The sequence below is a fragment of the Meles meles genome, chromosome 7 (assembly GCF_922984935.1).
Source record: "Meles meles chromosome 7, mMelMel3.1 paternal haplotype, whole genome shotgun sequence".
NCBI lineage: Eukaryota > Metazoa > Chordata > Mammalia > Carnivora > Mustelidae > Meles > Meles meles.
This window is the reverse complement of record NC_060072.1, coordinates 54,682,966-54,739,751: the sequence shown is the minus strand read 5'-3', so window position 1 is coordinate 54,739,751 and position 56,786 is coordinate 54,682,966. Positions and strand designations below refer to the sequence as shown.

At 38.9% G+C, this 56,786-nt stretch overlaps 1 pseudogene; it reads left to right on the top strand.

Moving 5' to 3' along the window:
* The first annotated feature begins 30,592 nt into the window (after positions 1-30,592).
* LOC123946345 lies at positions 30,593-56,340 on the top strand (annotated as a pseudogene).
* Positions 56,341-56,786: the final 446 nt, after the last annotated feature.

Below are 56,786 nucleotides of genomic sequence, written 5' to 3'. Positions count from 1 at the left end.
TTTAGGACACTGGAAGACCTTTTTGAGAAATAAAGTTAATTCCCGAGATGGCTAAAAATGATATTACGAGATGGTAAAACTCTCTGGGTTTTTGAAACATTTTTACCCCCAATTTTCATTTTTTTTTTCTAGGTAAAATCTATTTTATTTCAGATTATTCTAATCCAAAATAGTACACAAATTTCAAACTAAGAAACCATAATTTTTAAGATTTATTGAGATCTGTATTAATTTTTATGGGGATTATTTTATTTTTTTTAGCTACTGTAGTAAATACTGGAGCAGAATAATTCCTCCTTGGTAACAAAGAGCCATAAAGGTATATAATGATTTTCAAAGTTCTAATATTAATACAGTTTATATTTTATATTTATATTATTTATATATTAAATATATATTAATATATTTATATTTATATATTATATTTGTACCTCTTTTAGACTAGGCTAAATGATAGATTTTTTTGAGGAAACATAAATTATAAAATTAGGCAATGAATGTTCATAGATAGTGATTACAGAAAATAATTCCCTCTTATGCAACAATACAAGGAAATATTCATTTAAAATTATTATATCCATTGTTGTCAATTGGCTCAAGTTTCCTCCTTCTGTAATATGAAAAACTTACTATTGTAAAAATGTGGTTCTGTTCAATAACTTTCAGGACATGAAAAGATGGGTATTTTTGTGTTTGTTTTATATGAACACATAAATTAGGGGATGACTCTTCTCTGGGAGTGTGTGTGTGTTTTGTTGTATATGCACTAGCCTGTGAGGGTGCATAGGTAGCTATGTTATGTACATATGTTTATAAATATATTTATAAATTTATAATTTATGATTTATAAATTTGTAAAATACATAAAAATACAATGCTTATAAATATAAAATAAATTTTATAAAATTTTTTCAAATTAATTTTTTAAAAAATTCACACTGTTTTGGGATAATAATTCATAAACATTCTTCAGTGTATCATCATAGTCATTGTCCAAAGGAGTGGTTGACATATTCCTAGAGTTCCACGCTGAGCCTGGCCCTTCTTCTTAGGGCCTGGAGCATGCATTCTATGTGCTGGTGCAAGAGATTCAGCAGCACAAGGTGGGAAAGCTGAACCAGTCCAATGAGGGTGGGCCAGTCCTCATGAGCCGCAGGTGCCTGCTTTCCTGACACCCCTTCCTTGGCCTCTCCCATTGCCCTCTCTGCTCCAGGAACACAGGCACAGGGGGTGGAGGTGCCAAATGCCAGGAGGAGGCATGAATGGAGGATGGAGGAGGGGAAGGGAGGAAGGAAGCCCCACTGGAGCCCAGCCAGCCCAGGCTCCCCAGACAGCAGACCTCCCAGGAGGCTTTGCACACACTGTCCTGAACTGACACCATGAGGACCCTGGCTGTCACTCTCCTCCCAGCCTGGTCTTGGGGCTTTGGGCACAGGCTGAGTCGCAGTAAATTATTTGGTGGTCTTGACCCTGGCATCTGGGCGGTTTTGGAAGTCCCAGGGGACCCTCAGCTTACTCTGCCTGAAGTTCCCTGTGCAGGGGGACCTGGCAGAGGCTGGGCAGGTAGTCTGAGCCGTGCCACCCTCTTCCTTTCTGGGTGGCTGTCCGGCCCTTCTCGCACAGAACTCTGGGCTCTGCTGGAACAGGCTGACTTTTTAACACAGAAATGCTTTATTGAACTTTCAACAGCAAAGAAAGTCTCTGAGTCAGGGTGTGTGCTTTTCCCTTGGGACGGAGCCCTTTTTCTCCTTTACAGAATGCCAAAATCACACGGGGGTGTGGGAGCTAGAGACCCCCACCTTGGGAGACTTCTGACTCCAGGTGACAGCACATTTCCTGAGTTTGGGGTCCCCGAGAAGCAGTTGCTGAGGATGGCAGAGTGATGGTCTCAGCTTGCCCGGTCCAAACCTGCCAGCATCCTCAGGCCTGACCTGGGACTGCAGCTTTTGGGGTCCCAAGCAGGCCCCTGTATGTCAGCCTGGCCTTGGCCTCTGCCCCCTTGATGTCCCTTGGTGCCAGGAGACTGACTGCAAGATACCGAGCACTGGGGTGAGCATGAGTCCCACCTGCCTGTGCTAGCTACCCCTTCCCTGGGGTGACCTGTTGCTCCCTGTGCTGCCCTAAGTCAGAGAAGCGGATGTGTGAGGCATACTAGGTCCACATACAGCTCTGAGAGTGCACGTCCAGCCTTGGGCCAGAATCCACGACTGGCTAGGGTCATGGGGTGGTGGCTTACTCTTAATCAGTTTTCATTCTTATTGTGTGTGTTGGGGGGGCTCATGTCATCTCTACCCACCATCTCTGGAGCCCAGGGCCAGGCCATGCCCCTCTTGCTCAGGGACTTGGGCCTTCTGTGGGGTGCTGTCCTGTAGGAAGGCCAATATGCCAGCTGACCAGAGCCTCAGGGCCCCTGTGCTCAGCTTGTGCCTCTCCTCCAGAAGCAGGTGAGCATCTAGCTTCCCTGTGGACACAGAGGCCAGAGGGCTGTGCACATGTGTTGAGCCCTGAGGCAGCTGACTGAGTGCTGCCCCGGCTCTGTCTCGGCTGTGCAGAAAGTGTTGAGAACCCACCCAGTACCCAGAAAGGGGTATGGGCTGTGGTGGCCACAGGGCAGGAAGGGCGTCCTGGGCCCTACAGCTTCATCTTTAGTGGGCTGGGTGGAGCCCCTCACAAGGATCTGGGCGGGATTCTGGGGACAGCTCTGTTGTGTGACCTCTAAGGTGACCCAGGCAGGTGATGAAGGGAAGGGGGACCAAGTGTTCTGGCTTCAAGGCCATATCTGGGGGCCACCTGCCTGCACCTTCCTAGTTCACTGGCAAGTTGGAGAGGGAATTCCATCACTGTGGGGGCAACCAGGCCAGCGAGGGGTCCTAGGCTGCTGGCAGATAGGCTCGAACCTCAGCCCCTGAGGCGCCCAGACACAGGTGCACAGCTGGGGCTCTGTGGAGGTTCCCTCCTGAAGCTGCTCCTCGACCTTGAGGATGACCTGGCTAGGAGGGAGTCCAGGCTGCTCATCTTGGGTGGCTGGGCTGGGGGAGGCCAGCCTGTCCACTCTGGGGAGTGTCTCAACGCTAGGAGAAGGGAGGAGAGGGCTGGGAGCTTGGGACACTTGCCGCAGGCCCGGGAGCATGATGGTGGTGAACTCTTCAGGTTCCACTGGAAAGAGGCAGACTGGGTTAGCATCTCTGGAGGACTGTTTGTCCCCAGCTGGCGGGGCGTCAGGAAGTCCTCATCTCTCCCTGCCTGGCCACACTGGCCCAACAGTGACAAGAACCCCCAGGCTGCTGACCCCAGCCCCAGCGCAGTGAGCGCCCGGATTCCCGGCCCTGGCCTGGTTTTCCCAAGGTTGGAGCAGAAGAGGAGATAGAAAGAGACGAGACGAAAGGCCCCAGCGGCTCTGTCCACTGTCCACTGCCCGAGGAGGGTGAATCGGGAGGGGTCTGGACCTTGTGCTCACCTAAGGGGGACAGGTGGCACTGCATCCTTTGCAGCTGGGCCACGGAGGTCCGAGCGTGCCTGAGCACCCCTTCATCCTCCAGAGCCAGGTCTGGGACTGTGTGTCCTGCTTCAGGGCAGCTTCAGGAGATGTTCTGGGCAATGGGTGTGAATCAGATGCAGAGAGGCCCCACCTTTCCACCCCAGGGACCTCCTGGGGGGTAGCTTCTGGGGGTCCAGCTGTGCCTAGGAGCTCTGCAGGCAGTGCCTTGGCAGGGGGAGGCCCTATGCCCGATGCTCCTCTGCAGAGGACTCTGCCCAGCCACCCCTCCCTCCTCTGAGGCCTGTGCACCAGTCAGAGCAGTGGGTTGTGGCCCCGCTCCCCACCCTCGTGCACACCTGGGCTCCCGCAAGCTCACTTGCTGCTGTGCACCTTGAGGATCGGGTATGCCATGTCTGTGAGCACGTGCTTATTGTCCACGATTTAGGCATCCTAGAGCTTCAGGGGGAGCAAGGAGGCTGTCTCTGGGGACAGCAGGTGTGGAAGGAACAGCCTGAGCTGCTGGACTCTGTCCATACTTGGTAGTAACATGCTCCGAGGGGACCCCAGGCTGGCTGCAGAAAGGGCCAAGGGCTTGTGCGCATCCCAGGCTGACCTGGACTCCTCTGGGAGAGCTGAGGCAGACTGCCAGGCCCCAGAACCTCCTCAAGAGGGCCTCTGGGTTTCTCCAGGATGAGTCTGCACTGCAAGCCTCAGCCCTAGTGACCCTGGATCAGGCCTGGCTTCTCTGGAGGGTTGGGCTGAGCTCTGCCCTCGCTAGGACCCAGGAGCAGTGAGTGGGTCAGGGGACAGGTCTCATTGGTGGCCTTACCTGGGCAATGAAGTGCTGAAGGAACCACTTTATGATGTAAATGCCACTGCACATCTGTTCCTGGCCTGACAAAAGGGCAGAAACTGTTGAGGACCCACCCAGTGCCCAGAAACCTCCTTGTGCCAGGGCCCCAGGGAGCCAAGAGAACACACTTCCCATAGCCCTGTTCCACCCCGAGGGTGCTCCTGGCCCAAGCGAGAGAAAGAATAAGACCCTTGTCAGCTGTGGAAGGGCTCTGCATGCCCACCCCCCACCCCTGCCCCAGGCCATGGGGACAGTGCCTCTGGGGTCCTTCTATTGCCCTGTGCTTCCTCAGCTTTGGGAGTGCTTTGCCTTGAATGTGCTTATGACGGCCCCAGAATCTCAGAGTTCAGGGAACCCCGGAATGAAGAAGACTGAGAAGGCCCCAGGCCCCCTAACAATCAAGGCCTTCTCCCCCACCAGGAGGGGGATGAGTTCTGTCAGGTGCCTCCTTTCCCATGCCCTGACTCCAGTGTGTGCCCACAGCCTTCTCGAGCCCTGGCTAGACACACGCTTCCCTGGCTAGTCCCAGCAGGACTGCCTTCCAGGCCTGGGGTGGGGGGACAGGGGGAGAAGACCCTTCTCCTCACAGAGACCCAGCTGGGTTGGTGCCCTGTGGGAAAAGGGGTTCCCCAGCACTGGGGGGCAGTGAGTGTGATGGGTGTATGGGGGTAGGCACTGTCATCTCCTGGGCCTAGGAGTCAGGCTGGGGGCACACAGGAGCAGGACATGAGGCTACCTGCACTTCCTCTGGCTGTGGACTGGCAGGTGCCTGAGCGGTCACATAGGTAGCCAGACCAAAGGCTCAAGGACCAGCGGGGATGCAAGAATGGTCTGCAATTGGTGAGGTCAGTGGCCATGGCTACAGGGCCCTGAAAGTGACCTGGGGAGGCAGGCAGGGTGGAGGTCCCCACTGGCCCCACTTCTGGAGCAGCCCTGCAAGGGGCTCTCCTGAGCTCCAAGTCCAGTCAGTGGCCCAGCTGGCCTCCTACCACACATGGCATGGCTTTCTTTGGTCATCAGTTGAGCTGGCACCCAGAAGACATCTTCCTCACTCAAGAACAGCAGCAGGATGGCTGAGAACTGGTTTGTGCCCTGGCAAGAGCCAGACCCACATGAAAGGTGGCTGCCCGTAGGACACCTCTGCCCTCCCCCTGCACTTGCATCCAGCAACCAGAGCTTCCTCACAGTCTGGTCTCACAGAGGGCATCCCCAGGAGGAGAGGAGAGCGGGGTGCAGGGCCACCTAGACAGCTCAGGCACCAGCACCACACGGAGTCATCCCAGGGTTCCCTTTCTCAGACGAGGGCGAAGTGGCTTAGTGAGGTGGGCCAGGGTGAAGGGGACCAGCAAAGTCTAGAGACCCCACTATGAGTACAGCGGGGGGCCTGACTGTGGCCCATGGGAGGGCCCATGAGGACAGTGGGGCTGAGACACCACCATGGTGCCTATGAAGTATCTGAGCTGGTGTCAGAAGGCTCGAGGGAACCTTCTGGAATGCGTGACAGAGGAGGAGCAGCCTCCCTGGGAGCCAGGTTCTGGTCTGCCACACTTTTAAGCAGTTCAGGGTAATGGCAACCTTCCTCTTCGCCCGGTTTCTGATTACTGCTAAGGAACCTCCAGATCCAAGTTTTACCACAACAGCAATACACGCTGGGACACCTGGCAGCCCCTGGATTCAAGGACTCAGCTGCTGACCCTCCCCAGGGGTGAGGTCTGCACCCAGCCCTCACCTTGGTCCTAGATCCGGGAGTCCGTCTCTTGCCTCTCTGCCACAGTGGGAGCCGGAGTCCTAACTAGTAAGTCAGGTTTGGTCACAAGAAGGACAGCTGTGGGGCACAAGCCCTGGCTGCAGGGACACTCACAGTGTGGACACGGAATAGGCTGAGAGCATGTGGAGCAGGGCTTGCTGCACAGGAAGCGGGGACAGCAAGGTGTATTAGTTCGATTTTTTTTCTGTCCAGTCCTCACAGCGAGGCTGGCCAGGCTAAGAACCCAGTCACACAGTCCCCGCGGTGTTCAGGGCACATCAGTGTATGACATTTCTTTGGGGTCAGTTCTACACACAGTGAGATGCAGGTATCTCAGACATACAGTGTGATGGGTGTTTATCTCCATTCTGTTTTCTTTTCTGTTTGTCTTCATTCAAACTCACACTGTAGGATGTGCAGCTCTTGAGTTTTCACGGGGCATCCAGGCACCGCCCCCCCCAATCTCTGGAGCACCTGCTCCACCCTGAATGTCCCCTGTGTAGCCAAGCACTCCCACTGCACCTTCTCAGCAGCCCCCAATGCCTCTCCTCCCCGTGGTCTGGCTTGCTTCAGGTGTCCTGTGAACGCAATCATACACAAGTCTGGCTTCCTTCACTGAGCAAAATGTACCAAGGTGCGTCCATGACCTTGAAGCGGATAGCTAGTTCCTTTGTGCCGAATTGTAGTCCGTTTTACAGATTACAGGTGTTTGCTCATCCAAGAGCATCTTTGTTGTTCCTCAGTTTGAGCCATCATTAATAAAGCAGGGAATGTTCACGCGAGGTTTACGAAGATAAAGTTCTTCAGATCAGCGGGGTCAATATCTATGAACGCTTTGGAGTGTACAATGAGGCTTGGTTCATCTTCGTCAAATGCTGCCAAACTGCCTTCCCACATGGCTATGTGACTGCACTCCAGCTCCTGCTGCCCACGTGGGCGCCAGCACTGGGTGCCTGCAGCCTCTCTGACAGGTGTGTGCTGGTGGTGCTTGTGGCAGTGTGAAGATCGGGCACGTTTTCACCGGCTGCTCTGTCACGCATACACACCCTGTGTGAAGGCACATCTCTCTGTGTGTGCATCTCATTTGCTCAAGTGTCTGCTTAGATCTTATGCCCATTTTTTGTCCCATCCTGTATTAGATAACCAAGGTGCTTGTCCTCCGTCTACAGGGGCCCCACATTTAGAGGCACAATTCAAAACCTCCCTCCTGCTCTGTGTATTTCCTTCTTGCTCCACTGAATAGTGTCTTTTGCAGAGTGCAAGTTTTTGATTTAGATAAACTCCGATTTGTTGATTTCTCTTTTGTCCATCTTCTTCTTATTGACCAGCCTCTTCCTCCCCATCCGTGGCCTAGCCTTCCTCTGGCCTTCTGGTTTTCTGTGTGTGAATAGGTTACGGCGTCCCTACAATGTGGTTAGGGGTTGAACATGGAGTCACACTGGGATCAGCTGGGCCGGCATCCCCATATGGAACAGCCTGCTTTGGAGGACAGCAGCAGATCATGCTGACTGGAAAATATTTACCCTGTGACCCTTATAGAAGACCTCACCTATCTTGTGCCCAGATGTACCCCGGGGTAAGGCCTACTCCTCACATCAGGACCAGTCTCTGAGAGGTGCGTGGCAAGTTGGGTAGTGACTGGGGCTTCAGGACGGCTGGAGGCTGGCCCATCCTGGACCAGTTGTCACAGGTCAGCCATGACCCACCCATACTCTGAAGGCCAACATTGTCCTAGGGGCTACCCAGGATCAGGGGTACAAGGGACCAAGGAGCATGGATTATCATCGTGAAACAGTTACGGGGCAGCTCCATAGGAAACCCTAATCCGGGCAGCTCCTCAGTGCCTGGCTTGGCGGCCCTCCAGGTCAGCATCTCTGAGGCCCCAGGCTTTGAAGCACACCACCAGCCACTGCCCTCTGCACACAGACAGAGCTCCATCTCCTGCTCCCATCCACCTGAACCCCAGCCTGTCTGGACACACTGTATTCACACCCCTCCAGCTCGGCCCCTCGCATCATCAGGTTCTTCACCGGCACCTGGGGACTCAACCTGAAACCTGGACTTCTGATGAGAACAGACCTTCCAGAGAACCCCAAGGTGGCCACAGAGGCATGAACACAGGATGCACAGTAAGGATGTGCACTAAATCCTTGCAGGGTGGTGATGGTGCCATGGGCATGCATACAAAGGGGATCCCCATTTTCTACGATGCCTACGGGGACATCTCCAGTTAGAGTAGACCCAAGGTCTCGGTTTGTTGTGACGCTCTTGCTGCTGGCAACATGTGTGGTGAGCACAGAAACCTGGGCTGGGCCCAGCAGGGGTTCATCATACTATTTATCTTTACAAATGATAGAAATTATCTAAAATAAAATGCCCCAAAAATTTCAGACATAAATAAAAACACCAAGAGTGGGGATCATTTTGACTGTCCGACCAGCATTTGGTCCATGTGTGTCCTTACCCAGCCCTATCGGTGTTGCTGGCCCCAGCTGCCCTTAGTTCCCTCCACCGTAGCCTCCACCCTCTATCCCCCTGGCCAGCTTCACAGGACACTTTGGGCCTCAGCTTACAAATCGACACCAGGAGCCCCTTGTCCTGTCATCCTCCCCATCTCCGCAGACCCTGACATGAGACATGTGGGTCGTTCAGAGCCCCTTTACTATGCAGTAGTATTTTATGTGCTGCTGTCAGTTCCCCTGTCCTTAGACACCCTATGTTCCCCTTTTCATCTCCTGCCCTTGGGGCCCCCAGGTCCCTGCTGGCTCAGCAGCCTCACCTGACACACAGTGGTCCCAGAACATGATGTATTTGCTGAAGCTCTGGTTCAGTCCAGGCCGATCTGCATTATGTCCTGGGAGAAGAGCCTGGCCTGCTCCTTCATTTCCAGTGGGCAGAACTGGGGAGGAAGAGCCAGCCTCAGGAGGTACATAGAACCCTAACTGCCACCAACTGCCATCCTCAACAGGGAGTTCTGACAGCTGCTACCTGAGTGTGTCCTTCAGGAACCTGCTTCCTTCCCTTGTCTCTGAAGCCACGGGCAGTCACACGTGCCCACCTTGCTTGTGATATCCATGTCAGGGCTCCTGCTCAGCAGCCCTGGGCAGGGAGAGGACTTCCAAGAATCAGCCCGAGGCTCCTCCCCTCCTCAGCACAGGTGTCCATCCAGGACTGAGCCCCAGTTGGACCCTGAGCCTACCCCCCGGAGAAACTGCTCCCCAGAATGTGCTTCCAGAGCAGAGGCCCATGTCAGGGTACTTGGGGAGGCAGGGCAGGTCATGTGGGTCTCTGTTCCTGATACTCACCTCAATCCCACAGCCAGGAAGGTGGGTGCGGCAGGGGCCAGCCATCCTCCCCTTCTCATTCCCCCTGTGAGCTCGTTCTGTTTTGCCAAGCAGGAATCTGGCACCAGCCCACCTGGTAGGTCTGTATTGTGGGCTCTGGGGACAGAAGGGCTTCTGGGGGCTCCAGACCCGTCCAGGAACTTGGCTCCCATCTCCCTGATGCTAATTCTGCCCTGGAGGAGTGCAGAGCCCCACAGTCCAGACACCCACACGTTCAAGTCCCTGTTCCTGAAGGAAAAAATATCCTCAGGGCTCTGCATAGAGCTGATACGTGGGTTTCCCCATTTTAAGTTTCCTTTGCTTCTATTGAGAAAACCCTCAACCTCTGCATGGTGTCCTGTACCCAGCCAACTTCCTGGGCTCCTGTCCTGATTCTCATTCATAGGGGTTTGAATCATACTCTGAGGTTTCCAAGTGCAGGATTATACCACCTGCGGGGGAAGCTCATTTTTTGTTTCTTTTTTCCTGTGTAATATCTTTATTTTCTTGTCTGATTTTATTAGTGAATAGCACCCAAACCATTGAGTACCAGGGAAGATAGCAAACATCTTTGTTTCTGTCTTCCCTGTTTTAAGGGAAATGGCTTCAGCATTTCATGGTCCCTCGTGATATTTGCTGCTTTTCTTACAAAGTTTTTTAAACGTTTGGTTTCTTTCCACTCTTAACATTACTTATGATTTTGTTCACAGTTTAGATGTGACTGCTGGATTTTACTCTTTGGTTTTCAGGAATCAGCTGATGTCTTCAAATGGCTTTTCCCTGTGAAAGGGTAGTGAGGTATTTCCAACTCACAGGCCGGTGCAGGAGTGTGCGTGATCCAGTCACCATGGGCCTCCCCTTCTAAATGTGGAGTTATGAGCCTCTGGGTAGTGTGAAGTGGGCAGTGTGCTTTCCTCTCTGCTGTTCTTAGCTGGGTTTTGAGGGGCAGGACCCTTGGGCAGAGACAGAGGGCTGAGTGGTGGCAGCATAGCTGAGCACAGTGTCCTTTCTGAGGGTGGGGAAAGACCCCTGTCTTATCCCAACAGTCTTTCTTTTTTTTTTAATTTAATCAATTAATTGACATATAGTGTATTATTAGTTTCATAGGTAGAGGTCAGTGATTCATCAGTCTTTTATAACACCCAGTGCTCATTACATCACATGCCCTCCTTAATGTCCATCATCCTGTTACCCCATCCCCCACCCTCTCCCCTCCAGCAACCCTCAGTTTGTTTCCTATGATTAAGAATCTCTTATGGTTTTTCTCCCTCTCTGATTTTTTCTTGTTTTATCTTTCCCTCCCTTCCCCTATGCTCTTCTGTTTTGTTTCTTAAATTGCACATATGTGTGAAATCATATAATTGTCCTTCTCTGATTGACTTATTTTACTTAGCATAAGACACTCTATTTCCATCCACATCATTACAAATGGTAAGATTTCTATTTTGATGGCTGAGTAATTTTCCATTGTATATGTATTCCAAACCATCTTTATCCATTCATCTGTTGATGGACATCTGAACTCTTTCCATATTTGACTATTGTGGACATTGTTGCTATAAACATTGGGGTGCAGGTGCCCCGTTGGATCACTACATTTGTATCTTTGGGGGATATTTGTTCTTTAGGTGTTGAGTTTGATAAGTTCTTTATAGATTTCAGACACTAGCTGTTTACCTGATAAGACATTTGCAAATATCTTCTCCCATTCTATAGGTTGTCTTCTGATTTTGTTGACGTTTCCTTTGCTGTGCAAAAATTTTTTATCTTGCTGAAGTCTGGAATTGTGATGCCACCTGCTTTGGTTTTCTTTTTCAATATTCCTTTGGTTATTTCAGATTCTTTTCTGGTTCCATACAATGTTTAGGATTATTTGTTCAAGCTCTATGAAAAAATGTTGATGGTATTTTAATAACAAATGCATTGAAAATATAGATTTCTCTAAGTAGCATAGGCATTTTAACAATATCTGTTCTCCATTCCATAAGCATGGGATGTTTTTCCATTTTTTTGTGTCTTCTTCAATTTTTTTCATAAGATTCTATAGTTTTCAGAGTACAGAACTTTAACCTCTTGGTTAGGCTTATTCCTAGGTATCTTATGGGTTTTGGTGCTCTTGTAAGGGGGATCAATTCATTAATTTCTCTTTTTTTCTGTCTCATTGAGAGTGTATAGAAATGCAATTGATTTCTGTGGATTGATTTTATATCCTGCCACATTACTGAATTCCTGTATGAGTTCTAGCAGTTTTGGGGTGGAGTCTTATGGGTTTTTCACATACAGTACCATGTCATCTCTGAAGAGAGAGAATTTGATTTCTCCTTTGCCAACTTAAAAAAAAAACAACATTTTATTTATTTGACAGAGACACAGCGAGAGAGGAACACAATCAGGGGCAGAAGGAGAGGGAGAAGGAGGCAACCCACTGAGTAGGGATTCCCCATGCAGGGCTTGATCCCAGGACACCAGGATCATGACCAGATCCAAAGGCAGAGGCCTAATAACTGAGCCACCCAGGCACCCCACTCCTTCACCAATTTTGATGCCTTTTATTTCTTTTTGCTGTCTGATTGTTGAGGCAAGGACTTCTAGTACTATATTGAATAGTGGTGAGAGTAGACATCCCTGTCACATTCCTGACCTTAGGGGAAAATCTCTAATCTTCCCTGTTGAGAATATTTACTGTGGACTTTTTATATATGGCATTTATGGCATTGAGGTATGTTCACTCTATCCCTATACTGTGGAGAGTTTTAATCAAGGTAAGGTACTGAACTTTGTCAAGTGGTTTTCTTCATCTGTTGGGAGGATTATATGGTTCTTTTTCTTCTTTTTTATTAATGTAGTGTATCACATTGATTTGTGGGTGTTGAAACACCCTTGAAGCCCAGGAATAAATCCCACTTGGTCATGGTAAATGATGCTGTTGGATAATGTACTGTTGGATCTTATTGGCTAGTATCTGGTCTTTGTCTGGTTTTGGGTTCAAGGTAATGTTGGACTCATAGAATGAACACTTCCTTCCATTTCTATTTTTTGGAACAACTTCAGAAGAATATGTATTAATTCTTCTTTAAATGTTTGGTAGAATTCCCCTGAGAAGTAATCTGGCCCTGGACTCTTGTTCACTGGGAGATTTTTTATTACTGCTTCAATTTCCTTGCTGGTTATGGGACTGTTCAGATTTTCTATTTCTTCCTGTTTCAGTTTTGGTAGTTTAATATGTTTCTAGGAATGCATCCATTTCTTCCAGATTGCCTGATTTGTTGGTGTATTGTTGCTCATAATATGTTTTTAAAATTGTTTGTACTTCTTCAGTGTTGGTTGTGATCTCTCCTCTTTCATTCATGATTTTATTTATTTGGGTTCTTTCACTTTTCTTTTTGATATATCTGACTAGGATTAGAAGACTTTGCTATTGTAAATAGAAATAAAATTGAAGTGTACATGTTCATTTTATATAGCATGACTTTACTGATTTAATCTATTAATCCTATCATTTCAAATATATATTCTTCTGGATGTTTTATATACACGGCTATTTCACCCATAGATAATCATACTTTTATTTCCTCTTTCCAGGTGCAATTATATTTTTTCTTGACTTATTTTCACAGCCTAGCGTTTTATTTCCAATGTTGAATAGAAGACAGAGTGAAGATTCTATACACACCCTTCCTTAGTTTAGAGGCAAAGATTTCAATAATTTTATCTTGATGTATGAAGTTTGTTTCAAGATTTTTTTTCTCTAAAGATTTTATTTATATGATGGAGAAGGAGAACACAAGCAGGGAAAGCAGCAGAGGGAAGCAGGCCCCCCCCTGAACAGGGATCCAACATGGGGCTTGATCCCAGGATCTTGGGATCATGACCAGAGCAGAAGGCAGACGCTTAACTGACTGAACCACTCCAGTGCCCATTTTAAGGTTTTTTAAAATCATATTTTTCTTATGGTAAAGCAAATCAATAATATTTCTATCTCTCTGATAGATTTTATAATCAGTTACATTTTCCACCAATTGGAATGATAAATATTTTCTCTGTATGATATTTATAAAGTACATTACATTTTTATCTCAAATGTTAAAGTAATCTTGCATTTCTGAAATAAGATCATAAGGATCGTTCTGTAATGTTCTTTTTAAAAATAAGTGCATGTCTTATATTAAGCCACATTTAAACAGAAATGTGCTATTTACAGCTTCAAAGAAAATTCTCTAACTACAGTTTACCTAAAATAGAAGTCAGTAGTTACAAATTTGAAGATTCTCTGTAGTTTTAAATTTGATAATATATTTCTAATTAACACGTGAGACAAAGAAGTAACCATAATGAATGTTATCACAATTTTTGTATGTCTTACAAGAAAAATATAACAGCAAAAGTCTGTCTTGTGAAATATATCAGTGTATATAAGAATTTTTTCTTCAAAAAATTTTTTATTCATTTTCTCAAAAAGGCTAGACTGATAGCTATGTTTTGTTATCAAGGCTATATTGGGAAGCATTTCTCTTTTTCTATTACCTGAAAGACTATATCCACATAGGTAAGTCTTTGGCTTCCTTTGTGTAAAAGTACTGATATTTTTCATATTCTTTCTTGTTTTGTTTTTTTGATTGAAGCATAGTTGATGTATAACATATTCAATTTCATATGTTTGCTATAGTGATTTAGCAATTCTGTATGTTAGTATTCATCATGATTGGAGTAGTTACTCTCTGTCATCACACAAATTCATTACAATATGACTGATTATGTTTTCTATGCTATAATTTTGACTTATTTATTTTGTAACTTAGATTTTGTAACTCTTGATTTCCTTTACCTATTTTGCCCACCACTCTTGCCCCTGCCAGCACCCACCAGTTTGTTATGTGCATTTGTTTCTTCTATTTTTTTCTTTGTACATTTGTTTTGTTTTAGATTTCACATTTAAGTAAAATGTATGGTGTTTGTCTTACTCTGACTTATTTCACTTAGCATAATACCCTCAACCTCTATTCATGTTGTTATAAATGACAAGATCTCATATAAATCTCATATCTTTATCTATTCATGTATTGATAGACATTTATGCTGCTTCCATATACTGGCTGTTGTAAATGATGCCACAATAAACATATGGGTGCTTATATCTTTGGGAATTAGTGGTTTCATTTTCTTTGGATAAATACCTAGAAGTGGAATTTCTGGATTGTATGGTATTCCTATTTTTATTTGTTTGTTTTTTTGTTTGGGGGAAAACTGTATGCTGTTTTTCATAGTGGCTGCAACAATTTGAGTGTTATTATATTTTTAAGTGTCATTATTCACTACTGTTGTCATTTTATTTTACAGATTTTTTTTCTAGGAAAGTTTATGTAACAAACTCAGTTGCTATAATACACATTAGGTTTCTTTTTGTTATACTGCATTTTGCTAATTTATATTTTCTGGGAATTCTCTATTTAATGGAAATATTTAAAATGCATTCATACTACAGCTTTGTTATTTGTTTAACATCTGTGAGAATCAAGTTTTATCTAGATATAAAGTTTTATCTAGATATAAAACATTTCTCTTTTTTTTCTTCAACAGTCATCAATTTTATTGTCTTTTCAATGAGAATTCCTTTGTCCCTTTTGATCCTCTCTACTGCAGTTTTGTTCATTGTCATGATTTTGTATTATTCATTATTTTCTTTCTTCTACTTCATTTGGATTTAATTTCACTTAATTTTTGCTTTTATGTTTTTAGTTTCTTGTGATATATGCTCAAATTTTGCTTTTTTAAAAATAATACATGCAATATTTAAAGCAACTAATATTTCACAACACAGAATTTTGCTGTTAAAATTTCCTTGTAATTCATATAAAATTTGTGAACATTCATCGTGATCATTTGGTTCACATGTTAATTAGAAATATATTACTGAATTAAAACTCTGTGAGGATTTTCAATATTTTTGGCTACTGACCTTTATTTTAAGTAAAGTATAGTTAGAGAATTCTGTGAAGGTGGAAATGGTCTATATTTGTGTTTAAAAATGGGTAGTGTGACTGAGAAACAAATCTTAAAATTCTATTTATTTTTTAAATAATTACAAATTATGTTTAAATATCCATATTTTCATGTGCCCGATTACCAAGATTGGTTAGTGGCTACTACAGTGAAACCACAGCTATGTATATTTTATATTAATATATTTGGAAGTGTTAAGTGTATTTTTGGGAAATTTCTATGTGAACTTAAAATTATGAGTAATCTGTACTACTATATAGTGCATTACATATGTGCATATATGTATTTGTTAATTGTCTAATTTAAATCTTTCTGTAGACTTACTGTTATATCTGTTTGTCTGAAAAAGCAGGGAGATAGAGTTATTTAAATCACCATTTATGATGGCTTTCATCTTTTTTGTTTTTTCCAAGTCTATGTTGAACGTGTACTATTAAGTAAATACAGATTTTATAAAACATTACCAAATGTTTGGATACTCATCTGTCATTATGAAATGTGCTTCATCATTTCCAAAAATGTTCTTGCCTTATAGTGTGACAGTGCATTAGCTAGAAGTTTTCTACTGCCTTTATAATTTATTCATCTTTATAGTTTCATCATTCTTTTTGCATTTGTTGGAGGAGTATCTCATTAAAAGAGTAAACAGTTACTGGGGCCCCTGGGTGGCTCAGTGGATTAAGCCACTGCCTTCGGCTCAGGTCATGATCTCAGAGTCCTGGGATCGAGCCTCGCATCGGGCTCTCTGCTCCGCAGGGAGCCTGCTTCCTCCTCTCTCTCTGCCTGCCTCTCTGCCTACTTGTGATCTCTCTCTCTGTCAAATAAATAAATAAAATCTTAAAAAAAAAGAGTAAACAGTTACTTAAATATAACTATTATTGAAATTAAAATGAAAACTCTTCTATTTATATTAATGTTAAATTATTATATATTTTAATATATATTTAATTATATAATCATATAGATACAATTAAGTGTTAAGTATAATATATTTATCACTAATTTGGGATAACCACTATCATTTCTTTGAGCTCTACTCTTTGTTTTCTTATCTTCTACAGTAAATATTTTAACTTTCTTCTCTAAGAACATGTTAATTTAATATGCCTTAAATATTCTTCTATAATGTCCTATATTTTACAACAAAATGTCTATAAAGTGTGGCTCTTGCTGCTCCCCACTCAGTAGGCAGCTTTGGTTAGGTCTATCACCCCTGCAAATGGCCTCTGCCCACCAAAACTAGTAAATGTCCTCAGTTGGGTGCAGTGCCCCAACCGAACAGGCTACCAACCTACCACAACCTGGAGACCTCACCAGAACTGGAGCCCCTCAAAAACAACTTCTAGGGACCCTCTTCTGCCCACCAGTTGCCTGCAACATTTGTGGCCAAGTCACACAGGCATCCATACTGGGGCTTGTCTCATCCAATAGTTGGCCCTCAGTATCCCTACACAGTCCTCTCAGTCAGCCATAGGACAAGGACAAGGCTATTGTCACAGACTGAAATAAAGCTCTCAAACACTGACCTGAGTGACCATGAAGGGCTGCCTCCGCAAGGGAGAGTAGCAGCAGCTCACTTCTGCATATAGCTTTTATTTTTATTTTTATTTTTTATCAGAAAAGCAAGGACAGGGGAGCCTGGGTGGCTCAGTGGGTTAAAGCCTCTGCCTTTGGCTCAGGTCATGATCCCAGGGTCCTGGGATCGAGCCCTGCATCGGGCTCTCTGCTCGGCAGGGAGCCTGCTTCCCTTCCCCTCTCTCTCTGCCCGCCTCTTTGCCTATTTGTGATCGCTGTCTGTCAAAAAAATAAATAAAATCTTAAATAAAAAAAAAAGAAAAGCAAGGACAGATGGATCAAAGCATGGGACAAGAGTACAAAGAAGTCAAGCAGGCCTGCACCCTCTCCTGTATGCTGGTGGGCAAGGAGGAATTTATAAGGGGAGGAGCAGGATGTTTGTGTCAACAATCATCTGAGGCAGGAAGGGGATTTGAGGGGGATTTGAGGGTTACTTTCTTTAACAGCTCCTAATCTATGCCCTGCCTCAGGGGAAAATTGGATCCTCTTCCTACTGGGCAATCACATTCAAGAGGCCCAAAACAGGAACACTGCTGATGTTTTAGCTGCTTCCACAATCATCCCCTTAGGGTTTACAATATATTTTCTAAGAATAACTCCACATGAGGCCTGCACACCTGTGTGTCCACAAGACTTTGCAGCAGGGGTTCACAGCCAGCCAGGATGGAGACCAGCTTTCCACAAGCCTAATAGTAATTGTGGACAAGACACAACACACAATAGAAAAGTATATACAGACCTCACAGGACACAACCCTGGAGCACCTACTTTTCATGACCAGGGGGAATTGCACTTCTGAGGCATACAAAACACCTTTTAATAAGGCCACTCCTTCAACTCTAGGAGACTAGTTAATCTGCTTATACACAGAGACACAGAGAGGTAAAATGAGGAGAGAGAGGAATATGTTCCAAATGAAAGAACAAGACAATATCTCAGAGAAAGACAAAAATGAAATGGAGATAAACAATCTACCTGATAAATAGTTCAAAGTAATGATTAAAGAGATGCTCACCAAGCTCAGGAGAAGAAAAGGTGAACATAGTGAGAATTTCAGCATATAAATGGAAAATATAAAAAAAATCAATCAGAACTGAACATTATGATAACTAAAATTTAAAAGTACACAAGAAGGAACCAGCAGAAAGTTAGGTGATGCAGAAGAAGGGATTGGCAATCTGGAAGACAGAGTATTGGAAATCGTACAAGCAGAACAACAACAACAACAAAAAAAGAATTTTAAAAATGAGGATAGTTTAAAGAAACTCTGAACAACAACAAGCTTATTAACATTGGCATTACAAGAATCCCAGAAGAAGGAAATGAATGGAAAACTTATTTAAATAACAGAGGAAACTATAACTAATTTGGGAAGGAAAACAGATACCCAAGTTTAGGAAGAACAGACAGCTCCAAACAAGATAAACCCAAAGTGGTCCATACCAAAACACATAATAATAAAATGGCAAAAATTAAAGACGGAGAATCTTAAAAGCTGAAAGAGAAACTAATTAGTTATATGCAAGGAAACCCCTGTAAAGGTATCAGCTGAATTTTCAGCAGAAACTTCAGATTTGGAAGAGAGATAAAGAGTTTCAAGGAGAAACAAAAGTTAAAGGAGTTCATGACATCTAAACAGGCCTTATAAGAATGTTAAAGAAACTTTTTTAAGGAAAATGAAAAAAGTCATAAATAGAAGTGTGAAATTTATAAAAGAAAAAAAAATCTCACTGGCAAATACCAAACATATATTAAAGGTCATGGATCAACCACTTACAAAGCTAATATGAAGATAAAAGACCAAAATAGAAAAATCAACCTATACATAATTGGTTAAATAATACGCAGTGTAAAAAGAAGTAATATATTGTGTCCAAAGCATAAAACATGGTGGGGAGTTAGCAAAAATGTAATCCTTGGAGAATGTGTTTGAACCTAAGTGACTACCAACTTAAAACAGACTGTTATATACATAGGGTGTTACTATGAACCTCATGGGAACCACAAACCAAAAACTTTAATAGACACACAAAAAATAAAGAGAAAGGAGGTGGAACATAACACTAAAGAAAAAAAAACAACAAGGACAGAAAGCAAAATAAAATAAAATAAAATAAAATAAAAAACAATAAAAACCCCATAAAGGAACATACAAAAACTACAAAACAACCAGAAAACAATGAACAAAATGGCAGTAGGTTCATACCTATCAAAAGTCACTTTAAATCTAAATGGACTAAAGGCTCCGATCAAAGGACTGAATGGTGACTAACTGAATAAAAAATAAAACCCTCTACATGCTGCCTATAAGAGACTCACTTCAAATATAAAGACACATACTGACTGACAGTGAAGGGGTGGGAAAAGATACTCCATGCATATGGGGAAAAAAAAAAAAGCTTGGGTAGCGGTACTTATCAAAAAGTGAAACTAAGAAAACAATACCATTTCTAATTGTATCTATAATAAAATACCTAGAAATAAATTTAACCAAGGATGTGAAAACCCTATATTTGAATTTAGAGCTTAATAAAAGAAATTCAAATAAGAAATAAATGAGAAAATACACTGTGCTTATGGAGAGGCAAAAATTAATATTGTGGATATATCTATACTACCCCAAACAATCTACCAATTCAATGCAATCCCTATGAAAATACCAATAGGATTTTTCAAAGAACTAGAATAAATTATCCCAAAATTTGTATGGAACTACAAAGGACCCTAATTATCCAAAGCAATCTTTAGAAAGAACAAAACTAGAGATATCTTCTTAAATTTGAAACGATACTAAAAAGCTATAGTAATCAAAATAGTATGGTACTGGCACAACAATACACATATAAATCAATGGAACAGAATGTAAAACCCAGAAATAAATTTGTCCTTATGTGGTAAATTAATACAACAAAGGAGGCAAAAATATATAATGGAGAAAATACAGTCTTCAAAAAGTATGTCGAAAAATTGTGCAACTACATGCAAAAAAAAAAAAAATCTGGACCACTTCTTTACACTATATGTAAAAATAAACTCAAAATGGGTTAAAACCCAATGAAAGACCCAAAGCCATAAAACAGCTAAAAGAAAACACAGAAAGTAAACTCTTGGACACAGGTCTTAATTTTATTTTTTTGAATCTGTCTTCTTAAACAATCAAAAACAAAAAATAAACAAATAGGACCATATCTAACTAAAAATCTTTCAAATAGCAAAGAAAACAATCACCAAAAAAGCACAACCTACTGAATGGGAGGTGGTACTTGCAAATGATATGTTGGATTAATATCTGAAATATATGAAGAACAACTCCATATCCAAAAAAAAAATCAATTCAAAAATGGGCAGGGGGCCTACATCTGTACCCTAAGGTTTATAATAGCAATGGCCATCGCCAAACTGGAAAGAACCAAGATGCCCTTCAATGGATGAATGGATAAAGAAGATGTGGTCCATATACACTATGGAGTATTATGCCTCCATCAGAAAGGATGAATACCCAACTTTTGTAGCAACATGGACGGGACTGGAAGAGATTATGCTGAATGAAATAAGTCAAGCAGAGAGAGTCAATTATCATATGGTTTCACTTATTTGTGTAGCATAACGAATAACATGGAGGACATGGGGAGATGGAGAGGAGAAAGAAGTTGAGGGAAATTGGAAGGGGAGATGAACCATGAGAGACTATGAACTCTGAAAAACAACCTGAGGTTTTTGAAGGGGCAGGGGGGTGGGCGGTTGGGGGAGCCAGGTGGTGGGTATTATGGAGGGCATGCATTGCATGGAGCACTGGGTGTGGTGTAAAAACAATGAATTCTGTTACGCTGAAAAGAAATAAAAAAAGAAAATGGGCAGAGGGCCTAAATGCACATTCTTTCAAAGAAAGTATACAGATAGTCAAAAAGACACAAAAAGAAGCTCGACATCACTAATCATTAGGGAAATGCAATTCAAAGCCACAATGAGATATCACCTCACACTTGTCAAAATGACTAGAATCAAAGACACAATAAAAAGTGTTGACAAGGATGTAGAAAAAAGAGATCCCTCATTGGCTGTTAGTGGGAATGTAAATTGGTGTATCGTTAATGGAAAATACATGGAGTTTCCCCAAAAAGTTAAAAAAATAAAAATACTATAAGATCCAGAAATTCCCCTTCTGGATATTTATCCAAAGACATGAAAACATTAGTTGAGGAGATGTAGGCACCCTTATGTTTATTGCAGCATTATTTACAATAGCCAGGGTATGGAGGCAAACCAACTACCTACTGATAGATGAAATAAGTGTGGATTATATATATGATGGACTATCACCCAGCCATTAAAAAAGAATAATTTTATTGTCATTTTTGACAACATAGATGGACATGGGGCATTTTATGCTTAATAAGAAAGGTCAGATAAAGACAACTACTATATGATTTCACTTGTATGTAGAATCAGAAAAGCAAAACAAATGAACAAAACAGAAAGCAACTCATAGAGACCAATGGTGATTTCTACAAGGGAAGGGGAAGAGTGATGGGTGTATAAGTGAAAGGTATTAAGTGGCACAGAGAGTTAAAAAGAAGTCACAGGAGAAAGGAGGAAGATGGTGGCAGAGTAGGAGGATCCTAGGCTTGTCTTGTCCCAAAACACACCTAGATAACTCTCAAATCATCCCAAATATGCCAGAGATCAACCTGAAAACTGACAGAACAGATTTCACAACTAAAGGGAGAAAGAGGTCACATCAAAGATAGAAAGTACAGAGACAGGGTTTAGGAGAGAAATGGACTGTGAGTGCTTTGGACGGGAGGGAGCCATGGTCATAAAGAAGCGCAAGAGAGAAGAGAACACAGGGGAACACACAAAGAGAACATTTCGCCAAACGTCTTGAAAAACAAGAAATGCTGAATTTCATGAGCTCTTGCAACCAGCGGAGCTTAAAGTATTTTAAAGGTCACCAGCTTGGATGGAATAGAGTCCTGATGGCTGCTCTGCTGCTGGAGAGAAGGCAAGTAACGGCACAGGGGCAGATGGTGTGGGAACAGCAATCCCAAGAATAACTGGGGCACACAAGGAGGAGATTATTCACTTTTCCCAGAGCACATCCCAGAGAGGCGGCATTCACTGAGACATCTCTCCAGGAAGAAAGGAGATGACTGGTGTCATTTCCCACTCCTGCACCTCAGCATAAACACAGAACCATCTGCAGAAAGCAGCATTGTGACAACACTGGCTGCCGAACAGGCTCACACCAAGTCCCACTCCCCTGTGCTGGACTGGCCTTTCCATTCCTGTTTGTGTCAGTCCGAGTGGCAAACCCCTCCCCCGGAAAACCGGCACGAATCCCTGCCCACACCTTATCTCCTAACCAGAGAGTTTTGCACAGCCTCAGTTCTGGTGGAGTTGATGTTAGCTCTCATTTCACAAGAGCACAGTTAAAACCTACCACATTCAAGCCAGGGACAAAACACTCCCCACAGCAGGAAAGGAGAGTCTCCACAGACAACTGGCCTGAAAGATAGAGCAGCCCAAACGCAACAATAGAGTATATGGAGCACATACCAGAGACACTCCCTGAAGTGTGAGGTGCTAGGCACTACATAACCTCTTCATAAGGCCATTAATTCAGGAGCAGGAGACATAACTGCCCTTTTTTTTTTTAACTTATTTATTTATTTTAGAGAGAGCACAAGCAGGAGGGGCAGTGGGAGAGAGAATCCCAAGCAGACTCTGTACTGAGCACAGAGTCAGAGGCAGGGCTTGATCTCATGACCCTGAGATCACAACCTGAACTGAAACCAAGAGTTGAATGTTTAACCTACTGCACCATGCAGGCGTCCCATAAGCAGCTTTTCTAACACACACCAAAAAGGCAGAGACTTAAAAACAAAATACCAAGATAAAGGAATGTTTACAAATGAAAGAAGAAGACAAGGTCATAGCCAGAGATCTAAGTGAAACAGATATGCAGCTTGCCTAATGGAGAACTTAAAACAACAATCATAAGGGTATTTACTGGGACTGAGAAAGAAATAGAAGACATTAGTGAGACCTTTACCACTGAGAGAAAAGAGATAAAAGGAGTCAGTCAGAGATGAAGTATACAATAAATGAGATTACAAACAGGCTTGATGCAATGAAGAGCAGGCTGGAAGAAGCAGAGAAAGGAATTAGTGACCTAGAAGACAAAATAATGGAAAACAATGAAGTTGAACAAAACAAAGAATTATGCAAAATGATAATAGAGTTAGCGAACTCAGCAACTCCATCAAATGGCATAAAATTCATATTATAGGACTCCCAGAAGAAGGGAGAAAAGGGGGCAGAAAATTTATTTGTGGAAATAATAGTTGTAAACTTCCATAGTCTAAGGAAGAAAACAGACACCTAGATTCAGGAGGCACAGAGAAATCCCATGAAAATCAAAAGCAATCTAACATAAAGACACATTGTAGTTAAATTTACAAATATAATAATAAAAAACAATCTTAAAAGCAGCAAGACAAAAAAAGTCCTTAACTTACAAGGGAAGACCCATAAGGCTAGCGGGAGATTTCACAACAGAGACTTGGCAAATCAGAAAAGAGTGGCATGATATATTCAAAGTGCTGAATAGGAAAAATATGCAACCAAAAGTATTCTATCCAGCAAGGCTATCATTCAGAATAGAGGACATATAAAGAGTTTCCCAGACAAATAAAAGTTAAAGGAGTTATGTCCACAAAACTAGTCCTTCAAGAAATAGTAAAGTGGACTCTATGAGTGGAAAGGAAAGATCAAAAGTGACAAAGACAAGAAAGGATCAGAGAAAAATCCCAGGAAACAATGAAACAAGTAATAAAATGACAATAAATCCATGTATATAAATAATTATTTTGACTATAAATGGAAAAAATGCTCCAATCAAAAGATAAGGTGTCAGAATGGATTAAAAAAAGACCTATTTATATTCTGCCTCTAAGAGACTCATTTTTAAAAAAAGATTTTATTTATTTATTTGACAGACAGAGATCACAAGTAGGCAAAAAGGCAGGCCAATAGAGAGAGGGGGAAGCAGGTTCCCTGCTGAAGAGAGAGTCTGATGTGGGGCTCGATCCCAGGACCCCAGGATCATGACCTGAGCCAAAGGCAGAGGCTTTAACCCACTGAGCCACCCAGGAGCCCCAAGAGATTAATTTTAGACCTAAAGACACCTGCAGATTAGATAAATTCCTAGAAACATATAAACCATTAAAACTGAAGGAAGAAATAGAAAACTTGAACAGACCAATAACTAGCAATAGAATTGCATCAGTAATAAAAATTCTCCCAACAAACAAAAGTCCAGGGCCAGATGGCTTCATAGGCCAATACTACCAAAACATTTAAAGAATTAATACCTATTCTTCTCAACCTACAAGGGCTTTCTTTCTTTCTTTTAATTAAAAAAATTTTTAAATTAATATATAATGTATTATTAGCACTTTCTTTCTTAATTTATTTCCTTTCTTTCTTTCTCTCTTTATTTCTTTCTTTTCCCCTTCCTTCCTTCCTTTATTTAAAACTGTTCCTCCAATGTGGAGCTTGAGCTCACAACCCCAAGGTCAAGAATCACACATTCTACAGATTGACCCATTCAGACATCAAAAAATAGAAAAGAAAGGAAGACTTCCAAATCCTTTCTAAGAGGCCAACATTACCCTGATACAAAAAACAGCCAAAAACTCCACTAAACAAGAGAACTATAGGCCAGTATCCCTGATGAACATGGATGCAAATTTTCTCAATAAAATAACAGCAAATCATATCCAACAATACACTAAAAGAATCATTCACCATGAACAAGTAGGATTATTTCCTTGATTTCAAGAGTGGCTCAATATTTGCAAAGCAACAAAGGTGACATCACATTAATAAAAGAAGGGATAAGAATCAAATGATCATTTCAATAGATGCAGAAAAAGCATTTGGCAAACTACAGCATCCATTCATAAAAACCCTCAATAACATAAGGATAGAGGGAACATACCTCAACAACATAAAGGTCATATATGAAAAACCCACAGCTAATATCATCATCAATGGGGAAGAACTGAGAGCTTTTCCTTTATAGTCAGGAACAAGACAGTGATGTCCACTCTTACCATAGTCATTTAATACAGTACTGGAAGCATTAGGTATAGCAATCACACAATAAAAGGAAATAAGGAGGCATCCAAACCAACAAAAAAGAAATCAAACTTTCACTTTTTGCAGATGACATGATACCCTCTGTAGAAAACCCAAAGACTACACCAAAAAAACCTGTTAAGAATTCATCAACAAATTAAGAAAATTCTCAGGATACAAAGTCAACATACCAAAATCTGTTGCATTTCTATATGCCAATAATAAAGAAGCAGAAAAAAAGTTTAAGGAATCGATCCTAATTGCAATTGCACCAAAAATGATAAGATACCTAGGAATAAACCTAACAACAGAGGAGAAAGACCTCTTATCTGAAAATTATAAAACACTGATGAAAGAAATAGAAGATGACACAAAGAAATGGAAAGACATTCCATATTCATGGGTTGGAAGTACAAATATTGTTAAAATGTCTATATTAAGCAAAGCAATCTACAGAGTTAAGGCAATCCCTATCAAAATACCAATAAACTTTTCACAGAAATAGAACAAATCATCCTAAATTTGTATGAAACCACAAGGCACTGAATAGCAAAAGCAATCTTGAAAAATAAAAGCAAAGCTGAAGGCATCACAATTCCAGATTTCAAATGATATTACAAAGATGTAGTAATTAAAACAATATGATACTGGCACAAAAATAGATACATAGATCAATGGAACAGAATTCAAATCCCAGAAAGTAACCAATAACCACTGGACAAAGAAAGAAAGACTATCCGATGGAAAAAGCCAGTCTCTTCAACAAATGATTCTGGGGAAATTAAACAGCAATATGCAAAAAAATGAAACTAGACCACTTTCTTACACTATACACAAAAATAAATTAAAAATGGATTAAAGACTTCAATGTGAGGCCTGAAACCATAAAAATCCTAGAGGAGAACAGAAGCAGTAACCTCTTTCACATTGGCTTTAGCAACTTGCAAGAGAAACAAAAGGAAAAATAATCTATTGGAACTTCATCAAAAAGCTTCTACAAAGGGATGGATACAACCAACAAAACTGAAAGGCAACCTATGGAATGGGAGAAGATATTTGTAAATAACATTTCTGTTAAAAAGACAGTATTTAAGATATATAAAGAACTTATAAAACCCAACACCCATAAAAGAAAAAATCCAGTCAAAAAATGGGCAGAAAACATGAAGAGATATTTCTCCAAAGAAGACATATAAATGGCTAATAGACACACTCAACATTATTCATTTTCAGAGAAATACAAATTAAAACTACAATAAGATATCACCTTACACCATCAGAATGGCTAAAATGAACAAAATAGGAAACGACAGTTGTTGGTCTGGGTGCTGACTAAGGGGAACACTTTTGCACTGTTGGTGGGAATGCAAACTGGCACAGTCACTCTGGAAAACCGTATGGAGGTTCCTCAAATAGTTAAAAATAGATCCATCCTATGGCCCATCAATTGCACTACTAGGTATTTGCCCAAAGGAAACAAAAATACTGATTCAAAGAGATACATGCCTGCCCCCCACAAGTTTATAACAGTATTTTCTACAACAGCCAAATTATGGAACAGCCCATGTCCACTGATTGATGAGTGGATAAAAAATATGTGATACATTTTATATATATATATATATATATATATATATATATATAGCCATTTGCAAAGACGTGAATGGAGCTAGAGAGCTTAGCATCATAATAAGCAAAATAAGTCAGGTAGAGAAGTAGAGATACTATATATGATTGCACTCATAGGTGGAATTTAGGAAACAAAACAAATGAGCAAAGGGGAAAAAATAGAGAGGCAAAGCAAGAAAGAGACTCTTAACTGTGGAAAACAAACTGATAGTGAGGGGATGGGTTAAATAGATGAGGGGATTAAGGAGTGCATTTGTGATGCTGTTGTATGGAAGTGTTGAATCACTATATTTTATACCTGGAATTAATATTACACTGTATATTAACTAACCAGAAGTTAAATAAGCAATTAAAATTAATAAGCCACAGGGATATTAATTACATTGTAGGGAATATAGTCGATAATATTGCATTAACTTAGTGTGCTGAAAAATGGTAATAAGATTTATAATGGTGAATATTTCATAATGTATATATAGTTTGATTCACTATGTTGTGAATTGATAACATAATGTTGTATGCCAATTATGCATCATTAAAAAAATAAAATTGTCACTCATTGTTGCAAAGAGAAAAGTACAGATCAATAGAATCATACATGCAAAAATTTAAATTGCATTTTAAAAGTACTTTTTCTGGGTTATCTAGGTGACTTAGTTAGTTGAGCATCTGCCTTTGGCTCAGGTCATGGTCCTGGGGTCCTGGGATCAAGCCTTACATTTGGCTCCCTGCTCAGTGTGGGGAGTCTGCTTCTCCCTCTCCTTCCCCCACTCCACCCCACTACTGCTTGTGCTCTCTCTCACTGACTCTCTCTGTTTCAAGTAAAAATAAATCTTAAAAAAAAAAAAAGAAAGAAAAGTACTTTTTCTGTCCTCTCCAGTTTTTTTTGAGTTAAGTGAAATTTATTTCTTTTTTAATAAAGATTTTATTAATTTATTTGACAGACAGAAATCACAAGTAGGCAGAGGCAGGCAGAGAGAGAGGAGGAAGCAGGCTCCCTGCCGAGCAGAGAGCCTGATGTGGAGCTCGATCCCAGGACCCTGGGATGGTGACCTGAGCCGAAGACAGAGGCTTTAACCCACTGAGTCACCCAGGTGCCCCGAGTTAAGTGAAATTTCTAAAAATAACCTTCATCTTAATAACTGAATTCTACTTCTGAAACTGTTGGTATACTATATGTTAGTTAATTGAATTTAAATAAAATAAAATTTTAAAAATTACCTTTATCTTCCCCTACATATTTAGGCTTTTGTCATTTAGAACAAATATTTCTAGTAAAATAAGACAACTAGTTATCATGGAGGATGAATCAATGAATAATATGAATAATTATTTAATATTTAAATCTTAGCCATGGTATTATTATTCAGTATTTTTTGATATTTTATCCTTCCCAGAAATGTATTATTTTCAGCAGAAATCTAAATAACATACTTAACAGATAATAAAATAGAATGCAAGTATATGAAAAACTAGGTCAGAAAAATAGAGAAGATAAGTTTGGAAATTGATGTCATTGTGACAGTGACAATAAAGTATAAGTCTTCAGAATTAGTGCCAAATATCAGTAAATAATTATTATTGGGATGATGATTTTAGACTATTTTCAGTATAATAGAAATAACATAGCAAGAATGTAAGAAACATGTAATGTTAATTTAGCAACCTTGTCTAAAAGTAGAACTTAAATATCTAAGGCATTTCTCACAAGACCTAAGTTCTCAGTGTTTGTGATTCAGATGAAAGCAAGTGAACAGCCTGGGTGTTCAAGTCTCTGACCCCAGTATCTTCTGGAACATAAAAATTTCTCAGAGGCACAATGCCAATTAAATGACACACTATAAACTGAAAGTGTGTACATTCTAGAGGTGTGTGATAAAATAAGCTGTCTTCAAAATAGCTCAAGTGTAAGAATTTCCTGTTCAAATTTTAAGTGACACATTGATGAGAAATCTACTTTTTCCACTATTGCCTCGCTCTGAGGTCTCACAGGGCTGACAGTCTGTGAAGACCACAGGTATTACCTGTTTACAAGAGTAACCTGGTCTCCCCCTGGAAGACATAGGACTCTCTGGCCAGCAGAAGGTATGTGTCACTCCTCTGCTGTCTCTCTCCTAGACACCTCACTTAGTGGGAGATTACAATGCTGGATGGGATGGAACTGAGTTACAACTCATGCACAATTAAATCACAGAGAACACTGGTATCTTTATTCCAACAATTCAGGGTGAAAAACAAGAATAAATGTGAAATACATTAGAAAATTTTTGAAAATATTTACAGTATTTCCTGTGGTGAAGTAATCAAGTGTATTTACACACACACATAGCTGGGTTTGTAAGTCGGTATAATGTCAAGTGAAATTCCATAAGCATCATGACAAAACCAGTTAATTTTGGATTTGTCCTCAGTATAGGTATAACTACAAAATTACATGTATGATTTGATATTTAGCCCAGCCTTTAAGAATAGACTCTTAAAAATGAATTCATCAAATCATGAAGATACAATGTTATTCCTCATACACTTACTTAGGTAAATGAAAGCAGTTTAGTTTTTCATAAAAATCAGGAAGAAGTACCCTCCATAAAATGCTAATTTAAATTTATTTATAAACAGTCAAAAGAATATTTAAAAAATTTGAGCAAAACTAGGCAAAAAAGATTCCATACTGAAAGATGTTATTGTCTAATGAGTTATGTTGCATGATCTAACAAATATGAATCAGTAATTATAATGTGGCTGTTGTGCTAAAAATAATTAAAATAACATATGTTATTGAGAGTTTATAAAAGCAACATTGAGTATTACATGCTTTATGTGCATTATAGTTTACACATTTTTACTCTAATTTTAGATTAGTAAACTAGATAGCTAGACATGAAGTAACTTTTAAAGGTCATACTTTGTAAATCTGAGAGCCAGCAGTAATTTTAGATCTCACTGACTTCAAAACTCATTGGCTGAATTATTAATTTACAGTTACTTGATTTATTACAATTGCTTACACAACTAAAGTTACCCTCACAACCTTGGACTTTGTGAAAGGTTGTAGCAACAGTGTTCTTCCATAAATGGTCTACACTTTTATCATTTTATGGTTTCATATTTTGCCATTAATGCCAATTTCTGGTGTTAAATAAGTAGTTTTTAAGAAGTTCTTGTTGTTATCTTGTTTTCAATATTGTTCGCGTTTTGGAATAATTTAGTATATTGCATAACATTTTGAACATACATAATTTTTAACTTAATTTCTCAGAACTCTACAATTACTCAAAATAAAAGATTGTTTGATAATAACACATCATCTTTTAATAAACAAGCGTGTCATCAAATAAAAGTAATTTATTACAGGAAATTCCTATATGTGCTAAACTGCTATTCCCCAATCAGAAACCTCAATGTTTCACCATTACCAGATTTTTAAATTGTCATAGAAATTGATGCATCATTTTTTTTCTAATATTTCATATTAATTTGAACCAAGTTATTCTAATAGTTTGAGAACATTTCTGTGGAATTTGACTTTACATTAATAAGGACAATACTATCCATGAATTCTTTTCCTTTTCACTAGTATTTCACTTTAATTTTTCCAGCCAATACTATTATGTCAGACATAGAATATCATTGTAAAAACCACTTATTCTATTATGAAATACCTATTTAAAGCTCTAAGGAAATTAGTACTGGATTTTACATTGTCCAACTGCAAATGAGTACTACCACTCACTACACACTCCACCTACTGTGACTGTCCTAGCAATCTTGTCATTGCATACGCTATTTAAGTCCTTCAGTACAGTCCCATTTAGCCCTGTGCTTGACACCACGCAGCTGCAGAGATGAATAACCAAGGAGGTACCCGTGCAGAACTTAATCTGGTGAAGAACTCAAAAAGACAGCAAAGGAAACCTAAGAGCACTAAAACTTCCATTTCAGTAACTGAGCAGGAAATAATCCATGCAGAATTAAATCTTCAAATTCTTCTCAGAGAATTTAAGAGAATGGCAAGAACAACCACTGCAAAGGTAAAACATTTAATACACACACAGTATAACTGTTCTGGTAAACTCACTTGGGGTGCAGGGTTGTAGAGAATAAGTAGTGAATGATATCCCATATTTTTCATTTGTAAGGATCAGAGCTTGGAGTTGGTATAGGGTATTGCAATTGGAGTCTGAGGACTCATTTTACTCCAGCATTGTAATCCGTAGTCTTTGATCAATAGCTCATGGAGTATTATCTTTACTGAAAATGCAATGGTATATTCTGAGAGATGAGGACAATGGTGGATATGGAGTTGGAGTCCAAGTTTTTATATGTGATTCCCTGTGCATTGTTGGTTTTCTTGTATGTAAATTTCCTAAATGATTTTTTCCTTCCATCCTTTTACATTGTTTCCATCTCTGTTCCTAATATTTACTACTATTTCAGGGAAGCTCATTGTTGGGATTCTGGGAATCACCTCCTTTGTCTTGATGTCAACACTAATAACAATAGTTCTTATTCCCTGTAAGTGTTTGAATGACTCTTTGGGAACTCTTCATTTTAATGATGGTCAGTGTCTCAAAATATCTCATACTATTAAGGGAATAGATCCTTTATTTTAATGCATGTATCCTCTAAATGTGGAATGGTTATTCTGTATTTATCAAAAGTATAAATAACGAAATAATTGTAAAGAGTATTACACATATATTCAGTTTCATTACTCAAAGAGATGTTTTATATTGAGAAATACAAGCTAATTATTTTTTAAATTTAAATTCAATTAGCCAGCTTATGGTACATCATTAGTTCCAGATGTAGTGCTTATTAATTTATCACTTGTGTATAGCACCCTGTGTTCATCATACCACGTGCTCTCCTTAATGCCCATCACCCAATTCCCCCATCTGTCCCCATCCACCTCCCCTCCAGCAACCAAGTTCTTAAGATTGGTTAAAATCAATACTGTAAGAGATGGAGGGATTTGGTTCTTTAGGCTTTTGAAATACTTTCCCCTAAGTCTTCATTGCTTTATTAATATTGCTTGGTAAAATAAATTTTATGACAGAATTTTACAATTCTAAACAATACACGAAATTCTCAGTTAAGAAACCCAAATCATTATATTATATTTATTTCAATATTAAATTTTTATGAGGATTCCTTTAATTTTTTTCAGCTATTGAAATACTGGAGCAGGACAATTCATCCCTGAAAACAAAGATCCAGAAAGGTATAAAATGATTTTCAAAGTCCTGATATTATTGCAGTTTCTATTTTATCTCTATCTTTGGGCAAAGATGATAGATTTTTTGGGGGGGGAATTAGCTACAAAATTGGACAATAAAGGTTTGGAAATGATTATAGGACAATATTACTTCTTAGGTAACAATATGAAGAAATATTCATTTAAAATCCCCAAACCCATTGTTCCCAATTACTTCAAATTTCCTCCTTCTATAACAAGAGATGTATCATTTTACTATTCTAAAATAGTGGTTTTGTTCAGTGATCTCAGGACATGTAGAGATTGATAATTTTGTGTGTTTGCTTTATGTGGGAACATAAATTAGGGAAAAAGCTGACTGTTCTCTGTGAGTGTGTATGAGTGTATTTTGTTTTATTTATACCATCCTGTGAGTGTATATAGATATGTGTATACGTATGTGAGTATATAAATTAATTTGAATTTGTTAATATTCAAAGATCTTTTGGAAAATATCTCATAATCTTTCTTTACCTTATCAGTGTGGTCATTGTCAAAAAGAGTGGTTTATATATTCCAACAATTGCTATTGCATTAGCACTGAAAGAAAACCATGGAATGAGAGTTTGACAGCCTGTGCTTCTAAGAACTCTAAACTGCTCTACATAGATGATGAAGAAGAAATGGTAAGATTCAAATGTTTCTAGATTTTATTAACAACTTATCAGTTAATATTACATTGTAGAGCTCATCCATATTTTTGCACTTGTAGTTTATTTATTTTAAAATATGTTAATATTCCACAGTTTGACTTTATGACATTCTATTTATATTTTTATCCTTTTAATGTACATTCAATAATTTTCAGTCTTGCTTTTCATAGAAAACCATCCTTCTATAAATGCTGTTTTTGCCTGAAATAACTTTCTATTTAATTTCACCACACAACAAGGAAACTAAACATATGATTGTACAAATTGATCACAAAGTAGCTAGAACCATGTAATTGCAAATCAGATCATGGGAATAGAAGTTTAGAGCTTTTATCAGTCCTGCCAATCTTAATACCATGAAATATCTTCACTTACTTTTGGACTTTATATGAATGGAATCATTCAGTACCCATTTTTATGTATGTCTCCTTTCATTCTCATATATTTGTAATCCTCTATATTTTCACATTTGTCTATAGTTTGTGAATTTTCACTGACGTCTAATATGAATATGATATTTTAAAACTATCCTCAGGAATTCATTCCTTTTTAGTGTGTGGGTATTATGAATTATTATTTTGTGAAAAGACTTTTCTATATCATTTTTCATATATTATGTTTATAATGATATATATTTAAATAAATACATATTTACATATAACACATAACTACATAGTAGATAATATGTTATATTTAGGCATATTGTATTTATCATAAAAGAATAATGATGCAGAAATATAACATTATAATTATACATAATTATAATACATTTTCTTCTAAGCATTAGAATGAAATTACACAGACAAAGATATGTGTGTATGTCAATTTATTACATTTTCCAACATTTTTCTATATTATTGTGTAAATACACATTTTATCAAATAGTCCCTTTATCTAAAACTCAGTTGTCTCAGAAAAATTAAAATAAGTTCTGATGGCTATATAACAGTATCATTTTTCTGGGGTATTAATTATTTGACTATTCTCTTCTGTGAGAGCGAGAAGTGCTCAAGTATGTCTCTTGCTCTTTTCTCCTAGACAGTGTCTTCTTTTCCCTTTTTAATAGTCTCTGTCATATTTTAGATATGTACTCTTTTTGGAATTCTTAAGATGCAAATAGATTTTTGACTCTGTGACTCACATTTTTATTCTCAAATTGGAGTCTTTTAATGACCAAAATTTATTAATGCTACTGTAGTCCAATTTATTACTTGGGGGTTGGTGATTATTTTGGACCAATTTCAGAAATTAGTCAAAGTTCATGAGTGTAGCTTCCTATATTGCTTTCTAGGATTTACTTTTTTAAAAACTTCTTTATTTTTTAACTTTTAGTCAGAATTTATGGTTCAGTAAAAATTTATTTTTTGTGATGTTATATTTGTGATTCTGTGTGATAAAAGTGAAGTTTATACTTTCCTATATCATTCTTTAATTGATTGAGTATAATTTATAGCAAAGTAGATCTTTTCTTCACAAACTATTTGTATATATATAGATATATAGGTAAATACATAAGTTCTAATCTGCTTTATAAATATAATAATTATATATTTATATAATTATATAGATCATTATATATACATCAATCACATTCTACACAATCTTTCATAACCCACAGCACATTCAGTAAAATGGAGAGCCTTACCTTCCTCTATGTCCCTTTAATGTGTCCCATTTATACTATAATAGTCTTAAATATTTCTCTACTTAAACTGAGAATCACATGGGTATTCTAATTTTGTTTCAACTGATAAGTTTGCTTAAAATATCAATTTAGAAAACACAAAAGGTGAAGGAAAGTTCTTTAGACCTAATGATAGTTTTAGTCTTTTTTTTTTTTTTAAAGATTTTATTCATTTGACAGAGAGAGATCACAAGCAAGGGTAGTGACAAGCAAAGGGAGAGGGAGAAACAGGCTCCCCGCAGAGCAGGGAGCCTGATGTGGGGCTCAATCCCAGGACACCAGAATCATGACCTGAGCTGAAGGCAGACACTTAACTGACTAAGCTACCCAGGCACCCCAGTTTCAGTCTTTCTTTTGTTATCTCTTTTGTCCTGATGATCCAAGAGTCCTTCTTTTATCATAATTTCTGTTTAGATAATTCCTTTTAGCAGTTCTTTTAGAGTGGGTCTGATGGTGACACATTTTCTTGGTTTTCCTTTATTGCAGAATGTCTTGATTTCCCCTGCATTCCTGAGTGATATTTTTGTTGGATTGTCAATGGTTTTTGATTGGAATGATGCGCTTGGTGTCTAAATTTTTTTTTGTCTTTCTAGCATTTTTTAAATTATTATTATGTTCAGTTAGCCAACATACGGTACATCATTAATTTTTGATATAGTGTTCAGGGATTCATTAGTTGCGTATAACACCCAGTGCTCATGTTCCATTACTTAGACAGGAGAGAAAAAAAGTTTTGGGAGTTTTGTCTGTACCCATTTGTGTCCGTGGTTTGCTCACAAGTCTGGGACATGGGAGCTAAAGAGAAATTCCAGGGCTCTCACTGCCATGTCATTTCTTAGGTTTGGAGTTTTGTCAGTTTTCTCACCCCCTGTCTGAATGTTCTTATGTTGTATATAAATATCCAGTGGTTTTAGTTCTGTTTGGTGGGAGGAATAGGAATAAGTATATTCTATCTTTCCAAAGAGGAAGTCTGGTATGTAGTGGTTTTATTTGAATTTTCCTATGAGTAATAGTGTTAAGCATAATTTAAAAAATAACATTGAGTATCTTTTCCTGCACTCATTTGGAATTTTTAAAAAATTTATTTATTTATTTTTTCAGCATAACAGTATTCATTGTACTCATTTGGAATTTTATAGTTTACACTTTGGTTTTGTTGGTTTTGGCCAGCAAACCCTGAGGCAGCAAGTGAAAAAATTACTCCAGACACCTAAGTAGGAGAAAGAAGAGGGTGAGGGGACCAGATGCTGTAGTGGCCACACTCTGTTTTCATTTTTATTGTCCATGCTATTGTTAACATCAAAGAATCAAGATTAGAAATGAATGTGAAGTCTCAATAACTAGGGCGGTGACTACTTGGCCACGTGTTATTAGAACTATTTGCACTGTGACTTGCAGGGAGGGTAGGTGACCACTAAGGATTTACGCCTAACCTATCAAAACCCTCACCTAAGTTAAGCATTTGTCCCCTGGGAGATTGCTTTGAGCCACAACTAGGATCTTGCTATTTTCAGCCCAGAAACTTCAAAGGAGGCCCAGTTTTTGTGTCACTCCTTCTTTGCTTTTCAACTAGCCTCTCTCAAGAAGAATTGTTTATTACATCTTCGCTAGCCAGGTATTGCGAATTCCCACAGGTTTATGATCAATTCAGAACATTTTTGTATTGTAGCGTAGGTTATGTAATTATCAATATTATTTGATAGTTATTACACAACATTTCTTGGAAGACTCCACTGAATGCCTTTGCATCACTATTGAAATTTATTCACTATATGCATGTTCTCTTCTTGGATTTTGATGGTTTCCTGTCTCATGTTTCGTTCTTTCATCTGTTTTGAATTTATTTTGTAAATGGTGGAAGAAAATGGTCCAATTTCATTCTTTTGCACATTGCTATTCAGTTTTCCCAACACCATTTGTTGAAGAGACTGTCTTGTCTTTCTTTCTTTTTTTTTTCCCCCCATTGGATATTCTTTCTTGCTGTTGAAGAGTAGTTAACCATATGGTTAAATGTAGGTCCACTTCTGGGTTTTCTATTCTGTTTCATTGATCTGTGTCTGTTTTCTGCTAGTACCATACTCTCTTAATCACAACTGCTTTGTCTTAAAGTCTGGAATTGTGATGCCTCCAGCTTTGTTTTTCTTCTTCAAGATTGCTCTGGCTATTCAGAGTCTTTTGTAGTTCCATAGAAATTTTAAGATTATTTCTTCCAGTTCTGTGAAAAATATTCTTGTTATTTTGATAGGGACTGCATTGAATGTGTAGATTTCTTTGGGTAGTATGGACATTTTAACAATACTTTTTCTTGCAATCCATGATTTCCATTTTTTTTTTAAGGATTTTTTTTTTTTTTTTTAAGGAATCTGGTTTTGGAATCAGGGTAATGCTGGCCTTATAGAATGAGTTCGGATGTTTTCCTTCCATTTCCATCTTTGTGTGTATTTTTTTTTTTTTTTTTTTTTTTTAACAGGAAACATAACTGTTTATTTATTTTTTTTCAGCGTAACAGTATTCATTCTTTTTGCACAACACCCAGTGCTCCATGCAAAACGTGCCCTCCCCATCACCCACCACCTGTTCCCCCAACCTCCCACCCCTGACCCTTCAAAACCCTCAGGTTGTTTTTCAGAGTCCATAGTCTCTTATGGTTCGCCTCCCCTCCCCAATGTCCATAGCCCCCTCCCCCTCTCCCAATCCCACCTCCCCCCAGCAACCCCCAGTTTGTTTTGTGAGATTAAGAGTCATTTATGGTTTGTCTCCCTCCCAATCCCATCTTGTTTCATGTATTCTTCTCCTATCCCCCTACCCCCCCATGTTGTTTTGAGAATAATAGGTATCGACTCTTCTTTAAATGTTTGGAGGAATTCCTGGGAAGCCATCTGGCTCTGGACTATTGTTTGTTAGGAGATTTTTTGACTATTGATTCAAAATCTTTGCTGGTTTTCATTCTGTTCAGGTTTTCAATTTTTTTCCTGCTTCAGTTTTGGTAGTTTATATGTTTCTAGGCATTTATACTATTCTTCCAGTTTGTCCAATTTATTGGCATACAATTTCTCATAATATTTTCTTACAACTGTTTATATTTCTGTTATAGTTGCTGTGATCGCTCCTTCTCATTGTGATTTTATTTGGGTCTTTTCTCTTTTCTTTTTGATAAGCCTGTTTAGCAGTTTATCAATTTTAGTATTTTTTCAGAGAACCAGCTCCTGGTTTCATTGATCTGTTCTACTGCTTCTTCTGTCCTTGTAGTTATTACATCCAGTTGATTTTCACTTCTCAGTTATTGCATTTTTCATTTCTGTCTTTTTTTTTAAGTTCTTGTGTCTCTGTGGCAGGTGTTTTTTGCTGACATCTTTCATACTTTTCTCAAGCCAGCTAGTATCCTTATGATTGTTACTTTAAATTCTACATCAGAATTTGTTTATATCTTTTTAGGTTAGACCTCAGCCATGATCTTTTCTTCTTCTCTTCGGGTTGAATTTCTCTGTCTTGGCATTTTGTTTAGGTCTCTGTCTTCTTTTCTGTATTAGAAAATCCTGTTGTGTCCTGCTCCTGACAGCAATGGTTTTATGAAGAGGCCATATAATGTCCAGAGCCTGGCACCTTCAGAACACATACTACTTGCACTCTCCTCCTTGTTTAGGTTGCTCTATCCCTCCCGCTGGTCATCTGCAGAGTTTCTCCTTGCCTGCAGTGTTTCCGCCTTGGCCAGAGTGTGGCAAGTATTAATGAGGTGCGCATTCATCTGCTTGTTAAATGGGACCTGATGCTTTTTCCAGTAGAACTAAAGGTTTGCAGAACTCAGTAGTCAATAGACATGGTGCATGTGTGGATTTGTGTTAATTTTCTGGGGTAGAGACCCACTGCTCTGGTCCTTAGGCACACTTGTCCAAGAAAAGCAGCACCAGCAAGGCACAGCAAGGAGGGATACTTGGTGTAGGCATGTTAGGTAGCCAGTATTGTTGCTGTACTATTTACTGAGGTTGGTTTATGCTGAGAGGATGGGGAAGGAAAAAATGCTAGTTAACTCCTTCATCTTCATGCTTGCTGCTCCCAGAGAAGCCCTCCTGCAATAGTGAACAATTTCCCCTTGTGAATCTCAGGCATTTTCAGATTGTCTACTCCAGTTTGCTTGCCTGCCTGGAGTAGCACAGTGCACATTGGGCTCTATCCCAGCCAGACTTTCTGACCTTTAAAACTCCCCAATTTTAGGGACCTGGTACAGCAGAGACCTGGCTGCTCTTCTGGGGACATTCTTGCCATGCTGGGACTGATGCAGGTTTGACCCGTAAGGGCAGTCATGTCTGAATGCAGGGGCATGGGGTTTGGAGCAGAGCAAGCTAAATGGCCAGTGTCCCTGTTAGCTGCCCTTAGCAGGTGTCTTGGTGCCTCTGCTGAGGGATGGGGTGAAAGAAATGGATCCTGTAATCTCTTTTGTCCCCAGAGATACAATGACACCTCTTACAGATATGCTCCAAGAAGTGAGAACAGTTTCTCCCTATGAACCTTAGGAGATGCTCAGATCATGCCATCTGTCCAGGGTTACTTGCCTGCCTTTTCTCCAGGAGTAGGGCACCCCCCTCCGGTATCTATCCCAGCCAAGTCCCCTGGCCCTTAAACAACAGTCTTTGAGCCCCACTGATGGCAAACCTTGGCAAAAAATCAACCCTTATTATTTTACCAGCCAATAGCTTTGGGGAAATGTTCTCCTTGTGCCATCACCTGTGCTCTCCTCTTTTTGTTTGTCTCTCCATGACCAGGGCTCCCAGCCCTCTACAGCACCAATGATCCATTTTTCCCCCAAGCCACATCTCCACACTACATAATTTCCTTGATGTATCATATTCATGCCTTCTAGTTGTGAAGCTTCTTCTATCAGTCATCAGGTCAATTTCTTGGGTATTCATAATGATTTGATATTTATTGAGCTGTGTTCAAGGGATGAAGCAAGCCTGGGTCCTCCTACTATGTTACTCCTCCTACTACCTCAGTTACCCACCCCTTAAGAAGTCATATCATTTTATCTTCTTTACTCTGCTAAGATGATGGATTAATTTTATGGGATTTCAAATGTACAGTTAACATGGTATTGATTTAATAAATTTACTTATGTCATAGTCTATTATTTTTATATATTGTTGGAATTTATATATAATTGTCATAGATATGTAGTTTCCTTTTTTTTTAAAGATTTTATTTATTTGACAGACAGAGATCACAAGTAGGCAGAGAGACAGGCAGAGAGAGAGGGAAGCAGGCTCCCCACTGAGCAGAGAGCCCAATGTGGGGCTCAATCCCAGGACCCTGAGATCATGACCTGAGCCGAAGGCAGAGGCTTAACCCTCTGAGCCACCCAGGTGCCCCGACATGTAGTTTCCTTTTTGAAACATATTTTATCAACCTCTTTTTTATATTGGCATTATATATTTCTTTATACATAAACATCTAAATACCCAGTAACGGTGTGGAAAGCTTTTTGAATTGCAGTTATAATCCTGTTAGAAGATATAAGACATTTCTGATATTTTTATTTCTTTTTGCTTGGGTCTTCACAAGTTGTATCTGGTAGGTTTGTTTTTTTTTCTTTTCTGTTATGTCTGTTTTTAAATGCATTTGCATATTTTCATAATATCCTCATGATAATTTTATGAAGTATAAGATGAAAGCACATGCTATTAATGCCAACAGATGGCTGAATGTTCAAGTATCAACATTGCACAGAATGAAAAAATGAATTACAAAATGCCCCTTTCATGTTTTTTTATGCACTAAAAGGCACTTTAAATACCTAGAATCTTATAGTATGTATACTTTATTTTTGGATTTTTCAGGGAAAGCTAAATTTGTGTGATTCATCTATATAGTTGCATGAAGTTGTAAATTGCCGATAGCTCCTTGCTGTTCCATTTATAGCTCCTTGCTGTTCCATTATTGGATTCTACTCCAATGTAGAATCCAATCTACTCTAATGATGATACCATTGGATATTTGGTTATTGTTCCATTTGAGGCTATCATGAGTTATTCTACTATACATATTTCAGCAACAACTTTCAACTAAATATATGTTTATCATTTATTCCTTGTATAACCTCATTTCTTTCTTCTACAACTATTATTTCTACCTCTATAACTTAGGTAAGGTACTCAGATCATTCATTTCATAAGATTCTTTCTATTGAGTATAAATAACAAAGCTATGAATTGTCTCTAAACAGTACATTAATTCCACCCTAAATTTTTGGATATATTCTCAGTTTAATATCATCCAATACAAGGTAATTTATATCATCCAGTACAAGGTATTTTCAACAGTTCCATCTTTGAATTGTAAATTTTTCAGAAGTATATCACTTTCCAAAATTTTAAAATTTCCCATATTTCTTTCTGTTGTTGGTTTCTCATTTATACTTTGTCTTCAGAGAATGTTCTTTGAATTATTTCACTTGTTTAATTTTTTATAAATATTTATTTATTTCTTTCAGAAAGTAGGGTGAGGCAGAGGGAGAGGAAGAGAAAGTCTGAAGCAGACTCTGCACTGTGTGCTGGTCCTATGCAGGGTTGACTCTCATAATCCTGAGATCACAAGTTGAGCTGAAACCAAGAGTCAGATGCTCAACCGACCTCGCCACCCAAGTGCCCCTCACTTATTTAAATTTTCGATGACATTTTGACCCAGAAGAATACTTTCTACAAATTTTAGGATTATTTGCTCCAGCTCTTTGAAAAATACCGGTGGAATTTTGATCGGAATGGCATTAAAAGTATAGATTGCTCTAGGCAGTATAGACATTTTAACAATGTCTGTTCTTCTGATCCAAGAGCATGGAATGGTCATCTTTTTCTGTCTTCCTCAACTTCTTTCATGAGTGTTCTGTAGTTCCTCAAGTACAGATCCTTTACCTCTTTGGTTAGGTTTATTCCCAGGTATCTTATGGTTCTTGGTGCTATAGTAAATGGAATTAATTCTCTAATTTCTCTTTCTGTATTTTCATTGTTAGTGTATAAGAAAGCCACTGATTTCTGTACATTGACTTTGTATCCTGCCAGGTTACTGAATTGCTGTATGAGTTCTAGTAGTTTGGGGGTAGAGTCTTTGGGGTTTTCCATATAAAGAATCATGTTATCTGCCAAGAGAGAGAGTTTGACTTCTTCATTGCCAATTTGGATACGTTTTATTTCTCTTTGTTGTATGATTGCCATTGCTAGGACTTCTAATACTATGTTGAACAAGAGTGGTGAGAGTGGGCATCCTTGTCATGTTCCTGATCTCAATAGGAAGGCTGCAAGCTTTTTCCCATTGAGGATGATATTTGCTGTGGGTCTTTCATAGATAGATTTTATGAAGTTCAGGAATGTTCCCTCTATCCCTATACTTTGAAGCATTTTTTTTTTAAAGATTTTATTTACTTATTTGACAGAAAGATCACAAGTAGGCAGAGAGGCAGGCAGAAAGAGAGAGAGAGAGGGAAGCAGGCTCCCTGCCGAGCAGAGAGCCCCAGGCGGGACTCAATCCCAGGACTCTGAGATCATGACCCGAGCCAAAGGCAGCGACTTAACCCACTGAGCCACTCAGGTGCCCCACTTTGAAGCATTTTAATAAGGAACGGATGCTGGATTTTGTCAAATGATTTTTCTGCATCAATTGAGAGGACCATGTGGTTCTTCTCTCTTCTCTTATTGATTTGTTCTATTACACTGATTGATTTGCGAATATTGAACCATCCTTGTAACCAGGGATGAAACCCACCTGGTCATGGTGGATAATCTTTTTAATGTGCTGCTGGATCCTGTTTGCTAGGATCATGTTGAGAATCTTAGCATCCATATTCATCAGTGATATTGGTCTGAAATTCTCCTTTTTGGTAGGGTCTTTGCCTGGATTGGGGATCAGGGTAATGCTGGCTTCATAAAAAGAGTCTGGAAATTTTCCTTCTGCTTCAATTTTTTGAAACAGCTTCAGGAGAATAGGTATTATTTCTTCTTTGAAAGTTTGGTAGAATTCCCCCGAGAATCCGTCAGGTCCTGGGCTCTTGTTTTTTGGGAGGTTTTTTTTTAAATATTTTATTTATTTATTTGACAGAGAGAGATCACAAGTAGGCAGAGAGGCAGGCAGAGAGGGGGAAAGCAGGCTCCAAGCTGAGCAGAGAGCCCGATGCAGGGCTCGATCCCAGGACTGTGAGATCATGACCTGAGATGAAGGCAGAGGCTTAACCCACTGAGCCACCCAGGTGCCCCTTTTGGGAGGTTTTTGATCACTGCTTCAATCTTGTTACCGGATATTCAGGTTGTCAATTTCTTCTGGTTCAATTTTGGGATTTTATAGTTTTCCAGGAATGCATCCATTTCATCTAGGTTGCTTAGCTCATTGGCCTATAACTGTTGGGAGAAAATAATCCTTATTCCATACAAATAAAAAAAAAATTGTATGGAATCAGAAGAGACCCCAAATTGCTAAGGAAATGTTGAAAAACAAAAACAAAACTGGTAGCATCATGTTACCTGATTTCAAGCTTTACTAAAAAGCTGTGATCACCAAGACAGCGTGGTACTTGCACAAAACCAGACACATAGGGGCGCCTGGGTGGCTCAGTGGGTTAAAGCCTCTGCCTTCGGCTCAGGTCATGATCCCAGGGTCCTGGGATAGAGCCCGCATCGGGTTCTCTGCTCATCAGGGAGCCTGTTTCCTCCTCTCTCTCTCTCTGCCTGCCTCTCTGCCTACTTGAAATCTCTGTCTGTCACATAAATAAATGACACATAGACCAGTGGAACAGAGTAGAGAGCCCAGATATGGACCCTCAACTCCATGGTCAAATAATCTTCGACAAAACAGGAAAAAATATACAGTGGAAAAAAGACAGTATCTTCAATAAATGGTGCTGGGAAAAAATGGACAACTATATGTAGAAGAATGAAACTCGACCATTCTCTTACACCGTACACAAAGATAAACTCAAAATGGATAAAAGACCTCAACGTGAGACAGGAATCCATCAGAATCCTAGAGGAGAACATAGGCAGTAACCTCTTTGATATCAGCCACAGCAACTTCTTTCAAGATATGTCTCCAAAGGCCAAGGAAACAAAAGCAAAAATGAACTTTTGGGACTTCATCAAGATCAAAAGCTTCTGCACAGCAAAGGAAACAGTTAACAAAACAAAGAGGCAACCCACGGAATGGGAGAAGATATTTGCAAATGATAGTGCAGACAGAAAGGTTGATATCCAGGATCTATAAAGAACTCCTCAAACACAACACACACAAAACAGATAATCATATCAAAAAATGGTCAGAAGATATGAACAGACACTTCTCCAATGAAGACATACAAATGGCTATCAGACACATGAAAAAATGTTCATCATCACTAGCCATCAGGGAGATTTTAATTAAAACCACATTGAGATACCACCTGACACCAGTTAGAATGGCCAAAATTAGCAAGACAGGAAACAACGTGTGTTGGAGAGGATGTGGAGAAAGGGGAACCCTCTTACACTGTTGGTGGGAATGCAAGTTGGTGCAACCACTTTGGAGAACAGTGTGGAGACTCCTCAAGAAATTAAGAATGACCCTGCAATTGCACTGCTGGGTATTTACCCCAAAGATACAGATGTAGTCAAAAGAAGGGCCATCTGTACCCCAGTATTCATAGCAGCAATGGCCACGGTCACCAAACTGTGGAAAGAACCAAGATGCCCTTCAACGGACGAATGGATAAGGAAGATGTGGTCCATATACACAATGGAGTATTATGCTTCCATCAGAAAGGATGAATACCCAACTTTTGTAGCAATATGGACGGGACTGGAAGAGATTATGCTGAGTGCAATAAGTCAAGCAGAGAGAGTCAAGTATCATGGTTTCACTTATTTGTGGAGCATAACAAAGAACATGGAAGGCATGGGGAGATGGAGAGGAGTAGGGAGTTGCGGAAAATTGTAAGTGGAGATGAACCATGAGACTATGGACTCTGGAAAACAACCTGAGGGTTTTGAAGAGGCGGGGGTGGGAGGTTGGGGGAACAAGGTGGTGGGTAATAGGGAGGGCACATATTGCATGGAGCACTGGGTGTGGTGCAAAAACAATGAATACTGTTAAGCTGAAAAGAAATAGAAAAAAAAAAAAGAATACTTTCTACATGTGTCAGTTATGTCAAGTGGATTCCTACTGTTTTTGCAGTCTTCCATTGTCCTCCTGATTTTGTGACTAGTGTTTAACACTTAACCAGGGAAAGGATTTTAAAGATTTTTATTTATTTATTTGACAGACAGAGATCACAAGTAGGTAGGGAGGCAGGAAGAGAGAGAGAGAAGATGAAGCAGGCTCCCCACTAAGCAGAGAGCCTGATGCAGGGCTCAATCTCAGGACCCTCGGATCATGATCTGAGCCAAAGGCAGAGGCCTTAACCCACTGAGCCACTCAGGCTCTCCGAGGAAAGGGATTTTAAATCTCCAACTATACTCATTGAATTGTTTATTTATCCTTCTAATTCTGTCAATTTCTACTTCATGCTTTTGAGGGTTCTGTTTTTAGGTGAATAATGTATATTTATAATAGTTTTACCTTCTCTTTATCCTAAGAGCTTTAACATTTTGAATTAAAAAATGGACATTGGGGAGGGGAGGCGAACCATAAGAGACTATGGACTCTGAAAAACAACCTGAGGGTTTTGAAGGGTCAGGGGTGGGAGGTTGGGGGAACAGGTGGTGGGTGATGGGGAGGGCACGTTTTGCATGGAGCACTGGGTGTTGTGCAAAAAGAATGAATACTGTTACGCTGAAAAAATAAATAAAAAGGGAAAAAAAAACTCAAAAAAAATATTCTGATAATATTTCTTGCTTTAACAGCTACTTTGTCTGATATTAGAATAGCCATTTCTTCTCACTTATGGTTATTGTTTTAGGTTTTCCCACCATTTTAATTTCACCTATTTGTGCCTTTAAATCTAAAGTGTGTCTATTCTAGATATCATATAGATGGATCTTATTTTTTAATTCAGAGTGACAATTTCTACTTTCTAATTGCAATATTTATTTCATTCATATTAATGTAGTTATTTGTACACTTGAATTTAGGTCTGTCATTCTGCTGTGTATTCTTTTTTTAAAAATTTTTAAATTTTTTAAAATAAACATACAAAGTATTTTTAGCCCCAGGGGTATGTCTGTGAATCATCATGTTTACACACTTCACAGCAGTCACCACAGCACACCCTCCCCCAATGTCCATAACCCCACCACCCTCTCCTGACCCCTCTCCCCCCAGCAATCCTCAGTTTGTTCTGCAAGATTAAGAGTCTCTTATGGTTTGTCTCCCTCCCGATCTCATCTTGTTTCATTTATTTTTTTTCTACCTCCCAAACCCCCCATGTTGCATCTCCACTTCCTCATATCAGGGAGATCATATGATAGTTGTCTTTCTCTGATTGACTTATTTCGCTAAGCATAATACCCTTTAGTTCCATCCACGTCATCGCAAATGGCAAGATTTCATTTCTTTTGATGGCTGCATAGTATTCCATTGTGTATATATACTACCTCTTCTTTATCCATTTATCTGTTGATGAAAATCTAGGTTTTTTCCATAGTTTGGCTATTGTGGACATTGCTCCTATAAACATTTAGGTGCATGTGCCCCTTCGGATCACTACGTTTGTATCTTTAGGGTAAATACCCAGTAGTGCAATTGCTGGGTCATAGGGTAGCTCTATTTTCAACTTTTTGGGGAACCTCCATGCTGTTTTCCAGAGTGGTTGCACCAGCTTGCATTCCCACCAACAGTGTAGGAGGGTTCCCGTTCTCCACATCCTCGCCAGCATCTGTCATTCCTGACTTGTTAATTTTAGCCATTCTGACTGGTGTGAGGTGGTATCTCATTGTGGTTTTGATTTGTATTTCCCTGTTGCTGAGTGATGTGGAGCATTTTTTCATGTGTCTCTTTGCCATCTGGATGTCTTCTTTGCAGAAGTGTCTGTCCATGTCTTCTGCCCATTTCTTGACTGGATTATTTGTTCTTTGGGTGTTGAATTTGTTAAGCTCTTTGTAGATTTTGGATACTAGCTCTTTATCTGATATGTCATTTGCAAATATCTTCTCCCATTCTGTCAGTTGTCTTTTGGTTTTGTTAACTGTTTCCTATGCTGTGCATAAGCTTTTGATCTCGATGAAATCCCAATAGTTCATTTTTGCCCTTGCTTCCCTTCCCTTTCTTGATGTTTCTAGGAAGAAGTTGCTGTGGCTGAGGTCGAAGAGGTTGTTGCCTGTGTTCTCCTCAAGGATTTTGATGGATTCCTTTCTCACATTGCGGTCCTTTATTCATTTTGAGTCTATTTTCGTGTGTAGTGTAAGGAAATGATCCAATTTCATCTGCATGTGGCTGTCCAATTTTCCCAACAACATTTGTTAAAGAGACTGTCTTTTTTCCATTGGACATTCTTTCCTGCTTTGTTGAAGATTAGTTGACCATAGAGTTGAGGGTCTATTTCTGGGCTCTCTATTCTGTTCCATTGGTTTATGTGCCTCCTTTTGTGTCAGTACCATACTGTCTTGATGATGACTCTGCTGTGTATTCTATGCATATGTCTTATTTTCTTCTTCTACCTTAATTGACATCTTTTGTATAAACACATTTTATTTTTGTGTTCCATTTTAATGCCTCTGTTGATGTCTTAGCTATATTTTTAAATTATTTTCTTAGTCATTCCTATAAGTATAATAAATATATCTTCTGTTTGTTTTTATTGATATATAATTTACATATAATGTTGCATGTATATATTGCATTACGATTACTATGGTAATATGAATGAGCAGCTTTCTCATGTCACATATTTATCATTTATGTTTTATGTTGGAAACAGTTAAGATTTATTCTCTTTGTGGCTTTGAAGTTTATAATACAGTAATGCTGACTCTAATCACTATGTTGTACATAAGGTCAGCAGAACTCACTCATCTTCAAGTTGTGACTTTGTACACTTAAACATCTTCTCAGTTTCCCCACATCTTAGGCCTAGGTAAACAACACTTGACTGTGTTTTTATCAGTTCAATTTTTTAGATTCCACATTTAAGTAAGATCACACAGTACTTGTGTATTTCTGTCTGGCTTACGTCACTTAATGTAATGCCTTCAGTGTCCATCCATTTGTCAGAAATGGCAAGATTTCCTTTTTTCTCATGGCTGAGTAACATTCGTATATATGTGAGATACATATATTAATCATACCTTCTTAACCCTTTATCTATTGGCAAACCTTAGGTTGCTTTCATTTTTTGACTATTGTAAGTAATGTAATGAGCATGGCTGTGCAGATATTTACTTCCGATACTGACTTCAGTTCCTTTTAATATATAACCAAGAGTGAGATTACTGGATTATATGATAATTCTATTTTTAATATTCTTTGAAAATTAAGTGAATTTCCATTGTGGTTGCATCAATGTACATTCCTACCAAAAGTATTCCTTTTACTCACATTCTACCAATATTAGTTATCTTTTCTCTTTTTGATAAAAGCCATTCTAACAGATGTGAGGTGATTATGTCATTGCTTTATAATCATTGATTTGCATTTCCCTGATGAATTGTGTGGTTAAGCACCTCTTCATATACCTACTGGCCATTTGTATATCTTCAGAAAAATGTCTACTCAGGTCCTTTGCCCATGTTTAAAATTGGATTTTCTTTTTTATTATAGTGTTGTATGAGTTCTTTATATATTTTGGAATTTAGTCCCTTACCAGATAAATGGTTTGCAATTACATTCTCCTAGTCTATATGTTGTCTTTTCTTTTCTTTTTTTTTTTCCACTGTTTCTTTTACTGTGCAGAAACTATTTAATGTAATGTCACATTTTTTGTGTATGTTTTTGCTTTGTTTATGTTTTTTGTTTTATTTACATTTTTATATTATGCTTATGTTTTTGGTGACTTATCCTAGGCATCATTGTCTAAATCATTGTCAATGATCTTTTTCCTTTTGCCTACACCAGGGATTTTGCACTTTCATATATTTTTATGTTATTAATTTGTGTGGGTTTTTGTTGTTGTTGCTCTTGTTGTTGTTGCTTGAAGAATTCTGTAGGCTAGATCTAGTGCTTATACATTCCTTAGATGCACGTTTTTAACAGACACCAATGGAGTCATGCTGCTGCAATCCTGTGATTGACACCCAAGACCAGAGTTGAAACTTTGATCCACCATCCCCTGTGATGTTGGGAAAGTCTTTATCTCTCCTTTATTTCTGAATGATAGCTTTGGTGAATAAGACATTCTTGGTCTACAGTTATTTTTTTTTCCCTTTGATCACTTTGAAAATACCATACCAACTTCTGGGGAAGTGACAGAGTTAGAAGATCCTAAGCTCAGCTCATCTCATGGGTAAAACTAGTAACACACATATCAGTGTAAATAACCTAGACAATGACCCAAAGACTTGCAGAATAGACTGTCCAAAGTTGAGTCTAGAGAAGAGCCTACATCTAAGAAGGTAGGAAGTCCAAAGAGGCAGTCAGGAGCTAAGCAGAGCTGCAGGACTGTTCATGGGAAGAAGCACTACCATGGGTGTGGAGAGAGAAGAAGCAAACCCTCACACACGGAGCACCCCAGGTATGGGGAACCCAGTCAGGGAAAAAGAATCCTGTAACAGTGGCTTCAAAAACCAGAGAGCTCTTATTTTGTGGGGATTAAGACATGGAAATTTAAAATGAGTAATCTCATGTCTAAGAAAGCCTGGGACGCTAGAGAAAACTCAGTCTCTACCCCTAGAGACAGCACAACAAACAACATGACTGAGATACACCATAGAAGCATCAGATTAAAAAAACACCTAGGGTATACAAGAAGTTTTATTTACTAATTTCACAGCATGTAGGGGAGGTCAGGGATCTTCAAAGGAACAAAGCAGATGGCCAGCAGCATTTCCCTGCCCTGATCCTTGGCATAGAGACAAGGAACCAGTGCTGCACCAATGCTCTCCACCTAACTTGCTAACACTATGCATCACCCTGTATTCCCAACAGTCATGGCTCTTCCAGCCAGGTCCCTGTTCTAGGTCTCTTTCCACCTGAGCAAAACTTGTTGACACTGTGTGTCCCTCCCTATGTTCTCCTGGGAACCTACTAACTCCAACATATCCTTGTCCAGAGCTCAGACAAAGCTGTACCACAAGCCTGGGAGTATCCAAGAAGGCCCAACGGGCCAGTACCATTCTAAAGGATTTATGCCCTGGGGAAGAGAAGAAGATAATCACACACAGTAGTCCAACTGTGGCCCCAGCAGAGGGTTGGGGTAGATATGTAGTCTGACTGCAGGCCCTAAACATTAATGAAAGCTTCTATGGGAGAATAGAGAAGCTTCTATGGGAGAACACAGGGAGAATGCCCTGCTATTTTTATAATACTGCATCTCTGGAAATGTCTGGTCTGACTCAACTCAAGTACAAAGAGACCCCAAATGGGGCCAAACCCATTCCCCAACAGACAGTGACCACTGCAGATGACAGGACTCAAGGTAAAAGTAGATCAGTCACAACAGCAAGGCTCATACAACACGCACAGGAGACACCCTTGAAATGCCCGGATCCACTGAACAAGGTACATTATATAGCAGAGAACTACTGGAACTCTTCTTCATAAAGCTGTTATTTTCAAGAGCAAGAGATGTAGCTGACTTTCCTAACACACAGAAACAGACACAGAGTTAGACAGAATATCAGCAAGGAAACAGTGGCTTTGAATGACACACTGGAATAGATGTTTTGTTTTGTTTACGATTTATTTATTTATTTATTTGACAGACAGAAATCACAAGTAGGCAGAGGGGGGGCAGGGAAGCAAACTCCATGCCGAGCAGAGAGCCCGATGCGGGGCTGGATCCCAGGACCCTGGGATCATGACCTGAGCCAAAGGCAATGGCTTTAAGCCATTGAGCCATCCAGGCGCCCCTGGAATAGATGGTTTTAATAGATATACTCAGAACATTCTACCCTGTTAGAGCAGAATACACATTCTTTTCAAGTGCACAGGGAACATTATCCAGAATAGGCCACAAAACAACTCTCATCATATTAAAAAAGATTGAAGTCATACCAGGCATCTTTTTCTGATCACAATACTCTGAAATTAGAAATCAACCACAAGAAAAAATCTGGAATGAACACAAATACATGAAAGTTTAAATTCATGCTACTAAACAATGAATGGGTCAACTGAGAAATCAAAGGGGGAATTTAAAAAATACAGAGAGACAAAGGAAATTAAAAACACACTATTTAAGGGGGAAGTTATAGTAATGCAGACCTACTTCAAGAAGCAAAAAAAAAAAAAAAAAAAAAAAAAAAACTCAAATAAAACACCAAACTTTACACCTAAAGGAGCTAGAAAAAGAAGAGACTAAACCCCAAACCAGCAGAAGGGAGGAAATTAAAAAGATTGGAGCAGATACAAATGATAGAGGGACACCTGGATGGCCCAGTCAGTTGGGCATCCAACTCTTGATTTCGGCTTGGCTCATGATTTTGGGGTTGTAAAATCACTGGGCTCTAGTCACTTAGCATAAAGTCTGTAGTTCTAAAAATGTGCTGAAGCCAGGTAGCACTGGTTTCTGAACACCAATTATGCATATCTTTTTCAACACTGTGTTCATGATCTCACATTGGTGACTTGAGATAAACCATTCATGGTGACTTAGCACCACAAATATCAACAAATGCTAAAAAATAAATAAATAAATAATGTTTTCATCCTTCCTCCAGTATACCCAATTGCCAGCACAAGGTTATATCTATATATGGTATAGACCAACAATACAGTGATACTATGATGACTTTAAGTAACCTTACTTTTTAAAGAAATAGAGAAACATGCACACACACACACACACACACACACACACACACACACACACTCTCTCTCTCTCTCATACTTACCCACATATTTACTATTTCTATTGTCCTTTATTCCTTCCTGTGGATCTCTGTTACCATCTAGTGTTATGTACTTTTAGCTTGAAAAACATTTTTGAAGAACACGTCTGCTAAGAAGAAATTCAGTTAGGTTTTATGTATGTTGTTAGGTCCTTACTCACCTTCTTTTTTTGAAAGACTTTTTTGCTGAATTTAGAATTCTTGTTTGACAAGTTTCTTTATTTTATTTCGCTTTCTTTTGGGTTACTTTGGTTTATATTTTGTTGTTGTTGTTTTGTTTTGTTTCCAGGACTTTGGGCTCCTTGGTTTTGACCTTCCCTGTCTTACTCTTCATGGTTTCTGGTGAGAACTACTCTATTAATCCTATTATTCATTGTAATTAAATGTAATCAGTAGTTTTTTGCTGCTTCCAAGATCATCTTTTTTTGCTTGCTTTTTATCTTATTTTTTAATCATGCTAAAATAATAGAAAATTTACCATATTACCCATTTATTTAACAAATAAACGTTCTTTCTGAGAGCAGTTTTAGGTTCACAGCAAAACTGAGACATGGCATAGAGATTTCCTACTCCTACAGTCTACACGTGCATGGCTTCTCCTATTATCTCTAACCCCAACCAGAGTGGTGTATTTGCTACAACTGATGAATGTACATTGATACATCTTTATTACTGAAAGAACATAGTTTAAATTAAAATTTACTCTTGATCTTGTACATTTTATGAATTTAGAGATATGTATAAATACATATTTATATAGAATAGTTTCACTGGCCTAAAAATCCTCTGTCCTTCCCCTATTAATTCTTCCCTTCCTGCTAAGCCCTGGCAACCACTGACCTTTTTACTGTTTCCATTTCCACAGTTTTATTTTTTCTGGGATGTTATATAGTTGGAATCACACAACATGTCACATCTTATCCATTACATTTAATGCATATGTTAACATTTTATAGCATGCATCTTAACCAACTTTATTCATAGTCTGGGAGTGCTAACTGTATTCACATTGTTGTCCAACAGATCTCTAGAACTTCTACCTTTTAAAACTGAAACTTCATACTCATTGAACATAATTCCCCTCCTCCACTTTCCCCTCAGCCCTGATCAATCATCATTCTACTTCCTATCAGTTTGACTACTTAGATATTTCATACAATGTAATAGTACACTTTTTGTGTATAACTGTTTTTTTTTCACTTAGCATATTTTCCTGGGGTTTCATCCATGTTTTAGGATGTGACAGGATTTCCTTCCTCTTCAAGGCTGACTAATATTACACTGTTGTATGTAATATAAAATTACCATATTTTCTTAATCCATTTACCCATCAGTGGACATGTGGCCTGCTTCTACCACTTATCTCTGTAAATAATGCTGCGGTGAGCATGGGTGTACAGATAATTCTTTATGATCTTGCTTTCAATTTTTTAAACATTTTCCTATATGTAAGATTGCTTATTCATATGATAATTCTATTCTTAATTTTTTGAAGAAGTTCTGTATGTTTTCATAACGGCTGACTGATTTACATTCCCAAGAACAGTGTAACCATGTCTACTTCCTCATTGGAGCTTTTGTTTTTTGACAATATCCATCTTAAGGAATATGAGGTGATACCTCATTATGGTTTTGATTATCATTTCTCTTATAATTGGTGATATTTAACATCCTTTTATATACCTTTTCACCATTTGTATATTTTTCAATGTCTATTCCATTTCTTTGCCCATTTTTAATTGGATTATTTGGTTTTTGCTGTTGTTAATAGTGACGTAGAATTCCTTATATTTTTGGATGTGAATCTTTGTTTCTTTTTTTAAATTTTTATTTATTTATTTATTTATTTATTTATTTTTTTTCTCATTTTATTTATTTTTTCAGCGTAACAGTATTCATTGTTTTTGCACCACACCCAGTGCTCCATGCAATAGGTGCCCTCCCTATTCCCCACCACCTGGTTCCCCAACCTCGCACCCCCTGCCCCTTCAAAACCCTCAGGTTGTTTTTCAGAGTCCATAGTCTCTCATGGTTCATCTCCCCTTCCAATTTCCCTCAACTCCCTTCTCTTTGTTTTGATATATAATTTGCAGGCATTTTTTTCCCCAGTCGATCAGTCCCTTTGATGCCCAGAAATATTTTAGTTTTATGTAGTCCATTTGTTTACAATGGCATTTTCCTTGTGGTCTGTGCTTTTAGTGTAATATCCAAGAAGTCACTGGCAAATACAGTTTTATTTACTTTTCCTCCATGTTTTCTTCAAGGAACTTTATAGTTTTACACCTTGTGTTTAAGTCTTTAGTTGATTTAGAGTTAACTTTAGTACATGGTATAAATGTAAGCATCCAACTTCATTCTTGTGCTTGTGGATAGTAAGGTTTCCAACACATTTGTGAAAGATACTGTCCTTTTCCTATCGAATGGTCTGGTACCCTCATAAATAATGATTAGACCATACATACACAGGTTTTTGTCTGGATGTATTTTGAAGTTGTTTCCATGGGGGATTTAGAGTATGGGGCTTTCTATTCCTGCATCTCTTTGATGTTACACCCCTTCCAGTCTGAAAGAGTGTGTAGGGCAGATACAGATTCTGTGGTAAATAATGTGGTCCAAGGCTGCTGGATGTGGAAGACATGTCATCCATTCTCTGATTTTCACACTGACTTAAGTCACCTCATAACCTACCTTCTTCACTCTAGATTATTTCTTTGTGTTTACAAATCTTCTTCAGCCATGTCAGTATAAAGTTTTGAGATGTGGATTTCTATGTGGTCATTCTGTTATTAGTTTGCTCACCGCTAGGGTCCATACATATTTTTTAATGACATTTAAGAAGTTGTTCATTCATTGTGATTTAAGACTGTTTTCTGTCCTTTTCTGTTTCTCTTGTCTTCTCAGATTATACTCAGACCTATGCTGGTTTTCCTGATACTATTAAAATTCTCAGAACCCTGTTAATTTTTTCTCATTTTTCCCTCTCTTTCTCTGGGATGAGTAAATTCTGTTACTCTATCCTCCATTTCATCATTTTTTTCTACTGCATCTCAAGTTTTCCCTAGAGTAGACAGTGCATTTTAAATTTCAGGTATGTACTCATAAACTAAGGATTTCTCTGTGGTCTATTCACATAGTTTTATTTCTCTACTGATATTTCCTACTTGTTATTTGGTGCCATATTATCATTTAATAATTTGATCATAGTTATCTTTATAATTTACATTTATTCGTAAATGTTACTTTAATGTACTTTTTTTCTAACAAATCTAACATCTTTTCCCAGTAAGAGTTTCTATTAACCTTGTTTTTCCTTAGTATATAGACACTATACTTTCTATTCATGTTTTAAGCTTTTTGGGTGGACATTTTGAAAATACAGTTTAGTAAACATGCATTGTATTTCATTTTTCTTAGTTTTTTTTTTTTATTTTTGAAACTTGCATAACTTTTACCATAGAATTTTCTCCTCTGAATTGCCTCCTGATATGTCTGCTCAGTTTTCCCATATTGTTTGTTTTTATTTTCTAGCCTATCTTCCTGGGGATTGCCCTTGGTGATTTTGTAGCTTAGATGTCAACCATTAATTTTTTTAAAAAGGCTGTATTCAAATACTGCAGATGAGTAGGGTTTCTGCTCTCTGCCATGTAATGTGTGTGTGTGTGAGTGTGTGTGTGTGTGTGTGTGTGTGTGTGAGGGAAGTGCTCATAACTTTATTATTATTTCTCAACTCTCCTTCAGCTTTCACTTTTAACTGGGTTTATCCGGCTCTCCTCTACATGTGGGCACATTTTTTTTCCCCCATCAGCCAGGAGTGTATAGAGAGCTAATGTCCTCTCTTCTGGTGTATTTTCACTTTCAATATTGTCCCCTTATATTTTTGGGAGGCCTCCACCTCAGATTAGAGAAAGTGTGAGTTTTACTCATACATTATCAAGCAGATTCCCCACTTGGAGCTGAAAAACAATGGGCTACTTATCCTTTTCCCTACTGTTAATCTGGTCTGCCCCTGTGGCAACAGTACCAGTGACTTTTGCAGCCTTTCCCAAATTGTAAATACTATAGTTCCTCTAGATCACTGAGTGAGGGCAGCAAGTGGGGAGGCATGGGCAGTCCTAGGCAAGAAGCAGTCTTAGGCAAGAAGATTACAAATGTACTTCTTACTTGAATCTGTAGGTTTTTTTCCAATAATAAATATTTCATAAATTATTATTAACATTTGGTCAATTACCAGACTGTAAAATTGTTATTTTTGTCAGATTGTCCTCTGCACTTAGTTTTACTGAGATATTTTCATAATCTGTCCAGTGTATAGCATTATATTATAATTTGAAAGATTCTATAGGGGAGCCCATTTGGTTCACTTAGATAAGTATCTGACCCTTGATTTTGGCTCAGGTCATAATATCTGGGTCATGAGATCGAACAGGGTTCTGGGCTGAGTATGGAACCTGTTTGAGATTTTTTCTCCCTCTGCTCCCCTCCTGCTCTCTCTTTCTCTCTGTCTTTAAAATAATAATGATAATGATGTAAGAAGGAAGTAACTTTATTTGTTGCCTCAAAATTCAAATGAGTTTAAGGCTTTTATTTGACTTCAAATAAAATCTGTTTTCTCATAGTATATGTTGAACTTCTTCATTCATTCTTCATGGATTAGAGTCTCCCAGAGAAGCAATAATTCATGGGTGTTGCCCAAAGGCTTAACTTTCTTTTCCAAACTAAGTTTCTTGAGAACTCCTATATTTTACATCTCAGAAGAATTACTCATAGAAAGAAAAAAAATGTGAATAATATACAAACACAGTGATTTAAGTGTTTCCATAGAAAAATGATATGAAAATATTCAGATTTAGATATATAACCACTTAGTAAATGAAATGCTTCTTCATTAAAATATTAAATTATATTTTACCAAGATTAATTAATATTATTTTTATATTTCAGGTTGTCAGTAACTTCAGAGAGGGACAACAATTGTACATTTTTACATGTTCACACAAACAAATTTGCTCTTGCATCCTGCTTAGAAAGAAAAACATATATTTGTAAGTACCAGGCACTTCAGCTTATCTAAATTTGGTATATTGCTTTCTCATCATCTGTAAAGAACTTATTTCTCTTTTCTTCAAGCCATACAATTATTTACTCAGTTTTTTTAAAAAAGATATTATTTTGGAAAGAAATTCTAGGTTCACAACAAAATAAAGAGGAAGGTACTGAGATTTCCTTTATTGCTCCTGTCTGCACGTGTAATGGCCTCCCCTGTTATCAGCAACACTCACTGGAAGGGTCCATTTGTTACCAAGGATGAATCTGCAATAATGCATCATAATTGCCCAAAGTCCAAACTGTACCTGAGATTTCACCCTTGGTGTGTAGAACTATTTTTCAACCTTTAGTTATGTTAATGTAGAAATGTATATACTCAGGAACATATTATACATTTCTTAAGCTTTTATGTGTAGTAAAATAGGTATCTAAATCATAACATCAAGCACTATTATTTTAAGGCCTCAATAA